The sequence below is a fragment of the Solanum tuberosum genome, unplaced genomic scaffold (genome assembly GCF_000226075.1).
Source record: "Solanum tuberosum cultivar DM 1-3 516 R44 unplaced genomic scaffold, SolTub_3.0 scf00174, whole genome shotgun sequence".
Classification (NCBI taxonomy): domain Eukaryota; kingdom Viridiplantae; phylum Streptophyta; class Magnoliopsida; order Solanales; family Solanaceae; genus Solanum; species Solanum tuberosum.
Genome location: NW_006239103.1, coordinates 260,894 through 332,589, shown reverse-complemented (window position 1 = coordinate 332,589; position 71,696 = coordinate 260,894). Strand labels below are relative to the sequence as shown.

The following is a 71,696-nucleotide window of genomic DNA, read 5'->3' as shown; positions in this document are numbered from 1 at the left end:
TTATTAAGAAATTTCAAAGCTTAAATTTGAGATCTGCTATGAAAAATACAAGACCATGTTAACATAACTTTTGGTGATAGTTACAGTTGACTGTTAATAAGAAGTTGTTTGGCACTGTGAAAATGACATGTAAAAGAAAGTAAAAGGCTGGATGTTGTAACGACCCATTTGGTCGTTTTGAGTACTAGAACTTTTTATTTCATAAAATACTTCCCGATAGATTTTAAATGGGTATTTTGGACTATTTATAACTACAATAATGAATTCAGTGGGATAATTTTAATAATTAACAAATATGTTGGGGTGAGAGAATTAAATTATGGGTGTAAGGCCTGTGTTTACTACCGTTGCAACCTATTGCGGTGGTTCAATTCAGTTGAATTCATGGTTTAATTGAGGACCTAACTAATCTCTCAATTAAATATTGTTGTTGTTATATTTGTCATATGTGTGGTGTTAATTCTGGAATGGAATAAGATAGTGGGGAAAAAATTACTATAAGTAATGATGACAACATAATGGGGCAATTAGGAGAAATAAGGTTCTGCTTATTCTATGTTGAAAGTTGAGTACTGGGATCGTATAATTTGATGGGATTTGAATGTTTCTTACATTATTATATTATAAATTTATGTTTTAATATATGGAGATAAGTAATTAAATATTAGGAGTATTGTATTAGTTGAATACCATTAAAATTATGCTAATTGGAGGATTAAGCTTTATCCCTAGGTTTGAACTTTAGGAAATTGATTATAGAATTAGGTGAGTTTTTGGGTCTAGGCTAGACATAGAATAATATGAGTGTTTATAGACTCGTTAACTTACAAATTATGTGCATATACTTGATAGATTGAAAAAGTTCGGAGGCATTGAGGAAAGAAAAAACATTGGAGAAGTAGTTTGCTTGACTTCGGTTCTTCGGTGGAGGTAGGTTATGGTTTATTCTATTTGATAGATAGACTCTTAATAGTGATTGATATGCATTGAATGATATCGTGAAGTTCTCTATATACTTGATTGTGTGATTGTGTAGCTTGGTTGTGTGGTTTGTGATTGGTCTGAAATCCTGAAACCGTGGAATTTATAATCTTGAACCCTCTCTATCGAAGTGATGCCTTGAATAAAGAAGGCTTGATGAATATTGTTAATGAATTGAAAAGTGGTGATAATAAATTAATGATATTATTGGATCAGATTGTCACGTTCCGACACGGTATAATTGGATTGGAGTGTCACGTTCCGACACGGTATTATTGGATCGGAGTGTCACGTCCTCATGTGTGATCTTGATATTGTTGACTAATTACGTACTTACTTTAGTGTTGTTGACACTGGTTCATGTGTTTGTTGTTTGCCACCTGCTAAGTGTCATAGTTGATTTTATACTATTATTCATTACATATTAGTTTTTATTTTAGGTTGGCCGATGATATCTACTCAGTAAATGTTGCCCTGTACTGAGCCCTACTTGTGTTTTTCTTTGTTTTCTTTTTGTGGAATGCAGCGAGTATATCAGTGACTTCGACTCACCCTCAGCTCTAGCCAATATCCAGCACATCAGGTTCCAGGGTGAGCTATTCATTCCAGCTCGTGTTGGATTCTCTTGGTCATGGCATGATGTCCTTAGTTTTCGAACATAAACTATTTTATTCATTTATTTTGGGGTCTTTAATACTCTTAGACTTAGTATTTGAAGATTAGATGTCCTTGATGTGATGACTTTCAGATTTTGGGAATAATAAGTGTTAGACTTTAGAGGTTAATTTATTTGATTGGTTACTTTAATAAATTTTGAGCTTCCACATTATTGTTGTTATTCGTAGTTGAATTATTGATATATGTTGGGGTTTGGATTCCTTGATTCGCCCACTTAGGAGGTTAAGTGTGGGTGCCACTCACGACTCATTTTGGGTCGTGACAGATGTATTCTAGTGAGGGATTTACTGATGTTGCATTGGGGCCAAAGGTAGAAAATAAAATAAATATATACTATCTTATTAACTAATAATAATACAAAATCTATTTAGAATAGTGAAAATATATATTGTATGGTCCACCAGTAATATTATTCGCTTTAGGCTTAGATTCGCACGAATTTAAAATTCGTCATGAGTATATAAGGTCTGGTTACTTATATACTCAACATCCCTTATATATTTTGTCGATGTGAGACTTCTTATCTTAAGATGGGACATCACATATATAAACATAAAAAAATTATTTTACATCATGTATAAATAGTATAGTTTTTCACCGAAGAAACTAGACTCATTAACACTATATAACTCCACCCCAGTATTTGTTATACATCAGATGAGAGTCTTTTAGAAATAACTTTTCTACCTTCATGAAGTAAAGATCAGATTTGTGTATACTCTATCTTTTTCATAGCCCACCTTTGAGATTTTACTGAATTTTATTATTAATAATATTGTTGATTTGCTGTTATTGTATAAAATCCATATTACTGAATACTGACCATATATAACTTTTTGAACTAGTTTTTGGTAATGAATTTTTGGTGCTAAAAATGTTTTTTTACAAGCAAATGACAGTCCACTTAGCTATGTGTTTAAGAAAATTATTACTCCTACATTAACTTTATGTGTAAAATACAAAGTACTTTCTAGGTCATTTTGCATTTGATATGTAATGATGATTTGGATTCTCTATTAAATACTCCTTTTTTTTTTCTAATAAAAAATTCAAGCAGTTTCGTGTTAACTTAATTGTACTAATTAGTCTATAATTATTTATTTAATTAATTAATCCTAATAGGTGATCTGAATTAGCCAAATTGTATATCACTAGATGCTGTGTGTAATCCATTATATGAACTCTGCCACAAATTAAAGTTGATTAATTAGTGGTTGTGATCATCTTTTTACATCATCACCCTAGCTAAATTACAATTCTATACTTAGGAAATTTAATTATACAAAAGCCCATAATCTTGTGACACCATTTTCAGGCAGGATTAATACACTTTGACAAGTGGTGCAGCGGATGGGGTTGTTCCCCCTAACCAAAAATTCCGGATTCGAGTCCTATATCTGAAAAATTCTTGCTAGAGAGAATCCCCCACCTCCCACCCCTGGAATGGGGCCCTATGTGGCAAAAATTTGAATTAGTCTGACTCTTATACGAATATCGAACATTCGAGAAAAAAAATTTAGAGCATTTTGAGGCAACCAAAAATTAAAGTATGTATGTATGTATGTATGTATGTATTATTATTATTATTAATAATATATATATATAATAGTAAAAGTTTAAAATAAATAATTTTGGAGTTGTGTAGGGAGAAACACAAGGGAGTTGTTATTTTTGTTTCTGCTAATTATATAAGACATTATCAAAATTGCCAAAATAATAAATTTGAAATTTAAATTTTAAAAAATAAGTACCTAATTTTATCCTTGAAAGAACCTCCTTTTTAGGGAAAAAACTTATATGTACCGGATGAATATATCAAACTAATACAATTTTCATTATTACGTGATTTAATGAAGTAAAACACATGTTAATTTTTTATTCTTCTTTTTTCTTTATTTTCTATTTATATTTAATATTCTATTCAGTTAGGATTTTGAATTTAAAACAATTATAACTGTTTGTTACCGTTTAAAATTCATCCTTATCAAAAACTGCTACTTTCAGAATATACTATATTAATATCTCCATATAATCAGTTATGGGACATAAAAATGCCACATGGCAGCGCCACATTTAATAAATAATTAAATATTATATATTATATAACTATTTAAATATTTAGATACACACTTTTTAAATAAAAATAGACACATGTCATCAACTTTAACAGATAATGACAAATGTCGGCATTTTTAAAAAAAATTATTTTTAAAAAAAAATACAATTTATAAATTAGTTAAAAATTGTTTTTTTTTTTAAAATCTAGGACATTCAATATTTAAAAAAATAAAATACAATGGCAGTTACATATGTCTTCAATAAATTTTAAATATTATATACTTAATTAAATAATTAAATATTATAAATTCAAAATTTGAAAAAAAAATGCGTGTTTAATGTTTAAATTCTTTTGGACTCTTATTTTTATCTTAATTAAAATATTTATCTTTATCTCACGTGTTTGTGAATTTTAACCATCTCATAAGATTTTTCATTTCTGAAACTGCAATATATATATATATATATATATATATATATACTCATTTCTCATTTGAAAGAAGAAAAAATAACTTCTATAATTAATAGGATAATTGTCAATTACCTACCATAATAGTTTAATCATTTTATGCTAATTCTAAGTCAAATCCTAATCTTAACGATTTTATCCATATGCAAACTGATCCAAATTTGGATGATAAGAGAATATATTTTATATTTTTTAATATAAGTAAACAAAATCATGATGATTATGAAGAGTACTTAATTAGACTAATAAGATTTAAATATTAAAAACTCAAATCAATAAATGGTCAAAGCTCCCAAAACATCTCTATATTTTATTGTTGTTTAATCAAAACTAAGGTGCTACTAGTTATCTTTAATTAAACCAATGTGATTTAATGTTGAGTTGGAAAAGCACATGTTCAAGGTAGATTTTGTATTTTTTTGCAATTCTATGTACAATTATTAAGTACAATTACTAATAAATATCTTGACAAATATTACCCTATTGGTAAGTTGGTAAAAATATTAACTGATAAATAAATTTATATTGTTAATTCATATACCTATAGTATTAACTATTCAGTTCTAAAGTAAAATAATTCATTCTTAACTAGAGATTTCGAGTTTGAGCTTTAGAGAATTAAATTCTTTTATTGAGAACGTTGACCTGATAAATAAACCATGCAATAAGTAAATCTTAATTTAGTCGACTCCAATACAAATATCAAATGACGAATTAAATAAAATAATAGAACAATCCCCTTACTTGTAAATGTTCCGTTGTTGGCTAAGCAACCCACCAGTTAGGTGCATTTCCAATTTCCCCCAAATGTGTCACATGACAACTCATTTAATCATCATTAAATTACATGATACAGTGGATGAGATTGTTTCTCTTTTAATCAGAGGTCTTGAATTCGAGTGCTGAATGTAGAAAAGATTTTTGATATGGAGCGCTACCCCATAGTGGGCCCTATCAGGCGTGAATGTGAATTAGTCGAACTCCAATATGAATATCGGACACAGTATAAGAAACCAAAAACAGACAACTAATTTAATTTTCCCTTTAACTATAAATAAATATTAATTTTAAAGTATTCAACCACCCTTGAAAAAAAGGGGGAAAAAAAGAGAAGACCTTAAAAATCAAGTCAAAATTATTAATTTTTTATTTTCTTGAATGTTACATGACGAAATATAAGTGTCATTGTGCTAAAAAAATGTGAATCAAAAAAGAAAAAATTGATGGTGGCTTGAAGCAAAGCAAAGTTGGTACAGAGCACTGTTAGGGAATTTAATTAATTTAATTAACATATAATTAAATAATTAATTACTTTATAAAAATAATTAGTTTTAAACCCCACCATTGTATCTAATTACGTCATCTCTTTTTTGTCCTTAATACTAAAACGGTAATGGTGTTTTGATGGAGAAAAGCTGTAAATCTTTCTGATTTAAGTGGAGACATCTTTGGCCATAATTGAAATTTATTTAATTAATTTTTTATTTAAAAAATAAATTAATCATGTATTTAACATATTATAAATAAACCAGCTGGCAAATATTATAATATAATTCTTTTGGTAGCTTTACTTTGCTACTTTGCACTTCTCAAAATAATGTAGCACATAGCATAGAATTTTTTGGACACATTTGCAAGATTTGATTATATATAAGTACTTTTTTGTAAAGATCTAACAATATTCTTCCAATTAAGATGTGAAATTAATTAAAAGGTAATAAACGTGATTAACTAATTATTCCATATATAAATAAATTATATTCATGTTCGACATGTAATAATCTTAGTTTCATGCCAAATAAGAAGACCAATTTTCTCTCCCACAACGGATGTGGGATTTTAACATTTTTCATATGCTCAGTACTGAACATTTAGAGTGTGAATAAAATAAAATGAACTCAAACATCGAGTAAATGAAGAACTAGGAATGGTCAGACTCTGATACTATATACGATAAAAAACTGACCTAAATTTTTTATTTTTGGATTAAACATAGTGTTGATGTTCATAGACCAAAGAATGTGATGTCAAACACTACTACATGTTTATGATAATGATTTTACGTTATATACTTGGCCTTTGTCACTCACCAAAGGGCAATAATTTTTAGTTATATATCGACCTTGGCTAAACAAATTATACTAATATTTCATATGTATATATTTTATTAATTTATTTTGGGATCTTGCACTTCTGAGATATAAGATATAGTAGTAGTTCGAACACTAAATAAATTATTAATCTACACTTTTAAAGTAAATTATTAATTAATTCGAGTGATCCATAAGTAGTGGGCACAAAACCTTAGGGTTATTGAGCCATAGAAAGATGTATTCATAAGCAAAACAAAGTATTAATTATCTTGGCTTGCACTAAGTTTGATCATCACAATTATTGGTTGATCAAAAAAATCCAATTGACAACTACGTTGATATTTAGGTAAAGGATATATATATATATATGGCTTGGATCAAGACTACTGAATTCTGCGTAACTCATATAATTGTAAATGTTACATTCAGTCCCGAGTGTTTTCTATGGAAAAAAAAGTGTTAAGTGTATTAATCTAAACTTGTGTACTCAAACAACTAATTTATTTTAAATTGGAGATTAGAGAGGGATTATAAGGTGGAGAATCGAAGTCTCACCAACAAGATGAAAGATCAGATAGTTATTAATCAACTGAACTACTAAGATTTTCCAGAAACAACTATATGTGTTGCTCGGGCTCTTACGAAGATGGATGAATGTGTGTCGGATTATCCAAAATAATGTATTTTTGGAGAGTCCTAAAAAGCAACATAGTTAGAAACCTTTAATCTTCTTATTGGTTTGTTGAAATTTCTAAAAATTAATGATCTGCTTATTGGTTGGAAAGAGATATATCATGGAGCACTTATGTATCTCCTTCTTATATATTATTATATCCACTAATATACTGTTTCAATCTCTCCCTTAGCTCAGGAGCACCAAACCCTAATTTCATTTGCCACACCCACCCACCCTCCACCTCTAAAGATTCTCAATAGTTCTTCAATTCCTTTCCACTTGTACAAATTGTTCTTGATTCAATGGACTTCATTAGGTTAATTTGTTGAATATGAAAGACGGATTCAGGATTTGAAGTTTACATGTTCTGAATTTGAAGTTTAAGGGTAGTGGTGGAGACAAGATTTGAAGTTAATTTGAAGTAAGTTTAGGGGTAGAGGTGGAGTTAAAATTTCAAATTTATACGTTTGGAATTCTAATCCTTTTTAAGTTAGTAGGTTCTAAATTAATAATTTATGTGCGTTCATGAAATTTCTTCAGAAAAATATAGAATGTGAATCAAAATTACTGAATTTGGCCGAACATATAACCAAAATAATTATTTATGGGTTTCTAAAGTTTATTATATAAGCAATATACTCGGTAAGGATGGGGAAAACTTGTCCTCCTCCTCCTCCATCATCTTCATGTATCGATAAAGACCTTAAAAAAATTAAAGAAATTAGAATTAGAGTAAAACTGTGCTATAATATCTTTTTTTAAAAGTGATCGTAACACTATCGACTTTATAATAAAGTCTTTGTTACAACTTAAATACTATCTCAAAAATCAATGATTAAATAGTTTTCACTGTTGACATATCTCCAATCTTAGTTTGAATGTGTTTTTTTAGTTATAAAAACATAACTTTATATAATAAGACTCATGAAATAAATTTCATGATTCAATTTTGAGAGAGAGAAATTCGGGTATATATATTTATATGTGTGTGTGAATTATGCCACATTGACAAGTCCAAAAAAATAATGAAAGTTACAGAAAATAAGCATGTTTGACCTCCTGATAAAAAATGAACAACTTAACTTAAACGCAATGTAGAGGATCCTCTTGATAGTACTAGTCTGTATATTATTATCTACTTTACACATAATGTTGCACAAATTTAAAATGCAATACTATAATTTAAGGTGTATTGATTAATTTATAACTAATATATTCAACAATATCTTTTATATTTTATCGATACGAAATTTGTGTAAGTGTACAATTATCAGGACGGTTGCTTTATTGAGACCTTCGATAGAGACATTGGACATTAGACATTACCACAAAACCATAAGCATTGATGAAAATTAAAATAGTGAGACCACTTCAATTATATTATAAGTAAGTATAATATAGTCAATTAAATATATCCACACATTGCTTTTTGGTGGGTGGTTCTATTTATTTAAAAATATAATATGTTTCTTAAAAGACTCAATGATTTGAGAAAATATTTTTACGATTTTTTCAGATCCCTTTTATGGGACTATATATACTAAATATGTTGTCGTTGTTATTCTTATAATTTTGAAATATGTTTGGTACTATGTTATGTAGTATATGTGGATCCTTAAATCATATTATATATTTGTATTAGTAGCATTTTTTGTTCATTAGTTTTGGGTAAATTCATACTACTATTATTACATATATATTATATATATGGATTAGCTTGCATTGTTACTTAGTAATTTGACGATAATATAGTTCTATAAATAATCAATTACAACATCGTTTCGACATGAAGGAGTATCAAAAGCACACGTTTAATTAATTAGCTGAAAATTAAACATGTTGAGCCGTATATCACGTATATCAAGATAGAATTTATCAATAACTTAAGGACCAAAACTACTATTGTCCCCATATAATATTTTATGACATAATATTATAATTTAATTAATCAAATAAAGTATAAATCAAGATTTAAGAAAAATACTCAAAATAGGGACCCACCCTTTGAATCTTTGACCAATGGTTTGGAGTATATATGGACTTAATGAATCATAAGCCACATACTATCTTAATAATGAACCATTCTCCAATTACAGAAATAGAAACCACTAAAGAATTTTTTTGTTATTTAAAATAATAATAAAAAAGGACACATAGTGTAAACACTAATATTGCTGAAGTGATACAATTAGGTAAAGCATATAAATAGAAAAAATTATTGTCTGGTCCCAACTGATATATAATAATGTTGCAAGAGGTCAACCAAATTTAATTTCAATATTTTTCATTCAAAATCATATTATAACAACAACATACTCATTAATCAGTATAATTAGTAGTTGTAACAAAAAAGATAGACCCTCGACTTCAAAATCATATTAGTAGTTGTAACAAAAAAGGTGGAGGTTTATTTGAAGCAATCCATCAAGCTTTACTGAACTTGGTAGACACAGACCCGTTATCCTTCCACTGCACAGAGCGGGAGCTGTTCACTGCTCTGTGAAGCCAGCCTCATGCGATCCACCCCACTAAAGAATTTTTTTGTTATTTAAAATAATAATAAAAAAGGACACATAGTGTAAACACTAATATTGCTGAAGTGATACAATTAGGTAAAGCATATAAATAGAAAAAATTATTGTCTGGTCCCAACTGATATATAATAATGTTGCAAGAGGTCAACCAAATTTAATTTCAATATTTTTCATTCAAAATCATATTATAACAACAACATACTCATTAATCAGTAATATTAGTAGTTGTAACAAAAAAGATAGACCCTCGACTTCAAAATCATATTAGTAGTTGTAACAAAAAAGATAGACCCTCGACTTCAAAATCATATTAGTAGTTGTAACAAAAAAGATAGACCCTCGACTTCAAAATCATATTAGTAGTTGTAACAAAAAAGATAGACCCTCGACTTCAAAATCATATTAGTAGTTGTAACAAAAAAGATAGACCCTCGACTTCAAAATCATATTAGTAGTTGTAACAAAAAAGGTGGAGGTTTATTTGAAGCAAGTCATTCAAAATCATATTATAACAACAACATACTCATTAATCAGTATAATTTGATCTCACGAGTGAAATCTAAGAAAAATAAATGATATGTAGATCTTGAAAGTGCAAGTCACATTAATCAGTATAATCTCAGTGAATATAGTAGACCCTCGACTTCAAAGTCATATTAGTAGTTGTAACAAAAAAGATAGACCCTCGACTTCAAAATCATATTAGTAGTTGTAACAAAAAAGGTGGAGGTTTATTTGAAGCAATCCATCAAGCTTTACTGGACTTGGTAATCACCGACCCGTTATCCTTCCACTGCACAGAGCGGGAGCTGTTCACTGCTCTGTGAAGCCAGCCTCATGCGATCCACCCCACTAAAGAATTTTTTTGTTATTTAAAATAATAATAAAAAAGGACACATAGTGTGAACACTAATATTGCTGAAGTGATACAATTAGGTAAAGCATATATATAGAAAAAATTATTGTCTGGTCCCAACTGATATATAATAATGTTGCAAGAGGTCAACCAAATTTAATTTCAATATTTTTCATTCAAAATCATATTATAACAACAACATACTCATTAATCAGTATAATTAGTAGTTGTAACAAAAAAGATAGACCCTCGACTTCAAAATCATATTAGTAGTTGTAACAAAAAAGGTGGAGGTTTATTTGAAGCAAGTCATTCAAAATCATATTATAACAACAACATACTCATTAATCAATATAATTTGATCTCACGAGTGAAATCTAAGAAAAATAAATGATATGTAGATCTTGAAAGTGCAAGTCACATTAATCAGTATAATCTCATAAGTGAAATATAGTAGACCCTCGACTTCAAAGTCATATTAGTAGTTGTAACAAAAAAGGTGGAGGTTTATTTGAAGCAAGTCATTCAAAATCATATTATAACAACAACATACTCATTAATCAATATAATTTGATCTCACGAGTGAAATCTAAGAAAAATAAATGATATGTAGATCTTGAAAGTGCAAGTCACATTAATCAGTATAATCTCATAAGTGAAATATAGTAGACCCTCGACTTCAAAGTCATAATGATATGTAGATCTTGAAAGTGCAAGTCACATTAATCAGTATAATCTCATAAGTGAAATATAGTAGACCCTCGACTTCAAAGTCATATTAGTAGTTGTAACAAAAAAGGTGGAGGTTTATTTGAAGCAATCCATCAAGCTTTACTGAACTTGGTAGACACAGACCCGTTATCCTTCCACTGCACAGAGCGGGAGCTGTTCACTGCTCTGTGAAGCCAGCCTCATGCGATCCACCCCACTTTAGGAATCAAGAAGCCCATACTTTCGTTTGGGCCTCGTGATCCAACTCTGTGCTTGGATAGGGCAGGCCAGGAATAAGCCCACCAAACCCAACCATCTGGTAAAGCCCAATATTCTACCACCTTAATGTCCCCACTTGAGTTACAAGCCCACGTTACTAAGCTCAACATACAACAAAGTGTCATAGATTATTATAGATGCATTAAATTCATTAACAAATGGCGATGTGGGAAAAATTGTTAATTCCATGAGAGGCAATAGAGAGAATAATATTTAGTTTAATGTTGCACCATTTCTTACTTTTATTTCACTTTGTATGTTTCATATGATTGTTTATTTCTTGTATTTTTCTTTCATACTTAATTTTGTTATGTTATCCTTGAGTCGAGGGTTTATCGAAAAGAGTCTTTTTGCCCTCGCAAAATAAAGGTAAGGTTGCGTACACATTATTATTACTAGACTTCACTTGTGAAATTACATTGAATGTGTTGTTGTTGTATTTTATTTTGTACGTCAATGATATGAGTTGAGTTTAATGAAGTGATGAGAATTCATATAGCCGATCCCAACTTGTTTAAAATTGACGCACTGAAGGACCAAATTCCATTAATATGTTTCCCATTTCATTCGTGTTATGATTATTACTTGCTTCGTTGTAAAAAGAAGAAAAATTATATATTTGTTTTTACGATTTTGAGACATAAAATCTTATAACATATAATATTAACTTCTTTCAAATGACAATTCTTTTGTTGTACTTCATGATTTACATCCCAACAAGCTATGTGGTTTGGATGAATCAATTTCTTCATTCTTAATCAAAGATCTCAAGTTTGAGTCACGAGTACGAAAAAAAAATCCGAATTGATCAGGGCTTCTATAAGAGTCTTCGCACTCAATATCTACTATATACATGCATAAAAAAAATTAAAATCTTATACTTGTAGTATAATTTTTCATCGAACGAGAGATTCAGATAAAGGCAAAAAAAGGTGGTGGTTTATTTGGAGCTGCCCATCAGGCGTTACTGAACTTGACAAACACCGACCCGTTATCCTTCCACTGCACAGAGCAGGAGCTGTTCACTGCTCTGTGAAGCCAGCCTCATGCGGTCCGCCCCACTTTAGGAATCAAGAAGCCCATACTTTCATTTGGGCCTCGTGATCCAACTCTGTGCTTGGATAGGGCAGGCCAGAAATAAGCCCATCAAGCCCAACCTTCTGGTAAAGCCCAATATTCAACCACCTTAATGCCCCCACTTGGGTTACAAGCCCACATTACTAAGCTCGACATGCAAAATGGTGTTGTACATTATTATAAAGACATCAAATTCATTGTCAAATATCGATGTGGGAGAAAAGTTGTTTATTCCATGTAACTAAGAATCTCTATGGTGTGGCATAGTAGTGAAAAACTTAGAAAAGATTAATAGATATCTTTTTTGGTTTATCTCTATCTCTCTTTAAACTTATTACTAGTCAATATCTCACACTTTTTTATATTTTTTCTTCACATATTCTAACCATTTGTAATTGAAAGTGTTCAAAAACCTCACTTTATCGCTCAATCCCTTGCTTTTTTCCTTCTCTTTTTTCTTTTCGTTTCTTTATGTCAATGTGATTTAATGTCTCTTCTCTAATCTTGTCTATCACATAGATTACTCATACCTTGCCTCAAATATTATCTTACCTAATCTTATTTCTTCTAGTACGTCCACACATTCACATCAACATCCTACTTTTCACAACTCTCATATTTTGAACATAAGAGTTTTTAACTGGTCAATACTCTGTCCAATACAACATAATCGATTTTGATCTTCACTCTATAAATCTTGCATTTGAGTTTTGATAATATATTCTTATAAAACTTATTTTATAAATTAAGTGATTTTTTATTTTAAAATTATTTTGATGGTAGTTTAAATCCTTTTACTATAAATCCTTAAAGAAAAAAAAACATAGTCCAAAACCCAAGGCATACTAAAAAATTAGGTGACAACAGTCCACTCCACCAGTCACCAATCTCCTTCATCGGCTGCACAACCCGTTGCTTTTCTCCGATCTATTCCGGCGACCGGCGAAGTTCGAGCTGTAAGTTCAATACTTATATATAATAATAAAGATTTCATCTTTGTTTTAACAAAACCCTAGTCCTTTTTTCTTTCTTCGATAATTTTTAATGGTAGAACTATCAAATTGTGAAAGTTTTTTTTTTTTTGTAATGTTTTGGTGTGTGGTTGGGTGGTAGGTGGGTTAAATCAGCTCTTAAAACTGTATAATTCAACAACAATAACAATATACCCAAGTGTAGTCCCACAAGCGGGGTCTAGAGAGGTAGGATGTACGGAGACCTATCGTTTAACTTTGTAGGGTAGAGACTATAGAATCTATTTCCGATAGATGCTCGACTCGGAAGAAGACTGTCTAACTCAGTATTTCGAAAAAAACTGAAAAGCTCAAAAAAAGAGGCAATGTTTCTGGGTCTTTAATCCAGAAATAAGCAGCACAGCGAACTATTGTTTGAAGCGAAGTGCACAATTTGAAATGCAAAATTATCTTATACATAGGATTGAGTACCTATTTTAACATATTCACTGATCAATTGCAAATTGATATCCAGTTGTTGATTGATTATCGATAAAAAAGTTAATTTGCTGCCATTAATTTGGTAACTTTGGTTATAATGAACTTCAATAGCTAGGGTCATCTTTTTATTTTCCAAGAATCTGCCCGTAAATTGAGATTTGAGAAAAGGAACAAACGGACGAATACACGAGAAAAAGAATTGTTGACAGGAAGAGTATAAGAGAGAAGTGGCGAGAAGCCAATATCGCAAGTATCAACTTGAACACAGAAATACAGAGTCATTTGGAATCTTTTGTAGAGATAGACAAGATGTTCTTTTTTGCTGTCTTTTGGATGTAATTGCAGCAACTTCATAGTGCTGATTTTTAACATCTATAATAGTTACCATTTAAAAAAAAGAAGGAAAGAAGCAAATTAAGAGAATTCAAGAAACATGAGTTGAAGAAAATTGAATGCAACTTCTAGAATTGTAAGACAAGGAAGGAACATTGAAATGTAGCTTAAGAGGACTAGTCCTAGTACCGATAGCATAAAGAAATGTATTTGATGGGAAGAGTATGCATTTCATTTACTTTCCATTCGTTATTGGCTGCAAAATTGTGCAATGTACTACTCTCTTTTGAGGATAATAAGTGGTCGCTTTTCTAACATTTTCATCATAGAGAAGATAAAATTAAAATTAGACCATTAAATGTGAATGTGTAAATTTCAAGTCATGTAAATTTCCTTATAAACATCCACTATTATGTGAGTGTTTTGTGAATTCGGTGAGGTTTTAGCTTATATAATGTGACAGGTTTTGAAGTAGTGCAAATGTTATTGCGATTAATGTTTATCTTGTTGACCTTGTTAAAGTGGTGTAGTTTCTCTAGATTTTGGGTTTAAGGTTTCTTTTTTGTGCTGAAACGAAGTCAATGAATTTCAGCTAAGATAAAGCTTATGTCTTAATCAGATGGAGAATCTAAACGGCTTAGTTCCTGACATCCCTATACAAGAGCAGAAAGACAATGCTGCTGCTTCTGAAAATTTCGGTCGAAGTGTTGATGAAATGGTTGGGAAGGTTGATCAGGTAACTTGGTGCTGAGGAAAATTGTATACTTGGTTGTTGTATGCTAGTTGACATCCAAATGGATAGTAAATCTGTTCAAACATTCTTTGAGATTGTCTTTTACTATTTTTTTTGAAATAGGAGATTGTCTTTGTCTATTGTACTTTACATTGTTGTTTTTTCATATTATCATATAGTTTGTCCACATGATCTTAACACGCTATTTCTAGCTTATTTCTAGTGTGTTATCTGTGATAAATTATTAATATATATTTAATAAAACAACTGTTATTTCTATGTTTTTTTAAATTTTGTATAATGATAGCCTGATCCATATAGCCGAATTTGTTGATGTACAAGTTGTTTTAGATGATACACAATTAACAATTCAGAAAAATGATACACGATTCAAATTGTCCACTTGATAAAAGTGTTCATTCTGATCGACATTATGGTTGCCTGTAGTATGTACAATTTTTTATGTGCAAAAGCTGCATTCTAATAGGAGAAAGTGTAAGGCAAAGAGATTATCCATTGCATCTCTCAAGTTCCTTTTTACTTAAAGAAAATTGAGAAAAAAGAATATCGGAACTTTCTTTTGATAGTATGCTCCACACAAGAAGATACACTTAGGTACTCACCAAGATTCCTTGGCAAGAGCGTGCAAAATGAAGATATAGGGGACCATAAGTGTAATCTCTTCAGTTTTTGAAACCTTGTCTTGGGAGTCATATATGGTGAAACAAATAGGGAAAGCATGGTCAATTGGAATGAAGCCAAACCATGTTAGACAGATAAATTAGTGCACAAGGCTTGGGCTCACTGGGGGTAGGAATTTATGAATTTGCTTGATCAGAGACACAATCTATTTACCATTGTATGAGCGTGACCCATAGGATTTTTGCTTTTATAGTTTACTTTTTCCTGTTTCTATTTGTTTTTCTTTCAATCTTAGGCAGGAAAAGGTTGCTTGTTAAGCTAAATTTTCTTTCATTAGTGATCAGATCACCTCATAGCTTCACTCTTAATGCTCTTTGAAAAATCATTTCTGTTAGAAAGCTTTTGCTCGTAGTTCATAAAAAATATAGCAGATGTTGTTTCTCTTGGTATTGTTACTCTCATCAGACTATTTCTGTTTTACCAGCACACAAACTGTATATTACCCAGAATTTGCAATATAAAAGATAGCATCTATGCGCTGATAGCTCATGTATTTCTGTTTTCATGATTACAATTGCTCTTAAATATAATCTGGTCACAAGTTTGTTACATCAACAGCTTGAGCAGAGACTGAATGAGGTTGAGCATTTCTATTCCAATACTAGTAAAAAACAATCAAACACGCCAAGAGGTGGCTCTATTCTGAAAGACAAAGAGAAACAGATTTCTAGCTTTAGAAGGCGGCAGCACGATGCATCACGTAGAGAAGCAGCTGGTTCCAGGAGAATGCAAGAACTTATGCGCCAATTTGGTACTATATTACGTCAGGTAATCTCATTGTTTTTTCCTTGCCTTGACACCTTTTTGTCTGTCTAAAGCTAGTGTGCTACTAAAGCGTAACTTCTGTGATCCTTCATACTTCTAACGATTGTTAGATGAAATCATCTTGTATCCCGAAGCAGTACTGTAAAGAACACAAGAAAAGGTTTGAGAAAATACTAAATAGTGGTACATGCTGGATTTGCAGAATGGAAAGTTTTCTGATAAACATTGAAGCTCCTGATAAGTGTTGAAGAGATGTTAATACGGTTAAGCTAGTATTTTTTTTGTCATTGTGATTTCCTGTTACCTCTAAGAGTATACAAAGTTTTGAAATGCCTCATGTCAGTTGCTCACTCTTTGGTACCGATGATGTTTTTCTCTTTTTACTTTTTCTACGGAGGTACATATCATTGTACTTGTCCTGCTGTTGATTATGCATTCTCTTCCTGTCTCTCCTTTGCAAGTAAGCTTGCTGATTTACCAATTGAAAGATGTATTTTGTCTGATCTTTGCCTTCATCCTTCTCTGTCTTTGTACCTTTCTTTAGTTTATTTCTTCTTACCATAGGAAATAATGGTAAAAGAAAGAAGGGTAGGGCATCTGAGAATATTATGGTGGTGCACCTTGTTTAAGATCGAATGTAGATTTGCTCCAGTTAATTTATTTATACTCATTACTTAGTCTATTTGTCAGATCACTCAGCACAAGTGGGCAGAACCTTTTATGGAACCCGTGGATGTCAAGGGTCTTGGATTGCACGATTACTTTGAGGTAAAAGCTTGGAATTTTCTTGTCCGTGTACTTATTGTATCTATGATGTTCTTAGGAATCATATGCTCCTTTTATTTCTGCTAATACATCATGGGATTTCTAGGTTATTGAGAAGCCTATGGACTTCAGTACTATCAAAAACAAGATGGAAGCAAAGGATGGTTCTGGCTATAAGCATGTCCGAGAGATATGTGCAGACGTTAGGCTAATATTTAAGAATGCAATGAAATACAACGAGGAAAGGGATGACGTTCATGTAATGGCGAAAACCTTGTTGGGCAAATTCGAGGAGAAATGGTTGCAGCTTTTGCCCAAAGTTGATGAAGAGGTATGACTCATATCCATGTATTATCTATAGTATTTTTCTTCAGCATCTCATGTAAATTGCTAAGATAATTGAATCATTTTCTTCTAAGGCTATTGATATATGCTAAATGAGGTTTTTCATCAAGAATATGCTTGTATGAGATTAGGATATTAATCGGATTTTTAAGTAAATGATTGAGAGATTAATATATAGAACTACTGCTCGTAGGAAAAACGGCGAAAGGAAGAGGAAGCAGAAGCCCAACAGGATATGCAGCTCGCTCAAGAGGCTACTCATGCAAAAATGGCTAAAGATTTAACTATTGAGGTAGTTAAGGCTCAGATTCCTTTACACGCAAACATAAAAGTTTAGTCATATTGGCCTAACTGTTTATGGATCTTCCTCTTCACACATTAAATTTAACACCCTGTAGATAATAACTTATACTTATCTTTTGAATTCCAGCTTGATGAGGTGGACATGCAACTGGAAGAACTCAGGGAAATGGTGCTTCAGAAATGCAGGTTAGAACTTTAACAAACAGCTCTCTTCAGTTAAATTGTGCATTTATTAATTTTAAAGTAGCTGATTGCTTATAAATATACCTTGTACTCTAGTCCTTCCTTTCATTGAATGGGTTACCAGATATTCTTTTGATTGAATCCAAAATATTACCTAAAATGATCCATGAATTTTCTCTGTTTTGTCTGAAAGATGATAGATGTTTCTATGGTACAATCCTTTTCCTTGTTGAACATTGGGGTGTTTTTAAGAAAATCTCCGTAACATATGGTGCTAGTAATTGGTGAAAACCCCATGAACATGATTTTTTGTTGGCAAAAATGGTCAGACACTGGAAATAAATATAACTAATGCCTATACGTTGGCCCAGTTATGAAGGAAGGTGGAAAAGAAATGAATTTTAGGAGTCTTGTCCCTGGATAGGGAGGGGAGCAGTTGTAATGCCTGTTAATTGGTTGTAAATTGTAATATATTAAGAACAAACAATTCAAATGGTAAAGGAAAAATCTATGCTATGACCTTTTTCCAATAGTAAGGAGATGGATAAGCATTCGCTGGGAAATCAAAGTCAATAGTGATTGCCTGCTCATGACACGGTTTCGATAATGAAGCTTCTTTTGTTTTGCCTCCTGGCTCTGGTTGGCTTGCTTATGTGGAGTGTAAAATAAGTATGTTGGACAAACCGGTCATTGTACAAGATGCAGATGCTATAATACTAGACACAGTAGAGAATTTGCACCATCTGTAATTACACCTGATGCACTGGCTTAATGGAAGTTTTTATAAGACTTGTTATTACTTGTTAAAAATACTATCTAATAGCAAAGGTAGAAGTCATATAATCAGCGAATTTAGAATGAAAGGTGAAACACAAAAATAGCAGGCAAACAGGAAATGCTCCAAGTACATTTTGGGCCATAGATATGCTTATGCGATACATTAGTATGTCACACTCATGCTCCAGATTCAACAAGGAGGCAGGGAATGTGGCTAGCCTCTATAACAACTCGCTTAGATGTGTGTTGCATATGTGATTTATTGATATATTCTGTTTTTATGTGATTTGAATTTAGGTTTACTGCAGTATTTGTCGCTAAGTTTCTAATACATATTTCAGAAAGATTTCAACGGAAGACAGGAAACAACTTGGGAATGCGCTCACAAAGCTGTCTCCTGAAGATCTTAATAAGGCACTATTGATTGTGGCACAGAATGATCCTGCTTTCCAACCAACAGCAACAGAAGTGGAACTTGATATGAATGCTCAGGTCATCGTTTGTGATCATTTCATATATGCAGCATTTCTAGTTCTTAGTCTACTCTTGCTTGATATGACATGAAGTACTGACCTTTATGCAGAGTGAATCCACATTATGGAAGTTGAAATTCTTCGTACAGGACGTGCTACATGCACAGGGAAAGAGCCCAGCAAGCGTCAAAACAAACAACGTCAATACCAGTAATCTCCTTAACAACAACAACAACAAACGCAGAAGAGAAATTTACGATGTACTCGCCAAATCTTCCCAAAAAAGGAGTAAAAAGCCATCCTGATTTGTCATAACCAACTTCTTCTGATCACTTTTGGAGGTGTAAATGTTTTGAGTCGTTGGGGACACGATAATCGATCTATCTTCAACGTTGTTAATACCTCAGAAAGGACAGAGATAGCCATTGTAGTAAGTAGGTTTTGTATAGGAAATTCCTGATGGATATATCTTTACTTGGAAGCCTTCAATTGCAGAAATACATAGCAATATTGCATTAGCAAGTTCTTGAATGCTTCGTTATAGTATAAAGTCTTATCGACTGTACCAATATCTGGCCTGCTTGACGAATGTCAGTGATCGGAGATAGGTGAAATCACTGGGCTATAACAGCTTGTTCTGTTAAGGGTGTCTAAAATATATTATTTAATTATTTTGTGTATCATATTACTTGTATATACGATATATTTTTTCCGACAACCTGACCACCATGTAGCTACGCCACTGTAAAAAGAAATAGAGCTAATTGCATCGGAAAAAATAGTAAAACTAGAATATCATTTTGTTTTGAAGACTCAAAGCACACCATGATATTGAATAATAGGGACCATGAAGATAACAAAGGGAATAATATTGATTTTTCACCAAAGTACATATTTTCAAAATCTTAGTACTAGAACTAGCAAAGAGCTCCACAAAATAATATGCAAAAATAGTAAATCAGAATTTTAGAATAAAAAAAATATATCATTTTGGGATCCATTTATTTTTTTTAGGAAAAGACACGAATAAGTCCTATATTTTTTTTATCACCGACTTTTAAGATAGTGATTGTTTTTCTTGATATGCTAATTCAACTGTTGTATAATTAAATACCAGAGAAATTTTTTTGACTAATGGGGGTTGGGTTGGGTAGGACGGAAAATAATTTCTTTTATGAAAAATATTTTCAAGAAAAAATTTATTTATTTTTTTGTGTTTATACGTCAGCAAAAAATATTGATTATGGGAAGTGGGTTAGGGATAGGGATAAAGATGAGGTGTGTTAAATTTTATGAGAATACAATCAAATATGAAATGACATTTTGTAAAACTTATTTTTCCTACTGTCATTAGAGAAGTCATTTTCGTAATTTTAAAAATGAGCCACATAGAATGAGACAAAGAAAATAATATTCATTCGTCTCATTCATTTTACATGACTGTATATAATTGAAAAAATAAAGTTTTAAATTAAGACTTGACTTGTCACATATAAGCCAAAATTTAACGATAAAATTATATTAAAATACTAATGTTAAATTTTTTCTAAGTTTGGCAATTTTTTGTCCTCAATTGCTTTCAATAAAAAGAATAAAGAAAAATAAAAAAAGGTTATGGTCACTATAAGTTACGTAGGAATTAATATTCTCATATTTTGCCATCGAGTCTATCGATTTGTTAGAATATCTTAATCGAATATATTATTATATATTTTCACTTGACACGAAAGAATAAATAAGCATTTCATTATAATGCGATATTTTTTTTTTATCAAAATCAAAATAATTTATCTCGACTATGCTATTATTGAAGACCCAAAAATAATTGGAATAATTTAGTTTTTGAAAACCCTTTTGGGTTTCATTAATTATCAGAATATGTCTTTTCAACCAAACGACTTTAATTTAATTATGAATTTTTTTAGAAAATAACGTTTTGAAAACTTTTATTAATAATCAACGGGTCCTACCTTTTTATTGTATGGTCTAAATTATTGGATGTGCATTAACACAAGTCACTTTCAAATATGTGAAGCATGGCTTACATATAATAATTTATTATAAAAAATTATGTTCGAATTATTTTAGCTAAAACTCCATAAATCATTTATAGTGTGTTTGGTGGCGAGTTCAAAGCCAAAAGAGCGACTTTTTAAGGAGAGAATAGCAAAACGAATAATTCTTTTGAAAAAAAAGTCGAAACACATAAATCACTTGAATTTCAAAACATCATTAAAATATTTTTTCGAAATACCATTGTGTTTGCTAGTATATATTGCTATCGATCTTTATTAAATATATTTTTTGGTGAAGATTACATACATGACTTTCACTCTCCAATCAAATTTATATAAAACAGATTTTCTAAGAAAATATTTTTCATTATACCAAATACACATAAAATGTGTGTATATATCTGGCATTATAATATTTTAGCTAATATTTATGACTAGATATACTTAATTGCCAAACTTAATTACAATGAGATTATGGTAGATTATGTTGCACTAGTTTTGTTTTCTTGTTCCATTAGGTTTCGTTCATTTTCATTAAAATTAAAATGTTTGACTGTAAATATATATTTAATTATTAAAATATGCATTAAAATTTAAATAATTAAATCTAAAATTTAAATAATTAAGATTAAAATCTCTATTAAATACAAACAAATAGTGCCTTAAATATTAATTAAATATTAATATCAATATCTTATTTGTTACTACTTTTGCTCTTTAGTTTTCAATTCACATAATTGTCTTAATTTTTTTTATGGTGAAATGACCTGAGAGACCATTGTACTTGATTCTTTTTGTAAGTTAGACCCTTGTACTTATTACTTTACCAAATTGACCCTTAAACTTATTTAAATACAATATTATAAACCCTTTTCTCATCTGATATGTGTGCATGTAATACACTCATTTTATACATGAAATACCACGTCATTTTTTTATTTTTTTTCTAATGACATAATGAAATTAAAATTTAAAAATAAATAATATTAGAAAATAAAAAGTGCAATTTTCTCTCTTTTTTCCCCTTCCTACTTCATCTTCTTCATTCTCACCCACCCTCTACGCCTCACCCCAAAAATAAAAAAACCATCATTTTCATCTTTCTTCACAGTTCACACTTCACACTTCACACTCAGAAGTTTTCTCAATCATAAAATATGATAGATTGTAATTAGCTCTTGCACATGCTTTAGGTTTTATTTATTTTAATTTGATAAAGAAAAAATCAAGAAAACTTCAAGTTAGGAAAAATATATTTATGAGTAAATTCAATTATGGGGTGGGGCTGAAGAAGAAGAGAGAAGGGGTGGGGGTGGGGTAGGCTGAAGAAGAAAGGTTTTGAGATTATTTATTTTTTCTTAATTTATTGTTATTATTATTTTGTCTTATAATTTTGATAATTTTTAAATAAAAATATTACATTCATTTGCTTTAAAATGCGTGAGATCGCATATTTGTCAAACTCAGTCATTTTAATGCCACATAAGCTCGATCAATGGTCATAGAAGTTTAGAAAATAGAGTTTCATCGAATTTAAGGGTTCATTTGACAAAGTGATAAGTAGAAGGGTTCAACTGACAAACGGAGCCAAGTACATGAGCCTCCTAGGTCATTCCACCTTTTATTTATTTATGTTGCACTTGTATAGTTTTTTTTTTAATGTTAGTTACTATTGTTTCTATTTTATCAGTATTCCGTAAAGTTATATTATTGTCATGTCACGCCAAATTATCGAAGAAGTCATATGATTATTTTATGAGCATTTTCTTATTGGTTAAACTGAAAATCAAACCATTAAGAATCATAATCGATAAATTAATAAACTGATAAAATATTTTATTAATTTAGCGTATTTAAAAACTGAAAATTGATAAACCGATATCGACCCTAGAAAATGTGACTTCCTCACTTTTATTGGCGTTTATCGTTTCCTTCGCAATCAACATTTAAATCTTTATTTTCTTTTGGTAACAACTGAACATTTAAATCTTATTATCAATTTCTAATACTCAAAATTTACATCAAACACTATTTGATGTATATATATGCTAACACAATTATTTAGTGAAATATTTTCCACTAACTACTCAAATAATAAACATTGTTTTCTTAAAAAATGACTTTGATAGTAACAATTGACAAGCAATAACTCTGACGATAAGTTCTATCAAAATTTTAGTGATCAAAGTTATTTGATATTTTTACAAGTAAAAAAATAATAAATATTCTGTAAAATTAGTTAAGGTGTGTAAAAACTAATAAGAATATCACGTTTAACACAATAAATATCCGATATGGTCATATGGCCTTCCACCACCCGTGATCAATTAATACTTCATCTGTTTATTTTTAATTTTCATGTTATGCTTTTCGAAAGTCAATTTGACTAATTTTCAAAGTTAAATTAGATTACGTTAATTTAATATTTTAAACAAAAAATTTAGATATTCAAAAACTATACGAAAAGTATTAAAAATTCCAAAAAAAAATTCATATCAATATGATGAAAAAATACATCCTATAAAATATTAGTCAAAGTTATTATTATTTGACTCTAAAAAAGAAAACTATGATAATTAAAAGTGGACGGAGATAGTATTATCTACCATAAACGACATTATGATCACAATCTATAAATTAGCTAAGATAATTATAGTTAGGATAATTGCCTAACTTGCATATGTTCCAAAAAAATAAAATAAAATTTGGCGTTACGTTAGCTCACAATTTGTAAACGTAGGAAGTTAGATAGAGTAGGATGGACCACAATTTAATTTCCTTTTAATTAATTAAGTTTGAAATTGGAATTTAACTTGATTCTACCTAAATAAATAGGCTTAACATATCGATAATCCTTTAAATTTATCAATATTTTTTTTAGATATTAAACTATGATTTATTCTAATTAATTAGCATCTGAACAAATAATAAAATGTTTTAATTAGATATTTTCGGCTCAAATTTCAGAAAGAAAAAATATGTGCACGTGTTCGTAGATGTTCATTATGTAATAATTCAACCACTGAAAATATGTCACCTCCTTTAATTATACGCATTAGCCATAATAAGTTGTAGAATCTCCTACTTGATCCATCTGAGGATGATACGTACTATAAAATATTTCACCTCCTTTAATTATTTAAATTTTAAGTATGACAATATGACATAATTTATAGGTATACGATAATGTCGTAGTAGTTTGATTTTTTTTAATAGTTAAAATTGAACCAACCCGCCTAAAATCAATTTTTTTTAATACTAAATCAAACAATAGTCAGATTTTGTTTTTCTTCAGCTTGACTCAGATTGTCGATCGATTTGGTGTGATTTATCGATTTTCTTTATACTTCTTCAACTGTAGAAATAAAATCTTTCTATTATCTCACCCTCTTATATATTCTAATATTTATCAAATTATATTGAGTATGTTTTATTACGAAACTATCACCCAAATTTGAATATTTTATAGGAGTGCAATTATGACTTGGCTCATCCAATTTTGAATTCGTAATAAGTGTATTTTGAATGCATGGAAGCTTGTGGGGTAATAATATAATAATTTCTACAAATATTTTTGTCAGTTTATAAATCTCTACGTGCCAACATTTTTCTTAGCCTCCAACGTTATTTTCATGCCTAAAGTGAAGTCATGGGTATGTACGGAGAGTGTCGATTACGGATTCGATCGAATTCAGTATTAAATATGTATGTATACTATTAATTTACCAAATTACAATTAATTTTAGAATTCAATTATTTTTAAAAATTAAAATCTAGAACTCATGAAGCTTCAAGTTTTGACTTTGTCTCTAAATGTGATATCATATTTCAAAGTATCAGCATAATATTTTTATATTTAAGATTCGAGCTCGAAACTTCTGATTAAGAATTCAAAAAAATCTTATATATCCATACGACCAATCCTTGTATTTTATTTTAATTTATTGTCTTATAGGAAATATTGAAGCTTTGCTTATTGAGAGAAAAAAATATTATTTCTTTACTTTTCTTGTTTTGTTTTTGGTCAGAAATACGACCAAAATATAATATAATGCATACTGACTAAAACTTAAAATATCTACAAGAAAATTAATGTTACAAGTAAAAAGTTCTTCTCCTTCAAGAATTGATTAATTCTGGAAGATTAATTCAAGATGGTCAAACTTTAATCAAATCAACTATATTAAAAGCAACATAAACCAATTGGGACAAAAGAAATACGTAAAATGACGAATAATTTGGACAAAAAGACCGTTAAAGTATGTAGTGCAAATGGATGAAGTTGTTCCTTTCTTAATCAGAAGTCTCGAGTTTGAATCATGCATGAATATAAAAAAGTTCTTAGTAGGGAGCATTTCCTCATGAATAGGGCCCTACACGGCACGAATACGAATATAATCAAACTGTAATACGAGTATCGAACACCTAAAAGTTGGACCAAAAAGGATCGAGTTCTTTTTTTCTTCATATTTTTTCTTTTTTTCTCTTTTGATCAATAAGTTGTCATCTTCCTATCTAGCTTTATAGTTGGTTTGTCGTTCTCCATGGTTCTTTCTGATGTAATGTATGCGATGTGCATTTTTTTAGCTTTTTCATTAAAAAAAATGTCATTTTTAAAATTTAAAATAATTTAATTTTGATTTAACATTTCATCTGTAGTGAGATGATTTATATAGTCATACAAATATTTCAACTTATTGATCTCAAACTACAAGTTTCCAAAGTCATATTTTTTTCCGTTTCCAATCAAGCACACCACCACATAAATTGAGACAATTCAAGTATATATCATTATTTAGTACTCCCTCTGTTCTAATATATTCATGTGTTATAATTTGAATTTGTAGGTGATTTAAAAAGGAAATAAATAAAAACATACAAAACTTATGGTCCAATACTTGTATAGCCATAAAACTTTTGAAATGCGTATGTAAACATATCTCAACACTTGTACGATTATAAAAACTACTCATCAAATGTAAATTTAGAAATAAATGTAAATAAACTTAAATTGTTTCAAATTTAAAAGTGTCTCATTCTTCTTCACACGAAATTAAATGAAAAGTGTGTCACATACTTAGGCTGAAACAAAAAGAATAAATATCTATGTAGATAGTAATGACCAACAATGTGGCCACATAATCAACTGAACGAAGAATAATTAATTAAACACTCTTTATCGAAAAATTATGTTTTTCCAAATACCAATAATAAAATTTCTAGCTTAGCTATTGGTGACGACTACTTTTTACTTTTAGGTACAAGAAATTGATTAATAATCATAACTTTAAACTGTGTCCAATTATACCCATTTCCCCATGAACTAATCAACGGATATATCGATCATCAACATACAGAACTATTTAAACATAGAATTTCACATTCTACCAATCATCTTACATAATATAACTAAAACATGAGCAGTTCTCATTTATGATCATAATAATAACTTTGAGACTTTAGTTTGAGACTTTTAGTTAATGAAATAGAGTTATTGGTACGGTGTCTGGCCAGTTTGAGCGCATTTTAATTATCGTAAAACATAGGTAGCCTGTTTGTTAGTATATCTTTGGGTTATTTCACTCGCACAAGTAATGTCCAGCCCTCTTTTGCTATTGCTATTGTACTTGACTCTATCGGCTCGGTGTTTTGCAAGGATCTACTCTTACTCAATAGTGTTTAAAACTCAATACACATAATTGAAATAGAATCGATTGACTTGAATTCGACTTCTCTTTAGTAGCTCGAGTTACACATTTAAGAGAAGATGAGTAGTGAGTTGATTTATGTTTCCATTCTTTGGGGGCTTTGGGACTGACCGTCTGTATCTTTTTCGTAATTGAGAAGGAGAAAGGAGTCTAAATCAATGGATATTAATGAACCATTATTGATGAACATTGCATATGACATAATCAATTCGATTTAAGCTCTGACTCTAACAGAAATTGCTTACTTTCCTAGTACCAAAGCAAAGCGCATGTTTTTTTTTCATACTAATTAACTAGCACGAATATTAAATATCTTAAATCTCTATATACTAATTTGAGATATAAAAATAAATCATGTAATATCTCATCTCACAACCCCCTCACCCCCACACCCCACCTAAACACATACACACACTCCAGTCACTAGCTAGGGTCTTCAGCATTCCCTCCTTGCAGTTAAGATAAAGACTTCGGACATGGCCATCTCCTATCAGTATATGCAAGGTTTAGAAATAAATTCATAGTCATATAATTGACCGACGATTACTAGCAATTCTAACTTCATATAAACGGATTACAACCTGCAATCCATACTAAGGACGGATTTTCGGGATTAGCTCACCCTCACGGGACACCATCCACACACCCACCCACCCAAGACACATTTACACGTCCATGCAAACGGTTTGCATGCACATATGCGATGATCGATGCATGAATATAGTGGTCTGTACACACATCCCAAAATCATGAAAATATCATGACAAATTAATAACAACCTAATATATATATATCACAAATAAAATATACAGTAAAACTCATTAAAGAAATAAACAATATAATAGTATATATGAAAGCTGGCCGTCTATAGCCAGCACGTAACATTCATGAGTCATCTAATAACAACAACACGAAATTCATCAATAACCAAAATCATCAACATAAACAAAAAAAAGTACTTAATAATCAAAACAACAATAACAATAATAAAACCATATGATTTTTTTCGCTCCATTTCGTCTCGTCTCACGCCTCCGCCTTTTTTTTAAAATGTCACATCTGAATCCACTGCGCCAGTTGCGTCGGATTGACAATACCAGGAATGTGGGTCCCATCACTCCTCAACAAGCTCGCTATCTCAACATAATTCTGATTCGGCTTCGGCTCCGACTCTTCCGGGCTGGACTTTCTCTTCTTCGGGTCAGCTAAAGCATTAACCGGAGCAGCAGCTCTAGGTCGAGCCGGGTCAAATTTCTGACCCAATAAAGTTCCTTTAGTTAAATACTCATAAGCCATATACCCGGCTAAAACTGAATTAGGCATTTGACCCTTCTTCTTCGGGTCGGGTTTAGCGAACGACGTCGTAAGATTAGCATTACTAACGGGCGTTAGTGGATTTGACGGTCTTGGAGACGAATAAAACGTGTCTCGGTCTTTTCGCTTCCGTGATGACTCGTCAAGAGTTAAGATTCGCCGTGAGTGATGATAATTCATCCTAGCCGTCCAATCTTAATCTACAGCATGCCACGTCACCACACTTTTAAATAAATGAAAAAAAAACGATAAAAAAGGAAAAAAGGTGAAGTTACGGTTAAGGAATTATGGGGTTTGGAAAGATACAATTAAAGCAAAAGGTTAGAAAAGTAAATTCACTCCAACAGGTACATTTCTCGTTGAGAAGAAATAAAAAATAAATAAAAAAAGTAAGTAAATAAAAATATATATATATATATATATATTTTTCAATTTAAAAATACAGTAAAAAAGAAAAATTGAAAGAGAAATTACTGGAGAAGAAGAAAAGAAAGGAGGGGTAGTGAGTTTGACGGTAAGTCGACGAAAGATCTAGACAAAGATCACCGGATTCCGGCGAGAAACGGTAGATTCCGGTGTACGGACGGTGGTTTTAGCGGTGGCTCCGCCGCGGAAGAGGAAGAATTACGACCGGAGAGAAATAGAGATATAGAGAGAGAGAGAGAAGAGAGAGAGTTTGGGGGAATGAAAGATTTATATAAAGGAAAAAAAACTGAAAAGGGCAACAAGTGTGTATATATATACCTAATTAATGAATTTACCCTTGGTTTTGTTAATTAATATCTAAAATGCCATTGGGTTTAATGGATTGGAATGGATAATGAAGTTTGTTTGAAATGACATTAAAGTCCTGGCGTTTTTGCCGCTAGATGGGTGTTTTGGGAATTGAAAGATGATGGATATTTTTGGAATTATGAATTAATTAAGGGGTATGGTATTTTTGTAATATAATGTTGAATTGAGGGTAATGATATTGGGTGTAATAGAATTTTAGTGCCAGCGGTGCTAGCTCCGTGTCTTTAGCATTGCTCCTAGAGGTCCCATTTTAGTACCTCTTTGTATTTTTGTAAAACTAATGGGGGTAAAATTAAAATAAATGAAACTTTGGGCACTTTTGTTGTATTATTGAAAGAAAAAAACTACTACTTTATTAGAGGTCAAGTCAATTAATATATGAGGAAGATCTTAATACATAAATTATTAAATACTTATAAATACAAAAAGTAATCTGATTACAAAAGTGAGGTTTGGAGAAGATAGGTATCGTTTGATCATATAGTTATTCAATTAAAATTTATGTGAGATCCTGAAATAATAATAATTATTGATGTAAATATTAATCGCGTATATTTTTTGTATAATCACTTTACAATATGGTGGTAATTGGAAGATAAATGAATTATAAAATATGTCTAAGAAAAGGGAGAAATGGGTGAAAGAGAAAGATCTAAGAAATTATGAATTTGTTATTTTATGATGATTGTAATAAGTGAGCAAACGATTACAATAATCTTTTGTCAAATAATTGTTGTCTTGGTGTGATGGATTTAATTAGTACGAGGAAATTACTTTCTATAATTTGAATAAACCAAAAATAAATAAAAGTTACAAAAATTCTACACTTTATTTATCGATTTCATATATTATATTCTATAAATCTCAAGGGAAAAGAGTCATAATTAAAAAAAACCTTTATAATGCATCATGACCTAATCTCCTATAAGTATAAAGGTTAAATCTCAATTAAATTACTTACTTCTTTTATTTTTAAATAAAAATTTGATCTTCTGTATTTATTTCATTATTTGATTTGAATTTCTTTTTGGTGGGGGTGGAGTGGAGTCCTCGGAATAGACAAATTTCTCATATGTAAGCACTTTGCTTTCCAGATGATTAAACTTGGGGGGTTTTCAAAATTATTAAACCCATAAAAAGAAAATAATTGTTATTTGCCTTTAAAAAATCTTTAATTGCTTAAATAAATAAAAGAATAAAGTATTTATTCGCTATGCTATTTAGGATTAAGAGAATATGAAGCAAACCTTTTATTAGTCAAACAATAGTCAATTTAAAATGTTTTAAGTTACTTCTTTGGTGTGCTAAAATAACCTAAACAAAAAAAGGAATAAAAATAAACCAACCATCAATAAAAAAAACAATTAAAAAAAAGTTAGTAAGAGACTTAGGGTTCCATAAGAAAATAATAATCTACTAAAGTTATTGGGTAATATTTCACGTGATGTAAAAAAAAAGCATGTGACCCAAATTAAAAAACTATTCCCTCTGTTTAAAAGAGTAAATTCAATTAATAATTTAAGATAAATATCTAATTTAAGTCGGAACTATTGAATTATGTTGAATCTGTATTTTCATTCAATCTAATCCATTTATATAGCAAAAAAATTGATCTAATAATAATGCAATTTAAATTGTGTCATCTTGACTTGAATTATTTTTTTTCATGTCATGTTTACCTCGCTAAATATAATTTTAAATTTTGTTTTAAAAACTTTGTCATTGCTAAGAAGCATGAACTTTAGCACAACAATGAAGTGACAACATTTTTCATGTGATTGATTTCTAGTTCTTATCATAATTCTTTGAAAGATATGGATTTTTTATTTATTTACTTTCCCTTTCTATTTTTCATTTCCTTTAATTTTCCAAGTTTTCAATTAAAATTAAATCTTCCCTAAAAAGACAAAAATAAATAGGGATAACATGCCAATCACATGAGATGAGGTCCTAAAATGTTGGTTTCTTGAAGGTGGGGCCATTTGATTGGAACATTTTCATAACAAACATTTATAAAAATGAGGATTTTTTTAAATATATAATTTACATAATAAAATTTTAGATCAAACATGATAATAGGAGGTAAAATAATTAAAAGTTATTAAGATCGAATGAAGTACCTGTTTAAGTCTTTTTGAATCGTGGACAAGTAGACAAATTGGATATTCCTATCTTGTTGTGACGGCGTCTATGAGATGACAACCTCACTCTATCTTGTTGTGACAGCGTCAAAGAGTCAAATAAGTGTCTTATATAAGAGTTAGAGTAGAGTACCTAATTGCAAATGATGAAACCTAACGGGCCTTCTCATTGCGGGCTTTATTGACTAAGCTTACAGTATCATCTCACTAAACTTATCAAGCTCGTTAAGTATACAACTTAATCTTCAATTATCATATTATAATTGAAATCACATTTTTGATTTGCTATACAACTTAAAATAGTTAAAACTATATATAGAATATTTTAAATATCGTAGGCACATTTTCCCAACAAATATTTATCATTTTTAGATTGGATAAAAAAACTTTACCCGCATAATGATTTATAGTTGTTGCTATAACTTCAATGCATAGTAATTACATTTTATGTTTCAATTTGTTTGACTTGTTTCATAATGTGAGAGTCAAGTTAACTGATGTTAGGTGTGAATTTGGATATAATTTTTTTTATTTTTTTGAAAGAGAATTTACATATCTAGAAACTACATAAGAATTATTATAAGTCGCAATAGTTAACAATGCAAAATATTTATAATGTATTTGAAAAAAATATGGTAAAAAAATATCCATTAGTGATGAATTTATTCCATGTTTACATTGGATAAAATCACGGGATTACTTATTCCGAAAATAGTTATTAAGGATTGTCGTGTTGTTTTTATCCCATGTGAATGATAGAATAACTAATCTCACAATAATTATCTTGAAATAACTTATTTCTTAATCAAACAAGTGTATAATCGGTAAAAAAATCAAGAGAAATACTTGTGGGGATTTGTTTTTTTTTTTGTTTTTTTTTTTTCATTTAATGATTTTCACAATTTGATCGTCTCAATCAGCTTATCTTTTGAAAGTCATTGTTGATGTTTAATATCCAATCAAATGTGTTTTTTTGGCTTTAATATCATGCTCTTTTATATTTTTAAAATTCAAATTCACTAAAATTTTAAAGTATTTCTTGACATCACACCTCTTTGATTTTCTTTTTCAATATCTTATCAAATATAAGGTCTAAAAACTAGATTTATTTAATTCAATTTTCACTGTTTATGAAAGTGACAAAATTTACTTGTTAGGATTTTACTTTGATTTTTTTTATCCTTCTTATCATATTGGAGTTTTACTTTTTCTTTCGAGGAAAGTCAAAGCATTATTATCATAATTGTTTTTATTCAAAAAAAATATAATGTTCTTCCATATTTGGTTATTCTTTCCTTAGAGAAAAAGTTTGGAACTCTATAATTTGAAGACACCTCTTCTCATACCATAACATTAGACCATCCATAAAATAGTCGTTAAAGAGTTTTGTTTAAGGAGAGAGTTTTTCTCTGAATAGTTTTATACTCTCTTTTATATTAGGTTTTCATACTTACGCCAATTGGCCAAATCATATAATAATATTATGTTTTATAATCAGATTTTGATTTTAAAAAATCGGATTTGAAAAGAAAAATGATAAAATAGGTTATGTAACGACCGGGTTCCGTCGTTATAGAAAAGTCAACGGGAAAATTTTTTGGGTCGGAAAACTTTTTCGTAGTAACTTGGAATTTCTCAACCTAGTCCAGATTTGGACTAAATTGGAGTCATCAAAGTCTAGAGAAATCTGGTAGCAATTGGGTGATCTAATTATGATTTTGATCACATGAGTAGATAGATAAGTCGTTAAGGAATCCGTACGACTTTACATAATTGAATTCGGGTGAGTAGAACTCCCAAAATTGATCTTAGCGTGAACGGGAAGTTTCTGAGTGTCGTTGGTTAAAGGTGTGTTGTGAAATGGGGGTGTTGGAATTTTTAAAATAGCTCACTGTTTCGTGCAAGCTGCTTTGGCGGTGATTTCGGTCGCCAGGGCGGGGCCGCTGTAGCGGGATGAGAACCGCTGTGGCGGGCCAGACGCGACTTAAAGTCGTAAATAAACCCCAAAAACGTTTTATTTTGTATTTTTTGAATTTGAGAGCTAAAGAACGAACACAGATCTTTTCTTGACGGTTTTCCACCATTCTTGAGGCTAAAGGTAAGATTTTAATTCCTCGAATCCATTTTTCGATCCATAGAACGTAATCTAATGAGTAATTATTGATAGGGGAGGGTTTTGATTTGGAATTTATGATGGAAACCGCCCTAATTGGGGGATTGAGATCATGGGTATGATCTAGGGTTGTTAGAATTGCTATTAATCCGGGTAATTAGTGATTGTTTATTGATTCTCATATTATATTGATTATTTGTAGACCAAGAACAAGCAGAACGAATCCGGAAAGGGAATGATCAAGTTTCTTAGGGTTTCAAGCTTGTTTCGAGGTAGGTGATGGTAGTGGTTCTATGATTGTGTGATGTATGTTTGTTCTTGCAATTCATTATGATACATGTATGTATGTAAATGTTGCATTATTGATCACATTAATTGTAAATGAGGATATATGAATGATGGATGCCACGAATCATGACTTGATTGTATGATTATGAGAATGTACTTTGTGATTGTGATTGTGGCTTGTTGAATGGATCGGTTGCCACGTTCCGACATAATTATGGGATCGGTTACCACGTTCCGACATAAACATTGGATCATGTACCACGTTTCGGTATGCTAACAGTTTGGGTTTGGATTTCATGAGAGGACCAATGATTTGATATAATTGTGTATCTTGAGAAATGTGAAATTGTTCGTTGTTCATAAATGATGATGATATTGTATATGCTCGATATATGCATGTGATTATATTGTTGTATTGACTTATGTATGTTACACTTAGTGGGATAGGCGTGTGATCCTACCAGTACACTATGATTGTGTACTGATACTGCACTTACTTTTTCTTTGTTGAGTACGGGGTATCTTCAGGCGGCTATTGACAGACCTCGCTTAGAAGATCAGTGATCGCCGATCGAATTCAAGAGTGAGCCAGTTCTTCCAGGCTGCCATGAGTTCTCCTTTCATCTATGTCCACATTTCAGACTTAGACTTTTCTAGTTAGTTGTTAGTTCATTAGTTGGGGTTGTAACCCTTCTTGTTTAGACTTTGGTTCATTGTTAGATGTTTTGGTACATTGACTTTCATGTTTTAGGTGTATTTTCCGCATTGTGTAGTTGTTAGATCTTTTGGAAGTTTATGAGAACTTCAGTCTTTAGCTATTTAACTTGCTTCCGTAACTTAAATGTTTTAGTTTTTGGTTTAGTTGTCTTGATTTGGGTTGTAGTAGTGGTTCTCCCACTGGAGGGTTAGTGTGGGTGACAATCACGACGGTCTGGGTCGTGACAGATTAATAGTGAATTTTCTCTTCGGCATGAAAATCTAGGGTTCTCTCACCTTATTTCGCTTATTTCAAAGATTTTCGCAATACGTTTCCCAGATTTATCACAATTACAAAATCGAGATTTTCACCATAATTTGTATGGACGAAATAGTGAGTGCATTTATATCTTCTGCTCAAGTACTAAGTATGAATTAAGAGTATAAATCATGCAAAATGTTATTTAGGGTTGAGATTATAAATATTCTCTTTACTTGTAAATTTAAAATCTTTTATTCAGTTTTTTTTTCATTGCACCAAAAAGTAATACTGAATGAAATTATAAGTAAATTTGAATCCACTAAATTTTGATTTGCTAAATCTATCTTCAAGTATATCATATACAATATATTTTATCAAATTAAATAACTTACTTTAACAAAATGTTGACTTTAGGAACACCCTCATCTCAAATTCCTTCTTCTTTTTGGGCAGGTTTGGTATTTGCACATATTTTTTAAAATAATAATTAATATTTCATTAATTAATATTTAATTTTAAAAAATAATTTAAAAAATAAATAATTGATATTAAAGATAAAATATTTTTTAATATGATGAACAATTAAAACTGAATGAAGAGTAGACTTATTCAACCTCTTATTGACGGCCTCTAAAATGTGATTTAACATAAAAATAAATTATTCCAAATAAATCATATAAAATAAAAGATGTCATTTCTAATTTCCTTAGTTGTTGATAAATTTTGGTTTGGCCTAAGTATATTAAATTTTTTAATTAATTAAATTGAGCAAATATTTTTTGTGTGTTTTTGCTGGTAAATATTCTTAAATTTATCATAATTGTTAATAGCTTTACCACTTAATTAATCATGTATTATATTAAATGTATACTATATAATATAATTCTATAAATACATATATCGTCTGTTACTAAATAATTCTTGTTCATTGCAATGTCTACTAAAATTGACCATGTATGGTTCATCCGAAAGAAATAATTAACAAATATTAGTCAAAATTTTAAGGTTTATAAAAGAAAAGAAAAAAGACCCTTTAAAATATTTAATGAGAAAATTAATTACTCCGATATAACAGCTGACTTTTAATTAGACTAGGGATAACTCTAAAAAATATCCTCTTAACTATAGAAGGTTACACTTTCATAATCAAATTAAAGTGATTTTATGATTGTGCAATTGATCAAAATCAAATAATGGTTTTGAGTTATTTTACAACTTTCTTTAAAAACAAGACAAGCAATTACCCCTCAATTTAAAAACGAATTCAGAATTTAAAGTTTATGAGTTTCTGCAATAATTTTAAATTAATTTATAATAATTACTGAGTTCACAATCACATATTTATAAAATTTTAATAATTTTTTTAATACATATACAAAGTACAAGTAAAGACTATTGGATTTTCGAAAAGTCATACTCGAAGAGCTGGATCTGCCCCTGCCTCAACTTCCACCACACTTACTATTTTGAATAAATATATAATCATTTTCTTTTTTTAAAATTTATGAATATTGAATTCTAGTCCTTTTATAGTTACTAAATTCTAAATCAATAACGTATACGTATTCAATAAATCTCTTAAGACAAAATAAAGAATCTGGATCAAAACAATAGCATTCGACTAAATCTATATTCTAGCTCCGCTTTAGTCATATTTAAAAAATAAATCGACTTCATATTAAATAACATGACTCGTAAAGTAATTTTTTTTTACCGTGTATATATAAATTCAATCCTTATTATATATACCTAACTTTTCTATCATTCTATGTAACAAGTATCAAAATTATCCCATCAATTAATCCTTTACATGTTCTATGTCGAACTATTCTGATTACAATTAATTAAACTTTAGACCAAACTTTTTCTAATTAATTATCAAAAATTTGGGCTATTCTACTGTAGCCTGTAGGTACTACCTACCAGAATTTAATTATTTTCACCTCATAATTGATTCCTCTAAAAAGGGAGATGTGGCAAGTAAAGTGCTTAAATGTTCATATGAAGTTTCCTAATATTGTTTGTTATTCCATAAAAAAAAAATATTAATTTATGTGTTAATTAAGCAGCCAAAAGATGAGGTGGGATATTTCTAAGTAAATAATTTTTGTTTGAAATTTTTGAGAAATGAATGTCAAATTACCATAGAGAACTAAACCTACGAGTTGGATCAAGGGACAATCTCAGATAAACAAGTTTTTCTGGAGTGTATACTTCCAAAAGGCAACAAAGATAAGCAAAGGTTTTATGTAGCAGGACGAAAATTGACCCTCGAGTGCAAAGGCAGAAAGGAGCTTGACTGCAGATCTACCCATCATCCGATCCGTCGAGCAGGGATGAACTCATGAAAGTCGGTCTTGGTGATCCATTGTTACCGAGTGAAAGAGTCGTCGTTACTATAAAAATGACAAGTTGATCATCCCCAAGAGCTCACATCGACGGAAGGATTAGGCACTTCGATGTTGATTCCTTGCAACCTAAGAATGTAGTGTGTTTCAAGGTTTGTATTATTTACCTATTATAGCGATAGGTGAGATGGGTTCAGAACGTCAAACTTTCATAGGGTTTAAAATGTCAAATTTTCATACCAGAATGACTATTTATTTTACACCAAATGAATCAGATCGCAAGTGAAAGAAAAACATGTATAGCAATAAAAATGACATATCGCCTACTTATCGTTCTCGCTCACAAACCAAAAAAGATTCCAAGATTTTATACATTGGATTCACACAGGCCCATTAACAAATTAAATTGAGCCCATTTTATATCTCTGCCAGTCCACTTTTTAAGTCTTGGAGTTGTAGCCACATTACATCCGGTAGCCACTTTTAAATTACTATTTAAACTATAGCCAGTTTAATAAAATTATTTAACTTGTAGCCTTCGACAAATTTCATAGATTTTTATTTAATTTTGACTAGTTTCAATTGAAAAGGAATCAACTAAATTGCTTTATCGAAATGAATGAGGTAATCATGAGTGAAATAAAATGAATGAATTGTCGAAGCTCAAATAAGAGTCTGAAGATTTTGAACGTCAAGTCAAATTTGAAATAAAAGTATCTAAATATCTGAAGTTTACATAAATAATATACTTAACTTTGGATATTTTTATAACTAACTTCAAATCCCGTATATATCTGAAGTTTGTAACTTTCTATGCGACCATCTTTTTTTTTAACTAAACAAAGTTTTACCCTAATGGTAATCACTCAAGTAGTAGTAACTCTTAATTAGGAAGTACGTAAAGCATAAGAAATTAAGAAATCAATTTTCAAACGTATTTCTATTTTTGAGAAAAGAAGTTTTCAGAAAGTAAAATAGATAAAACAAATTTCTTTTTCTATACTAGGGAAGAAAATTGAAAGACACAAACGAAAATAGGGTGGAGGTAGAAGTACGGATACGAGTTCAATTGAATCAATTTAATAACTTTTGCTCAAATAGTATATGTGTACTGAAAGATTCATTAAATATGTACAAATATTACGTTTAGAATTCTTACTCAGATATCTCAAGTTTGAATTCTTACGAATAAAAAAATTGTATTAAGAACATCGCCCTCAAAAAAGGATCCTGCAATACATGAATCCAAATTTAGTTAGAGTGTATAAATATCAAACAACGAGTGAATCCAAATTTAATCGAATCCTGATATAAATATCAAATATCGAACGATTATATTGAAGAGACTCTAAAAGTCTTCAAAATAAGAAGGGAGTTGGTACTAAGTACAATTTTCTACCAAAAAAATGAAATTTCTTCAACAAATATATACGCCTTTTCACATTAACATATTGTCATCTATTTCTTAAGCATCACAAGTGATGTATACTTCATACTTGTAATGGTGACTATCTGACTTTTAAACAATAATATTAAATGCATTGATATTAGGGATTTGGGATGTTAATATTTTTAGTCGGTTTGCGAAAAATAATTTTACTTGCATAGTCGTAATTGTAAAATATTATTGTTGTCGGCTTATATTCAATATATAACAAATGTATGATAAATTTATACTCACTAATTATATAAGTACTATACACTATATATCGACTAAAATTTGTAAATAAAGTTAAACTCAACATATCTCATATATCATTTGATTGAAATGTCTTTTTGTATATGCATAAATTTATGTATTATTTTATGTTCGATTGAATGTTAAATAAGAATATTAATAATGCGAGAATTAGATTGTTTAAAGATAAAAATATGTTAAATTAAAGTAGGAAGTTCTTGTATTACAATTTCTACATTATTAATTACCATACATAACAATCTACCTAAACAATTCCTATATTACTACTAATTAGAGTTCCCGAATAACTTGTTTCAAACAAAACGACCCCTAAAAGCAGTGGCGGAGCCAGAATTTTTAATAAGGGGGTTCAAAATCTGAGAAGTAAACACACGAACTAGTGGAAGGGGGTTCGACATCTATTATACATACCTAAAAAATAATTTTAACATTGTATAAATAGTAATATTTTCCGCCGAGGGGATTCGGATGAACCCCCTGTATATGTTGCCTCCGGCCCTGCCTAAATGTGTGTGAGGCTAAAATCTACATTCTTTGAACCCCCTCCCTCCCCCACCCTACCCCCACCCCCACTTCAAATTTAAAAAGTATACTTAATTAATATATCAAAATTGAGAGTCCTTTTACTAATGAGATCAACTATTTTGGGACAATTGTTTCGTGTAAGATTTTCATTGAGTGAATAAATGAAAAATGATAAGTGCAATACAAGCTAGATAACATTTTCTTTGGAGAAAATACAAAGTATTAAAGTATATAGGTTTAAAAATAGCTTATCCATGAAGATATAGTCAACACAAGCCAACTGAGTAAAGTCGTATTCGTCCTATCATAGAAGATAAACAATAATAATAACATATCTCGTGATATTATACGTGAAATTTGAAAATCGAAGAGTAATATATATGCAAATTTAATTTAGCTTTACTGATTACAAAAAATATTTTGAAAGACTTGAGATACAATAAAGTAATTTTTAAAACAGACTTGCAAAATAGAAAAAATTAAAATATGTGATGAAAATAGCTTAGGAAAACATGACAAACATAAGTAGTAAATAAAGCCAAAGTCTCCTAATTATGGTAATTAAATTATTATTGGAAAAACTTCCTGCTCAGAAAATTAATTTTTTTTTTGAAAGGTATAGTAATTAGATAAGGGCGATATTTAGTTTTTTTTTCAAAAAAAAATTAAAAATATTAGATAATAGTACCTAAATTTATTTTCTCCATTTTGTACAATTACATTTTTATCGATCATAAAAATAGGTTGTATTTATTATCATATGCCAAACAGTTGTAACCATATGCTACACAAATATTTTTTTTGAAACAAATATTTGTTTTCTCACTGCTAAAATATAACATTATAATTGCAAAAATTATTGAATAGTCGAGGTTTACGTATTTTTTTTTTGTAAAGGCGTATAAAGCTTTTAAAAATATATAATATGAACCGAATCAAGTATTATATTATCTACTTGCAATAGCTCATATATATATATATATATATATATTATTGGTCATGAGTTGGGAAATTAAACTTTATGAGATCGAATCTCCTATTATTTCTGAGTAGCATAATGAAGTAACAGTCGATTGTTAACAGATTAATCATAGGTTTGAATCCCTCTTGGAGAAATTTGATCGATTTTGATTTTTTTAAAATTCCAAATAAATGGATCGAATTTGCTTGTCTTTTTATTTCTATGGCATATGTTCTATTATGTGTGATAAAAAAAATCACCATCAATACATTATACATCAATTTAGATTCGATCAAGATATATATTAATACTCTGTACATAATATAAAATATCTTTTATTAAAAATGATTTCATATCCAGAGTTCGAGAGTAAGGTGATAGTAGCCACTAGACAACAATGCCATAAAATTATTTTAGTCTGAGCTCATGACTAACGTGATCTTCATTGTTGATCTTCCATGCCATGTGATCATTTACTGCCACACCAATATAAATTTATTCAGTGGGTTCAATTTTTCTCATTTTTCAAATAAATTAATATACTTTTCTTCCATTTAAGTACATTTTGTACAAAAAGAAAATGAACATGTTTGATTTATAAGGGGAATTAAGTAGTTGCAATATTGAATTAATTAGTACCCAATGGCAAAATACGTACTAATTCACAAGACTTATTTATTTCCTAAGACTTAGCTATAAATATACACATATTTATCTAGGATTTGATTCTGATTATTCACAAGCAAATGTTTTTTTTATGGTGTCACCAATTTCATAAAAAATTATCTTTTATCTTTGAATGAAGTTAGATAGTACTAATTCGATTATTTCAGTTTTGAAGTGTCAAATAAGCAAATTAAAATAAATGCTAACAAATTGAGTTAATAAATAGACGAATTGTTAAAACTTAAACCATTCATTCTTTTATAGACTAATTTTGTCACCCATACTGATCTCTAATATACAAACTAAAAAATACAGCTTGTCTTGGAAATAATTAAAGTAAAAGTGAATAAAACCATAAAAAAGTGCAAAGCATTTTTGCAACTCTCCAATTGGTACACAAAAAGAAAAAATAATTGGTGATTGTCTTTATTTTAGCACCAGAAAGTCAATGTGTGTTTGCTGGAAAAGGTAAAGAAAATAAATAAATAAACCAGAAAGAAATTAGGTTGTCTTAAGTCACACTACTGGTGATTTTGATGTATAACTATATGCAAATTACATCTTAATTATTTTTTTATTTTTTACATACGCTCAATTCTCTGTTCATAATTGGTTGTCACATTTCACTTCTTGAAAGTCATTTTATGTAAATTATGAAAGTATTTACCTGTCTTAAAAGATGATCGATCCAGATGGAGTTTTGGAACTAATTTTCTTTGAAGAATTTCAATTTTTTTCCCTTCTTAGAACCATATTATAATATCTGAAAATCACTAATTTGACTAATTCAAGTTCGTGTCACGTAGTGTCCATTTAAGAGAATTTTTGCTAGCTAGCTACCAGAAATTTCTTCATTTTCAGACTCAAATTCAAAAATTCTGATAAGAATAAAGAGATCTCAGACATCTTAACCAGAGGCGGATATAGAGTAGAAGTAATAAAAATAAACCCGATATTTTTAAACACAAAATATAAAATATATGTAAAGATTAGTAAAAAAGAAATAAAATATTGAATAATGAACTCATGATTTTAAATTTTTGGTAAAATTTTGATGCGTTCAGTAATAAGAAGAATCTAACTATTAAAAATATTAAATATTATAAATTTTGAATTCGCTTCTTATTCTATCATAATCCTTGATAAAGAACTATATGATAATATTTTAAAAATGAAAAGAGACAGAAGGTGAATACAAATTAAATTAGAGCGCCATCATATGAAAATGATGGTTAATGATCTGACTGAAATTATTGAAAATTAGTTAAGTAAACACATCTCAAATAAAAAAGAATAAACATATTAGCTATATTAGAAAAGAACAAATGTGAATTTCCCAATTGGACTAAAAAAATATTCATTTCATAGAAATTTATTATGAAGTATAAAGATAATCTACATGGAGTTTAGGAGCTAATTATTATATTAAAGGATGTTAATTACTTTTTTTAATCATCTATTATACAAAAAATGTTGGTCTGACTAATCCAAATTTGTTGTGTGTGCGACTGATCATATTGAATGAGTTCCTTAAAAAATGCTTCTTCATCACTTGTGAAATTTTTCGTTAAAAGCTAAGAGATCTCATCCATCTGACCATATTAATCCCTTGTATTTTTGAAATGAAATGAGATAGAAAAAGACGAATACAAATAAAACGCCATTATATGAAAATGATGGTTAATAATCTCACTAGTATTTTTGAAAATCCATAGTTAATCACATCATGATAAACCAAGTGAAATATGCATAAATTACCCCTTTTTTATGTATAAAATTAATGATTTAGCTAGTAGCATAATAGAAAAGCTTTTGAGTGCGATTAATTAATTGCACATAATTAGGTATGAAAAGGGAAGTTCAAAACTTTTATGAGAGGCTTTAAGAACCTTTTGATTGTTAATTTTTACCTCCTCCGTCTCAAACAATCTTTCACAATTTTTAAAAATAATTATCTTAAATTATTTGTTATTTTAAAAGTTCAAGATAAATTTTTTTTTTCATTTTACACTTGATATCTTAAAACAGAAATAATGGGAAAAATATCAAAATTCTTTTTAAATAATATTTTTTAAAAGACGTGTAAAAGAAAAACACGATAAATAATTTGAGACAGAAAAATCGAAGAAATCAAGAAGCTATATATTAGCATCTTAGCTCACAACCATCAAAAATTAAATTAAGTGTTAATTCAAATTGATGAAGCATTAACAAAAGCCACTACTGCTGTCAATTTTAGAACCCAAAATTAATTTTATGGTGCCAACAATTTTAATGTTTATATACTAATAGTGTACATAACTTCTTTTTTTAAATACTATTAATGTAGTTTAATTTCTGTGCTAGTAAAACAATTACCGTTCATACAAAAGCGATTCAGTATTTTGACGTGAAACATAAATTTAATAAAATTCACTGAATATATATATATATCATTTAATTATAAATACAATAAATTTAATGCTAATAACCATAAATACTAAATTAAATCCAGAATTTGCTTATACATTTATATTAGATTACCTAGCTATTAATGTTTATAAAAAAAGTTGACTAGTAATTATTTTGAGCCAGTAATATAATTGTGTGAATAATTTACTTTGACTAACGTTGCGTATAACTTAAACAATTTGACTAAACCACTCAGAGAAATTCTAGCATTTAATGCAAAATGAAAGAAAGCACTACTTCAATTCAATTATAGGCAGACAATTTTTGTTTTTAACATTGAATTTTATATGGACCATGAAATAATGTTTGACCTTGTTGTCTGAAAGCAAAATAGTTTTGATTCAAATTAAGATCAAAACTGTTTTCTTATGATGAACAGATAAAATAGCCATTAAAGAAAACAGGTTCTCATAATTATGTATGAATCCCAACTCTGAATGTGGCAAACGGGTAGTAGTTGAAGCAAATTAATGCAAAAATATATCATCAATGCAAGAGCAAGAAATGTGAAGTTCTCTGGCAAGTATATAAATCCCTTTGGATCTTGATGCCATTTGCTCACATTAGTTGTCTGAAAAAACAGAAAAAATAAAGGTGTCACATACAATTCTAAATTTATTCTTTGAAGATGATAAGTGAGGGAGTGATGAGGGTAGGGGTGTTAGCATTACTTTGCTTTTATGTTCTTGTGGGGAGTGTGGCTTTCGCTAGAAATGTGAAAGATTTTGAGGATGAAAAGTTTTTTACTATTGGTGAGGGAGGGGGATTTGGTGGTGGTTTTGGTGGTGGTGGAGGTTTTGGCAGTGAAGGTGGTGGAGGGTATGGTGGAGGCGGAGGAGGTGGTTATGGTGGAGGTGGTATTGGAAAAGGTGGTGGAATTGGGGGCGGTGCAGGAGGCGGCGGTGGAATAGGCGGAGGAATTGGGGGTGGTGCGGGAGGTGGAAGAGGAATAGGTGGAGGCATTGGTAAAGGTGGTGGCATTGGCGGAGGAGTTGGTGGCGGTGCAGGAGGTGGAGGAGGAATAGGTGGAGGCATTGGTAAAGGGGGTGGAATTGGAGGAGGAGCTGGAGGTGGGGGAGGAATAGGTGGAGGCATCGGTAAAGGTGGTGGCATTGGAGGAGGAGCTGGTGGCGGTGCAGGAGGTGGGGGCGGAATAGGTGGAGGTATTGGTAAAGGTGGTGGCATTGGAGGTGGAGCTGGTGGCGGGGGAGGAATAGGTGGAGGCATTGGTAAAGGTGGTGGCATTGGAGGAGGAGCTGGTGGTGGTGCAGGAGGCGGGGGTGGAATAGGTGGAGGCGTTGGAGGTGGAGCTGGTGGTGGGGGAGGAATCGGTAAAGGTGGTGGTATCGGAGGAGGAGCTGGTGGCGGCGCAGGAGGTGGAATAGGTGGAGGCGTTGGTAAAGGTGGTGGTATTGGAGGAGGAGTTGGTGGTGGTGCAGGAGGCGGGGGTGGAATAGGTGGAGGCGTTGGAGGTGGAGCTGGTGGTGGGGGAGGAATTGGTAAAGGTGGTGGTATCGGAGGAGGAGTTGGTGGCGGTGCAGGAGGCGGGGGTGGAATAGGTGGAGGCATTGGAGGTGGAGCTGGTGGCAGTGTTGGTAAAAGTGGTGGCATTGGAGGTGGAGCTGGTGGCGGTGCAGGAGGCGGTATTGGTGGGGGAGCTGGAGGCGGAAAAGGAGGAGGAATTGGTGGTGGTGCTGGTGGAGGAGCTGGTGGTGGTGTAGGAGGAGGTATCGGCGGAGGAGCCGGAGGTGGTGCAGGAGGAGGTATTGGAAAAGGTGGTGGCATAGGAGGTGGTATTGGCAAAGGTGGCGGAATTGGTGGAGGAGGTGGAATTGGCAAAGGTGGAGGCATTGGAGGTGGCGTAGGTGGAGGTGGAGGTGGTGGTATAGGAGGAGGAATTGGTAAGGGTGGTGGTGTAGGAGGAGGAATTGGCAAAGGTGGTGGTATTGGTGGTGGTGCAGGAGGAGGAGTTGGTGGTGGTATCGGAGGAGGTGCCGGTGGTGGTGGTGGAGGAGGAGGAGGAGTTGGTGGTGGTGTCGGAGGAGGTGTCGGTGGTGGTGTAGGAGGAGGAGTTGGTGGTGGCATCGGAGGAGGTGCCGGTGGTGGTGGTGGAGGAGGAGGAGGAGTTGGTGGTGGTGTCGGTGGTGGTGCAGGAGGAGGAGTTGGTGGTGGCATCGGAGGAGGTGCCGGTGGTGGTGGTGGAGGAGGAGGAGGAGTTGGTGGTGGTGTCGGTGGTGGTGCAGGAGGAGGAGTTGGTGGTGGCATCGGAGGAGGTGCCGGTGGTGGTGGTGGAGGAGGAGGAGGAGTTGGTGGTGGTGTCGGTGGTGGTGCAGGAGGAGGAGTTGGTGGTGGCATCGGAGGAGGTGCCGGTGGTGGTGGTGGAGGAGGAGGAGGAGTTGGTGGTGGTGTCGGTGGTGGTGCAGGAGGAGGAGTTGGTGGTGGCATCGGAGGAGGTGCCGGTGGTGGTGGTGGAGGAGGAGGAGGAGGAGTTGGTGGTGGTGTCGGAGGAGGTGTCGGTGGTGGTGCAGGAGGAGGAGTTGGTGGTGGTGGTGGTGGTGGTGGAGGTGGAGGAGGAGTTGGTGGTGGCGTTGGAGGAGGTGTCGGTGGTGGTGTAGGAGGAGGAATTGGCAAGGGTGGCGGCATTGGATTTGGTGGTGGTGGTGGCGGAGGAGGAGGAATTGGTGGCATTGGAGGAGGTGCCGGTGGTGGATTTGGAGGCGGATTTGGTGTAGGAGGTAGTTTAGGTACAGGTATCGGAGGTGGTTTTGGTGGAGGAGGTGGTGGTGGAATTGGAGGAGGTTACTAAATATCCTCTAATATCATTGAACACCAAATTAAGCTGCTGCAATGTTATTATTATCATTATATTTTCAGAATTGTAGTTCATTAAAATTACATGTAATGAAATGAAATTCCTACATCAATTCTATTCATTAATAGATACTATATGGTTACATGCAATATTCTTTTCCTTTATGAAGCACACAACAATCTCCATCAAATTCATGAAACTGAAATATAATATTTAATGTGCAAGAAATTAAACATGATGCCAAAATGAACATGCTATATTATAAAGCAAAAAATAGCTAATAACATTTAAATTGTTTTCCTCTAATAAATTAGCAGAAAATTTTGAGATAACTGTCTCATTTGCACTAGAAGGCAACAATCTTCCTAATATTTCAGCGAGAATATTTTAAATGTCGCGGGTCAATGATACACACAATAAAATTGTCATGCTTAGTCAATATCATAAATATCACTGAAATCCCGTAAAGACGGCTTGACTCAATCCTGTATTCTTATCATATTTTTCATTATCCATCTGTCAAAAGGCAATAGGCATGGGCGGAGACAGAAGGATGCAAGGGAGTTCAACTAAACTCCTTCGTAAAAATATTATACTATGAAGATAGAGTATTTTTTTTTTTAAATCTATATAAATTATTAAATTTTCTTTAACACAAAAATAACTTTTTTATTCTCCTTGTTTGAATTAGCGACTCCGCCAATGACAATAAGAACTCAACTTAATTAGTATACTGCTAAATTTTCATTTCATTGTGTACTTAACATAAGTATATCTATAATTTTTTATTTATTTTTGGCTAATGATGATATCGTACTCAACTTGAAGGCACCTCGATTATTCAATCACATACTTATTACCTCACACATATACATACAATAAATTAATGCTATTATGCTAATGACTTGAAAATGGTTGTTGCATGATAAATATATATTAAAATTTTGCAAGAATTAAAGATGATTTAAATCTGAATAAGTAAACATTTACTAGTTAATCTAGATGTTATATGAGTCCAATATAGAAGACATTATGTATGTTGATAATTTTCAGGATGAACACACAATTTTTGTTATTATTTTTTTTAAAAAGTAAAAATAATAGAATACCTATAATTCAAATTCTCAACCAAAATCTAATTTTTGAGTCACCGTTGGCATTTGGCATTGCACTACAAAGGTTTTATTACCAAAGAGATTCAATAATATTTTATAATTATTTTTAACTTGATGTACAATATCTAAAATTCATTTTCTAAAAAAGACAACTTTAATGTATATTTCATTTGAATTGGCTCAGAAAATAATCAAAAGAAAGAGATAATAGCCAAAACTATAATTGAATAATCATTTCTTTTAAGAATTTCATAACTAATTATCATTTAAGTGTGTTTCAATACATAGATAATGATAGTTCAAGAATGAAAAAAGACAATTAATATTTAATGGATAAAATTCGTGAAAAAATAATAATAATTCAAGTGTGTGTTTTATTATTATCTCTACAAGAAAATAAGTATCATAAGTGAATCAAGAAACATGAGATCATCTCAAGTTCAACAAACATCAGGTGATTTCTTTCTATCTTCAAATTTTGATGAATAGAATTAACTATATTGATTGAAAAAATTAATTAAAATGTTCGCGGAGATCAGACCGGACACCATGATTATAAAAGAAAAGAAAAAGGTTATAGCCCTAAAACCCCTTTTAAACCCTTTACATTTCTGGGACTGGGGAGTTCCCATTTTCATTGCAACAAAATCTCTGTTATCAAAGGTAAAATTACTAATACAAAATTCTATCTTATGTAAATCCCTTTTAATTCACACCTCTCCATGTATTAAAAAATGGTAGAAATTAACAAATAATTTTATTTTTTATATATATAAAAAGGGAGAAAAGATTTCAGCTTTCCTTCTCCTTCAATTTGGGGTTGTTTGTTCTTGTTCTTGTTTTTTTTAATTTTTTTTTTTTTTGTTAATGGTCAGTATATTGAAGCACTAAATTGTGGTTGGTTTCAGATTTTAACTACATATATTCAAGATTGCTCCTTTTTTTGTGTTTTTTTTTTAGAATCAAGAATGTAAGTGAACATATTAAAATTTTGTTCTTTTTCCAGGTTATTGTCATTTTGTGCAAAAAGGGGGTGTTTTTCTAATCTATAAGAGTTGTTCTGGTGATTTATTGAGTTGAAAAATGCCGGATATTGAGAGACTTGTGAATGATTTTGTTGCAAAGCTCAGCAAACGGTTAGTACTGCAGTTATAGGAAATATCTGAAAGAATCACTTGTTTGATTTGATTGGCTAATATGGTTATCTGCTTTTCTGTTTTTGAATGATAGTAAGGTTGAAGGGTCACAAGCAACTTCGCGGCTAACAGCAGAGTTGCTTCGTTCTGTAGTTTCGTTGCAAAGATTGCCACCTACTAACTCAGCTGCAGTGCTCATTGAGGCTGTGAGCGGTATAGGTGTTAAATTGGTTGCTGCCAACCCTGTTGGTAAGCGTTTTATCCGCTAATACATGAATGAGGATCTGCTTGTAGATATTTTGATGTTCTAGAATGGAATTTATTTTTTTAAGTATACGAGTTATTCAATCCTAGTTGGTAGTGGAAATTTGGATGCTGGGGATTTCTTTTAAGCGTATAGGTTGGGACAGGATATTTGTCTCTGTTATGCAGTCTTCTTGTGTTCCAAATGAACGGAAAAATTCTTTCAATGATATATTTGCTTCGTGTCTAGTTTGATACCAGTTGCTTCACTTGCTCAAAATATAGAAAAAAATTGGATATGCCTGATTAACTAGTTGTGTTAACTTTGTTTACTAGTCATGTGTAGGAGTAGGAGTAGGAGTAGGACTTATTTGATCTATGGGTTTAGTGTAAGTCATTAACTGCAGCTGCTGCTCCATTTGTTTGTTTCATTTTAGGACTCGAATGCTGTTAACATGTAGTGCTATACTTTTTTTTTGTTGAAATGGTAACAACTTTGTATTAAAATCATAAAAAGGCTGTGAAAGCCATAATTAAGGAGAAACTGAAGCAAAATATAAACTGTGAGTTCCCAGTGAAACGATTTGAGTGTGTTGAGGAATTCAGTGATTCTGTCCACCTCCCAATCATTTAAGAGTCTCCTGAACTGTAGTTCCAACCTTGATTTGAGTGTTGGGTGTACTTCTGCACATTTTCTTAGGCATGAACCCCATGTCTCATTATTTGTCAGTCCAATTACTAAAGGATGTGTATATATATGTAAAAGGGCCCGGTGCACGAACATCCTGCGTTCACGCAGGGTCCGGGGAAAGGTCACATCTGAAGGTGTTGTGTAGGAAGCTATCCTGACGCAAGCATCCGTCACTAATTTCACTGCTTGAGCCCGTTGATTTCAATGCAAGGATTGTCAACAGTACTTCAAATTGATACCAGTTGCTTCACTTGCTCGAAGTATAGAAAAAATTGGATATGCCTGATTAACTAGTTGTGTTAACTTTGTTTACTAGTCATGTGTAGGAGTAGGACTTATTTGATCTATGGTTTAGTGTAAGTCATTAACTGCAGCTGCTGCTCCTTTTGTTTGTTTCATTTTAGGACTCGAATTCTGCTAACATGTAGTGCTCTACTTTTTTTTTTGTTGAAATGGTAACAACTTCGTATTATAATCACAAAAAGGCTGTGAAAGCCATAATTAAGGAGAAAGTGAAGCAAAATATAAACTTTGAGTTCCCAGTGAAACGATTTGAGTGTGTTGAGGAATTCAGTGGCTCTGTCCGCCTCCCAATCATTTAAGAGTCTCCTGAAACTGAAGTTCCAACCTTGATTGCTCCAAATGTCAACCCTTTGTTTTTTATTTAAAATGAAAACATTCGGATATAAGAGCTTGAGAGAGCCATCTCCTATACAGTTGTCCTCCCAAAAGGATGTTTCAAGTCGATTACCAACTTTAGTGCTTATCTTGCTGCTGAAAATTTGCCAGAGATTTCTGATAGTCTTCTGGACACTGACCCCATACACAATGTTGATTGATTTTGTCTTCTATGGTCTTCATCTCCATAATTATCTTTGATCACCTTCTTCCACAAAGATTGATCTTTGTTGGAATATCTCCATAATCACTTCATGAGCAGACTTTGATTCTGCTTTCTAAGGTTCTTTATACCTAGTCCTCCTTGCTTTTTACCGAGGGTAAGAGTTTTCCACTTCACAAGGTGGAAGCCTCTTCTTTCCTTGCCATAAAAGTTTCCTTGTTACTCTCCTCCCTCTGTCAAAGCTAAGACATATACCTCTGCTATGCTAACTATTTGCACACATGCACATTTAGGGAGAGGAGGAGGAGGGAGAAATGGTGCCCTAGTTTCGATTTATTTCACTGTTTAGGTGTGCTTCTGCACATTTTCTTAGGCTTGAACCCCATGTCTCATTATTCGTCACTCCACTTACTAAAGGATGTGTATATATATGTAAAATGGCCCGGTGCACGAACATCCTGCGTTCATGCAGGGTCCGGGGAACAGTCACACCTGAAGGGGGTGTAGTGTAGGAAGCCTATCTTGACGCAAACATCAGTCACTTAATTTCACTGCTTGAACCCATTGATTTCAATGCAAGGATTGTCAACAGTACTTCAAATTGAGAATTTATAGTAAATTAATGACTTCTGAATTCTGATAGCACTCTAGATTAAGTAATCATATTTATTTATGCCAAGAATGATATAACCAAAATTTGATGAAATTGCAGAGCTTGCTGTTGGAAATATTGTTAGGCGTGTTCTTCATATTATCCGGGAGGAGGATCTCTCTCTTTTGACCAGTAAAACGAGCGACTTAGATTTATCAGCTGCAAGTGATGATGAAGGAACCATAGACCAGGATTATGACCCAACTCAATCTGCTGCCGCAGCTGCAGCTGCAGCTAAGAGTTTTCTACGGCCTCCTTCATTGCATGCACTTCTGGAGAATATGTCGGATAAAGCTGTACCGAGTAACAATTACACCTCCTCTTCAGGTGGAGATTCTGAAGAGAAAACCAAAGGTAAATGCTCCTGTGCTACATGAATTTGAAGCAATCTAGTCATTTTTTAGTTTCAGTACTGAATTATCTGTTATTCTGTGTTGCAGCTGATAAACTTGCCAGGACTCGGAAGTTAAAGCATGATGTTATTGAGGCAATTAACATATTAATTGAAGATATTGATACTTGTCATGATCTGATTGCAGAACAGGCAGTTGAGCATATTCACCAAAAGTATTTACCTTTCGCATGTACTGGAAAATGTGTCTTCATTTTGTTATGCACACTACATATTTCAAGTAACATTGTAGCATGATTTGAACACATGCAATGGATATTGTCGTTTCACTGTTCCCCATAGTTTGTTGTCCAGGGGTTTTCCCTTTGCAGTTCACAAAAAAATTATGATAGGTTACTCAAGACTTACAGCTTGGGTGCGAGGAAAATGCTACTTCCCTTGATGGATAGACATTTTATCTGATAAATTAACACATTTTCTTCATCAGTGAAAAATCTACTGTTCCAACCTTACTGTGAAAATGACAAAGATAGGTTTGTAGCTTAAACATTTTGCAAAATATGTGGTTGCTTTCCTTCTTTACATTGCTCCGGGGTGATATTGTTACAATCATTATTGCAAGGCAATTTTTTTTGTTGTTTTAACTTTCACCTCTAATGTATTTATTTGTTCTTTTTCACTCTCTTTTCTAGGCATATAGCTGCATAGTTGTGGTGAATGTATGTAATTTAATTAAAATGTGATAGCTAATTAACAAATGCATTTTTTTCAGTGAAGTAATACTAACACTAGGTAGTTCGAGAACTGCCTTTGAATTCCTCTGTGCCGCAAAAGAGAAAAAACGGTCTTTTCGGGTGGTTGTTGCAGAGGGCGCACCGAGGTTTGTGGAGTATTCTGTAATTTCCGAGAAATAAATGAAACATGAACCTTCTTTTTCATTGTAACTGTAAAATTTCCCCTCTTTGTTTGTGCTTGATCAGGTACCAGGGGCATGCTCTTGCAAAAGAGCTGGTATCAAGAGGTCTACAAACTATAGTTGTAACAGATTCTGCTGTTTTCGCAATGATTTCTAGAGTAAATATGGTAACTTTCTGGATTGGCTATTTTTATGCGTTGTACCAATCTGTAACCTTGTTCTGCTGCTTCGGCTACCTGCGCTCAGAACCGTAACCTTGTTCTGTAGGTTATAGTGGGAGTTCATGCAGTGATGGCCAATGGTGGTGTCATTGCACCTGTTGGAATGAACATGGTTGCACTTGCCGCTCAAAAGCATGCTGTTCCATTTGTCGTAGTTGCTGGCATTCACAAGGTATCTGAGCTTTATTATCTCTACGTATTACTCCCTCCATTTCAATTTGTTTGTCTTACTTTCTTTCTTAGTTTTTCAAAACGAATTCCTCTTTCCTTTTTTGGCAACTTCTTAATTCTAACTTTCCACATGACATATTTTAAGGTCACAAGATTGAAGGGCATTTCGGTATATTCCACATATCTTTAGTTTAAGACCACAAGATTAACAGTCTTCTTTATTTTCTTAAACTCCGTGCCAAGTCAAAACCAACCAAACAAATTGAAATGGAGGGAGTTTTTTTTTCCTTACCCCTCCCCAGGGTTCCAGACTTTTGCTCCTTTGGTGACTTGAACCACAATCTTAGAGTTGGAGGTGGGACGTGCTTACCATCCGTGCAACTCCGAGTCTGAAATGGAGGGACTAACTATCAAAAAGGTATTATTAAGGTGTGTGTGTGTGGGGGGGGGAGGTTGGAGAAGAGAAAGAGGTCATGAGAACTATCAACTTGTACAGTCCAACCGTTTAAGTGGCTATTCTTTTAACTTAACTATTGGCGATTTTTATACCTCTTGCTGATTATCATTCTCAATTTAGAAGGCTCTGATAACATGAGAAGAACTCAGCTTTTCAGGTTTACTAAATGATGTTCAGAACCTTTAAATGGTGTATAAGGTTGATGTAAAGCTTTGCAGATCCTTGAATCCATTTTGAGTTGACCATAAAGTTAATCCTTTTTACGCTTGCCACTAGAGCAGCAAACTCTTTTTCTACTTCTCGCTGTACTTATCATTAGCTAGTCCGTTCAACTGTTTTCTTTCTGCTACAGTTGTGCCCTTCATATCCACACAATCCAGAGGTTTGTCTGAATGACATGCGATCCCCTGCTGAACTTCTCGAATTCGGGCGATTTTCAAACTGCATGGAATTTGGAATGGATAGTGGGGCTCCTCTTCAAGTTGTTAACCCTGGTTTTGATTATGTGGCACCTGAGCTTGTCAGCCTTCTCATCACCGACATGTGAGGATTCTTTACCATTTTCGAATTTTTATTTGTCTTTGCAACAACGATGCCTCAATCCCGAACTAATTTTGGCTTGCACATAACAAAGTAGCTTGGATAATACAGTTCTACATTGTATCATCTACTAATATACAGGAATCTTTTGTTTTGTTATGTTTAGTATAGGTTAAATAATTAATTCATGTTCCATTCAGTATTGATGATTCAATTTACTTTTCAAAAAAAGAAGTAAATTGGACTTAGACAGACTTAAGGATCAACATGGACCATGAGGATTAGCCGACCCCACCTTGCTTGGGATTGAGGTTTAGTGGTTGTTGTGTTTAAGAGGGCGTGCAAGGGGAATTCGTAATGTATTAATTTGCCACTTTGGGAATTAATAAGCAGTTTTATGATAATAATACTCCTTGCATCTTTCTGATCTACAGTGGAGGGCATAACCCGTCATATATGTATCGTCTCATATCGGACTACTACTCAGCTGATGATTTTGATTTGCAAGGGAGGATACATAAATGAAGGTGATTCTTCCTTTAAATTCTGGCTTTGACTTCCAAATAATCTTTCTGAACATTGAACATGTTTGTTGGCCATTTTTAGGAGAAAAAATTGACTGCTTCAGCAATGAAAGCTACTTTTATTATTTAACCCTGGTTAATTTGCTATCTTCTGTACATAATGTCAAATAAAAATATAAGAAAATGAATCTTTTTATAAAGCGTCTATAAACGCATCAGAATCTATAGCATAGCAAGAACTATAAAGAAGGAAAGAAAAGCAAAACAAAGTTTTATCTCAATTTCAGACTACTGCATTTCCTAGCCTTGGATTAACTTGATTCAGTGCTTATATTGGGTGCGAGTAAGTTTTTACCTCCTGAAATCAATCTTTGTTGGCGAGTTACTATGTATCTTTCGTCTATTAGACTCTTACTACGACCATACAAAAACTTGTGTGATTGTTGCTTTAATGAGTTTTTTGTTTTTGCAGAAAGTATCTTGAAGCTCCTTACTGAATTTAAGCAATACATGCTGATTTCAGGCATCTTTTGGAGAGCTGTAGTTGACTGATGAAGAGAAGTGGCAACCAAAAAATCAAATGGAATGTGTTTGTTATCTACTTTGGTGGATAGCTTTAAATGAGCTTTTTAGCATAAACACTTTCTGAACATACTGTACTTTGTTCAGACTAAGTTTTGACTTGTTTAATGTAATGTAATGTGTCCAAGGTGGTAATATTAGTTTGTTTCGTTCTTGTTATAGATGAATGTTTAGATGAACTTTACCTCTTGAATTACATCAATCCTTATATGCATTTGTCTCTCTTGAATGTAAAGGTTAAACGAGTATCGCGCACACACAAATATATACCTCACAGGTCTTTCGAGAGGTTAAAGAGCATCTAACGCAAAAAGGACCTTTCATTCCCTTTTTTGCTTGTGCATAACCACTCTTCAGAAGCACCCCCAGCATAGAGGGACCAAAAAACACCTTTCGTTCTTCACCCTTAGTCCGCGACTAAGTGGGGATTATCTGAACTTCAGAAGCAGTGTCAACAGCCTGCATTTCCAGGTTAAATTGTTCTTTTTTAAGATATGAGAGAATATTGTTGGTATTCATGAAAGTAGGTGATCAAGATATGATTGGAGAGTAATATCATGAAAGCATATAACTACAAATTAACAAGCAATGCCAAAAAATAAAGTTATGGTTTTTGAGGGCATCAAAATTAGTGTCCAAACAAATATGCTCTCAGGTTCCAGGTTCTACTTCTTGCTGAGATCAATTCCAGCTTTCTTGGCTACAGCATCAAGTCCATTTTTCTCAATGGTCTTTATGGCCTTTGTTGAAAGCCTCAGTTTCACGAATCGCTTGCCTTCCTCCCACCAAATTCTCTTGTATTGAAGGTTTACGAATTGCAACTTTTTCGTTTTGTGGTTTGAATGAGAGACCTTGTTTGCCCTGTTGGACTTCTTGCCAGTGAAGGGGCATATTCTACCTGAAAAAACAGAATGTACTCTTTTAATATTCTATACCGTACTTATCACAAAGAGGAGACAAGATATTTGAGCACAACCGACAAAAATGCATGAAAGCAAGGGGGAAGGAAAGATCATGATGGTGTAAGGCAAAGGATGATTCAATAGGAATATTTGATTACTCTTGTCCCTAATTTTTTTTTTATTTTACCTATTAGCTCAAAGGCTTTAAGTAGTTTTGGACTTAAAAGACAAAGGAATTCAGGATGCAGTTTGACAAATGCAGCAACATTAGAAAGGGAGTCAAAGCAAGAGTGTCAGTGATATAGTGCTCCTAATGACTCTCATAATGTGCTTTCTGATTAGTAAACTAAAGCTTCATCAATAATCTAAAAGCCAAATACTGCCATTACTGGACATTACAAAAGAAGTCAACCCTTCACAGTTTGTTGTCATACAATGAGCACGAATTAATCAAGTTGTTATCATCATATTCAAAATATAATGTACACCAGAGGGGCTAACACACCGAAGATTCAATTTCTGTAGATTTTTCCTTCCAAATCTGCAGCTAACACACTCTCTCAGGCTCTCATAATTGGTTTCGCCTTCTTTTTCACTAGTTTGGTCACTAAGGATAAGGACACAAGTGGGTAAGTAAATATTAAAAAATTACACAGTGCAGAAGGTGGATTTGAGAGGTAAATGAATTTACCATATTCTTGATAGCGAGAAATCTACTTTCATAAGCTTTGGATCTCATTAAGCTTTTATTTCACTATTAGGCTGCAAGTTTCATGGAGAGAAGAATAGGCAGATGGCAAGCTCCAGACAATGAAAACTTGCCAAAAGGAAATCCTGTTCATTATCAGGAAAGGTGAAAGCAAGAAAATGAAGCTCTGTCTTTAGGCTGCACTCAGTTAATGAGACCTAAAAGGCCTCAACAAGAAGTATAATATCTTCTCATGCATATAGTATTTCTTTTGTAGCTTTGTCTATAAATTGCAGCATAGGAATGCAAACTTTGTTAACCAAAAAACTGTTGATACCATCTATATAAGAAATTTATCCTAAAATACTTTATAATCCTTTACTTGGACAATCTGTTATGTCTTAAATATCGGCAATCCCTAAGTCAGAGAACAAAGAGCCAAGGAGGAAAAAGCCAGGGATCATTTAGTATATGAAGACAACTATGGACAAACTTCCAAACTATATATCATATTCTATCAATCTTGTTCTTATTAATGCAGTTAACACTGCAACTCCCTTAAATCAGTTTGATGTAGTCCATCAAGCTCTTCCCAGTTCTTTAATTTTGCACATGATGAGGTTGTCCTATCCCTATTTATTGCGACTGGACTTTTAAACCCCTGGAATGATGACACCCCTTTAATCTCCTCTAGAAGTAAGAAAACATAAGAGGTTGTTTAGATAGTAGACTATAATATGGTTTTTAATCATTGATTTTGATGTGTAACTTGATATGTGAATTATAGTCAAGTGCTCAGTTTACCATACGACAGATTTCAAGAAAACAATACATTTAGTTTGCAAATTGCAACTGAATTAAACTTTTTCCAACTTTAGCTATGTCTTCGGATCCTCCACATTGTAAGGGATAATTTTCATCCCATATCAGCAGTACTAACTTTCACTTGTTACTGAACAATCTAACGTGATGTGTTGTTAACACAAAGCAGACATCTGAATTCTAGACACCAGACTACTAAATGGGGACTCTGGTATGGAAGTAGCAATTATCTGAGTACCAAACAACCTCATGATGATTTCGGTCCCGTGACCCTTCGAGTAAGGCCACTTCACACACACACACACACACAAAAAAGGCTCCCTGCACCAAAATGATGATTTATCGTATTAACATTTTAAAGTTATCATCTTTTCTTGTTTCCCCATCAATGTTCAAGAAGAACTTACTATCCCTAGTTCAAGGGTAGAGGGACCGAAGGTGTATACCATACAATATCCCTTTATATTTGATCCAATTAATCGAAATTCAGAAGCTGAAATTTCACCTCTACCATCAATAGGTCTACTAGGTTAATATTTCCGCCCCTCAAACACGTAACCTTCAGGTCAGCAAAGGAGCAACCTTGCAATTGCACCAAAACTCTTTTTTTATTTTAAATAATGGTAATGTCGGGTCAGTTTGCACATACTTGAACAACCATTACCTTAAGTAACAAGTACTTAAGAAAACTTCAAATCCTCAGATACAATTTCTTTATGACAATTGTGGTGTATGGCCCGTATGTGCGCACCTCGACTAATTCTAAGGTTACCTACTGCCTCCCACAAGCACAATTTCTTACACATAAGTCACTTCATTAACGAAACCCAACAGTTCACTCCAACAAACAAAACAACAAACAGTTCATGTGCACATCATTAGACCAAAAAAAAAAAACCAACAACTAAAAACACAAAGAACACAACAAAATGGTAGAGAAATTACGAGCAACAGGTTGAAGGGCTGTCTTGAAAGGAACAGAAAGTGAAGCAGGAGAGCTCAAATTGGTGCTTGAAATCTTGATACCACTCAATTGAGAAGTGAGAAAACTCAACTCTGAGCTCAATTTCAACTTGGGTAAAGCCCTTTTGGTTACTGCAAATGTCCTGTTACCACTGACTGCTGGCCCTCTGAGGCTTATACCTGCCGTGATTGTCGCCATTTTTGCTCCAATTCCTCAAAGCAAGAATCTTTTTTTTTCTCTCAAGAATGTTGTTTTTTGATGAAGGAAGTTAAGAGTGGATAACGAAATGGATGTGGGTAATGGCTTTATTTCTTGGCCTTTTGTTTTTTAGCCTTATGGTGCAAAGGGATTATTTTGGCAATGCTACTTTCTTTTTTCTGTTTGGTATTCATATTCATTGGACTAAATTTGAATTTGTGCATTGCAAGATTCATTTATGGAAATAGCGTGTGTTGCAAAAATAGAAATGCTTAGACGGATGTGTTCTCATATATGATTAGATAAGATTAGAACGTTTGTCAAAAGGTGCAAGTAACACGCATGTGAGGTCGTTTGAGATGATGATTTGTATGTGTGAAACTATGGTAAGTGAGTATGTTAGATGGAGACTAGGTAAACGTAACTCCACCCGAAAGAAGTTATCTTGAAAAAACTATAAAGATGTCAGCACAATGTAAAGAAAAAAATCATTTGTATAGGCGATAATTACTGGTTGAGGATAGATTTGAAATTTATTAAAGAAATACTATTATTATTATTATTATTATTATTATAATTATTATTATATATTTAACTTTTTCTTTTACCTTAGTATAATGATATAAAGTTAGTTAAATAAAGGAATAAGAATTCAAATAGCAGACTCCAACTTAATTGGAACTAAGATGTTATCTTAGTTATGCTTTTATCTTATTTCCCATTAGTTACTCACGTGGAGTCTTATATCACAAACCAAACGAAGAGAGTATTAAGACTATACCAAAATCAAATCATTACAATATTGAACATCTTTACCCTCTTCAAATCCTACTCATCATAAACCAAACGAAGAGAGTATTAACACTATACCAAATCAAATCATTAGAATATTGAACGTCTCTACCATCTTCAAATCCCACTTATGGAATCACACTAAGTATGCTATTGTTGTAGTATATTAGGATTAAATGTCCTTTATCTCTCGAACCAAACAACCCCTAAAAACTATCATCTCATCAACTGGCCAACATCAACTAGAACTACAGGCACAAGATATTTAGGAAAAATAACAAGGCAAATAAGTAGAAGATTTCAAGAAGCCATAAGATTGTGCTCCTATATATTGTAACTTGTAAGTAGTAGGTAAACTGTTGCAACCTAAAAACAAAGTTGTTAATTTTTAGATAACATATTACAAATGGCTCATTCCTTCATCCCATTCTACTGGGATAAAACATGTATTCCGCTTCAAATCGGGTACGACTCTCGCACTAGCAAAAGGTTAACCAAGGCATCTCAATATGGTAAAAATTGCAAACAGTTAAGCATCGCGAAATCCTATGTTAACGTCGTTCAAGTTTGGGGAGATCTGCATAAGGCATTGAATGGGCCAAAAGAAATTAGTTTTGTTAAGCAAACTTTGTCTGATAGAGATCAAGGGGAACATACTCCACAGTCACTATCCGGTCATCAAACAGTCGTCCATGTAAACAATGAGCAGCCATGCTTGCAGCTTCTGCTCTTCTAAACTCCACAAGTACACAGCCAGGATCGAACGCCTCAGTAATAGAAATTTCTTCCTTTTTCTCAAGTTCCTCTGGAGCATCCAACTCTTCTTTCGATGAGAATTCTGGTTCAGAAGCTCCATCTGCATTTCCATTGTCTTCCTCTGACTTAATTGCTTCCTTAACTGGTGATTCATTGTTTATCTCAAGATGCTCCAGTGGACTGGGATTAGCATTTTCATCTTTCCTTTCTGAAACCATACCAGTATGGGTAACCTCGAAATTTTCTTGGAAGTTTGTCTCTTGAGCAGAGACACTACTGTCATCTGGTAGAGGGTCAGAGCTGTCGTCTTTTATTAGCTCCTCAGAAGGTCTATCATCGGAATGACTGCCACCAGCCAAAGCATCGTCATCTCCAGCCTTTTGAGAATCACCTTGTGAAGTTTCTGATATATGTGTTTTACTATCAGCTTCCTCATCACTATTGGTTTCCATGGGTTCATCACTGTTGGGGAAGTGTGGCCTACCAACTTCCAACTCATGATCATCACTGTTGGGGATGTGTGACCCACCAACTTCCAACTCATGATGATCACTGTTGGGGAAGTGTGGCCCACCAACTTCCAACTCGTAATCATCACTCCTAGTGATCGGATCATTTCTGTCACACCCTTCCCCAAACTCCATATTGCTATCATTCAACGTAGAACTAGTATCCATAGCAGCAGGATCAGATGTGAGAGAACATTGACTTTGCTTTACAACATTAATTGATTTAACAGAGCCAAACCTACAGGATCGAAAGAACACTTTCCAGATCAGTGAATAATTGACTAGGAGAAAAAAAAAACAATGACATTAAGAAAAATGACTTTTCATAAATAACCTGGCACACTCCAATCTGATGTCTTCCAGTAATTCTTCAAGTTCTGCTTCAGACAAAAAATTGAGTACATTTGCATCCACCTGGACAGAGCACGATGATTAGAGGAAAGACTTTAGTAACCCCTTGGTAAGTTTTTTGCAACATCTAAGAAATATAATCCCAATTACAGAGTTTTTAACAAAAAACATCCCCAAAATATACCTCAAAGGTCAACTACATCCTTAATATATCACTGTTAACAAGTAACATCCTTAAAGTATCAAAAAGTTAACAAGTTTAGTTCAAAGGTAGTTTTCATGTCTAAAACTAACAGTGAAGCCAAGCATACACATTACTAGTGACGAAAAAAGAAACAAAATTGAGAATGAAAAAGTGGTCGTGATCCCATAGTCTTCTTCTTCTGCAAATTAGGCATCCCACGAAGCATTATTTTTCTCTATACCCAGTGAAATTCTTCAAAAGTTTGCTCGTACTGGGTATTTTTCAGTGTTGGCTTGCTGCAAGTGTACTCCCTAAGTATTATATTGAATTTCTTGGTGGGTTTGGCATTAACCTAGCCCAAGTTTCTTGATTTCACAGGTTATGAACCAAACCAGTTACGGGGAAAAAGAAGACCAAACCAGGTAAAGATGCCTTTGTTTTACTATTTCAAAAGTTGTCCAATTCCTCATTAACAAAAAGAAAATTTCTAGTATCTTGAGGCAGAAACTTTAAAAGAGTACAGAATAATAGGAAATGAACTATTGAACTCTACAGACAACATGCAGTGCCTCTCTTTCCATTCGAGTGCCTGGTTATTCTTCAAAAATACATTCCCTTTGTTAAATAACGAAGTCCAGAGAATATACAAAGAAGGTTTTTGCCTAATTCTAAATTCCGAGCCAACACTTTCTATATTTTTCTTTGTTTTTCACCCAAAACAGAACCTCTTAAACAAAGCTTAAGATTGATTTGGAAGGATAATAAAAAGATTAGAAAAGTTGAGCATGGAGTTGAAGAAAAAGCAATGGATTTGCATATAGGCAACTGACCGACGTATACAAACTGAAAAAATAAGCAACTAAAAAAGCTAGTGGGTTGACGAATCCAAAGCAACTTGGGGAAGAAACATCAATGTGTTTTATGAATCCAAGCTTTCTTGACTTTCTTGACTTTTTTTTGGGTCACATGTAATGCGTTTGCTTGGCTTTTCACTGTTAGTTTAGACAAAAAACTAACTTTGGACTAAACTCGTTTACTTTATGATGCATTAAGGATGTCGCTTGTTAACCAATGTCATATTAAGGATGTAATTGACCTTTGGGGCATAATCCAAGGATATTTTTCATTAAAAACCCTATGAAAACAATAACGCCTTAGACCCAAGCAAGTTGGGTTCAACTATCTGAATATTAAAAGTTTAAGCTCCTCGGGTACAATATTATAAAGTTGAATTTCTCTAGCACTAGAAATTCTCTACAATTTCTACTAGCATCTACATTTTTTACTGGCATAACAAGCAGAATATTTATTTAATGAAAATGAACTTGACGTCACAAAAATAATAAATACATACCACATTTTTCAGCTTTAGAACTTCCGTGTGCTTCTCCAAAAGTGGCTTTGCATGCTGCGGAATCCGGTATAAAGGTGTATTTTCATCTTTGTCCTGAGTATTATGTGTATCTTTTGGTCAAACTCGTATTACCAAGAAAAAGATTAAAAAATGTACCTAAAGCCAAAGTAATCTGGATAAGAGGACTTGAGATAAGTACCAGTAAAGCAGTATCTGGGACAGCCTGAACAACAGTTAACACTTTTCCACCCAACTTCATACCATTAAGACCAGCGCAAGCTTTAAGAGTAACTGAATGGTCAACATACTGAAATGGTTGAAATAATTACTTTAAGATCAAAAAAAGACGCAAGAGGAACTTGAACTTGAAGAAGACTTGAGAGTTCACAGCACTTGATTCATGGAAAAATACAAGGGACGGAGAGGCTCATTATGTAACAAACAAAGGTATCTAGCCAATAAGTTTACTGTTGAAGCGATAGTGATGCATAATCCAAAGCATGGTAATAAAATATTATAAAAGGAATACTCTACCTGCAAAGAAAATTAAGTCAAGCATATATGAAACTTGTGTGTGGCAAGCTACTTTTGGCACTAAAAGAGTTCCACTGGAGAATTGACACAATCACCAGTACAAACAGGGTTATTCATTCTCAACTATTAAAAGGGATGAAGAGGGCTTGCGAAATGCTCTGCAGATCATTGAGAAGGAAAGGAATTAAAGAGTCTGATGGCTAGAAAATCTAATATGAATAGTTAAGAGCTCCTCCAATCCTTCTGATTTATTTCCGTCTGAAAGATGATATCTTTTTGGTATTGGCTCACATTGATAGAATTGATGTGGAAGCTCACATATGGATCTAAAGCAGTATTGGTTATTCTAGAGCAATTGTTTGACAAATGTGTAGAAGTTTTGGCACGTCTTTCTAAAAAGAAAAAGTTTACTTGTCCTACCTTAGAGAAGAAAAGTAGCAGAATGAGAAGAGAAAACTTTACAACACAAAAAGAGTTCAAAGAGGATAGCATGCCGCAGCCTGAAAAAATTGATAACAATGCCCTTTTAAGGTATATTTTATTATTAAAATAAAGATAAAGTTTTGTCAATACATAGTAGCAAGATGGTGCATGATACATCCCCTTTCTAAGCCAAGCACAAAACCACGTTGTCTGTCAAGCCAACAGGTACAAAGTCATAAACAATCTTTCCTTGGACAATTTCTACAATGCATTTGCATACATGTCTATGATTCAACTTTATTCTCTCCCATGCTCTTTACATGCTTAAAGTGTTGAATCAATTTGTTTGGCGCGACGGACCAACTCTGTTTTAAACATGTAAAAAGAACTACTTTTTCTTCATTCACCCTTCAACCCAGAGAAGATAGTTGAAGAGGAAAATGATCTAACTTTTAGTAAAATGACAATTTGCTCATTTTTTCTACACTTGGTACTTCCAGTAATTCACTAAAATGAAAAATAATCTTAGCCAGCAAAATACGATATATATAAGACTGTTTGTTGCATAAAAGCTACCTTTGAACCAGAAGGAAAGTGCATTTCTGTAAAGAAAAGGATGTTTCATTTAATATGAGAAAGGTATATACAATAATCCAAGAGTACCTCAAGAAATGCACAAGGTTCATTGAGATCTGAATTCATCCTGAAATGGTAAGCTTTCAAAGGTCCAAAGGCTTTAGCAATCTCCATAAGCTGAAATAGCATCAGGTAAGATCAAAATCACTAGAGAGTACGATATTCCTTTGTTCCTTCTTTTTAATTAAGGAAAGGTTTCAAGACATTTTTCAGTCTTACCATCTCTGATGAAATAGTTCTTGAAATTCCACCAACAAAAATCTGCAACACATGTAAAACAAAATTGTTATGTAAGGGGAAAGGGAACCACAGGACTGGAACAGACTTGAAATATATGGGAAGCATTATGTAGAAGCATTCGACGACAAATAGACAACAAGTGAAATACTGTATGACCAAATTCCAAAGAATTCCTTGTGGAAGCCAAATTAAAAAAAATATTCTGAAGGTCACAAATGTGACTCGTCAAGGAATTAAGGCAACACCAACAAAGAAGAAAAGCAATCCAAATGTGACGTCCTCACAATCCCACAGGTTCAAATGAGGAATTTTGTATCTCAACTTAACAGTGAGGGAACATTCATACATCAACATCTAAAGAAAATCGAAAACATACATCATAATCTGTAACCTCACTGTCCAACATATAATTGACCTACATGAATTCATGCATTGCAGTAGCATAGAGCAGCTGTTGATGAGTTTACTCAACAGATGGATCATTGATTTCTGTATATACGAGTCTCATACGACAACATACATAAAAGTGCAGCACACAGAAGAAATTATTGGTCTCAATTCTCAAATATGTTGTCCTATTTCAATCAGATCAAGTGTTGATATTAGTTATTACGCCAAGCTGCTGCCATATTTACATCTTTTTTCATATTACAGTTTAAAATCATTTTGAGAGACTGTGTTTCTTGTTTACGCTACAAAAAAAAATGCAAGCAAAAGAAAACACAATTAAGGCTATTAGCTCCCTTCAAAAGTACTTCCATTCCTTTCTCAGACTAAAAGCTAAAATACATGTAACATTTTAAAATACCTAAGAAGTTCTTTTACAACTATAATAAACAGAGCTCAAACTCTTGAACGTAAACTCTAAATATTAAGTAAAGCAACCAACTTTTAAGAAGTCCTGTTAAATTTGATTAGATCAAACTAACTGAAACTGACAAGACAAGTACTACTAGCAAGAATAAATAGGAGATTTGTACTTTATCACAAGAAGTAAAGATTGATGGATATTGCAAGTACAAGGACAACACATGGCACAAGTGACTGTTGCGTCCAGTTCTGACAGGCAGGACTAAAGGTCAATCCCAAATCATTTGTGTTGTTTCAGATGCATACCTTATAAGAAGAATCCTCTACAGTGTCATCTATCCTATCAGCTGCAGCCACTGACTTCTGAGGAACACCAGTCTGCATGAAAATAGCAACTGTCTGAAAACCTGCTACATGAATAATGACCACAGTATACCTCAGAAACTGAATACAAGAGCAGAATAAATCACAGTTTCAACATAAAGAGGTAGCACCACCTTCCTACGACTTAAATACACATTTTAATGCATTGTCAAATTGTAGAAAATACAGAGCAACAAATGTTCTACATTAACGAAACTCCCCTACCATAATATCCATATTTTACTATTTTACTTCATTTGATATAACTCAACTATATTCTCCCTCCATATTATATGCAGTGAAATCCACCATCCTCATTAGCAAAGCACCATCGTCATCCTCCAACATCCAATTAAACAGATGATCAAGTGAGTTAGCATCCTCTGTGCTGAGATATAAGCTGAAGGGTATTGAGGGTACTATAAGAAAAGATCAGAAGGACTTCATATCAATACATCCTAAACATAGGATATACCAAAATCTTGGTGCCTATATTGTTGCTAACAACAACTAAGGGACTATGAAATTTATATCAGGTCAGAGGTTATCTTCCACACTGAACAATCCTTCAAGCATTGCGGACAAGTCCAACCTCTCCATGCATCCTACTCTTTGACTAGATAAAGATCTTGGCTTTTATTTCTGATAAAGATGGACACCTTGATTTTTACCTGCAAGAACACATTTTACTGGGGAATTTTGTTTGTTGCCTGTCTATTTAATCTTTAATCATAGGTCAAGAATGGATTTAAAGTAATATGTATTAATGGGGAAAGAGGAGCAGCTAAGACAGTCATACTTAGCATCCCTTGCACAACAAAAGACAAAATTCATACAATAATCAAACTCCAAAAGTCATATAATAAAGAAAGGAAGGAAAGGGAGAAGAAAATCAGATTCATTTTAACTAAGAACACAATTTTTTTAACTCCTTATTTGTACCCACTTAGACCTGCTCATTAAGATGATAAAATAAGTACACGACTCATTTCACATGAAGGGGTGTTTGGGTTTAAAATGTGGTGTACCATTTTTCACATCCTCGTATGAAGATTACAATCGAAAGAAAAGACATTGTTTCCTCCCTTTATCTAAGGGTTTTCAGGAAATTTAGTAACCTTGAGCAAACTTTCTTCAGCAAAGTCTATATCAGTGGACACCGGAATTTACTGATTGTTACATATAATGATCAATAAGAATTGGCAACCAAACTTCAATTCAAACCCCTTTTAACACAACACTGACAACCAAATTTTAACTCAAACCACTTTGACCCAATTCAATTTTAGCCCTAGTGGTATCCAGTAGTTTTCTTTTTCAAATCACTTTGAACCTGCACAGATTTTAACCCAACTACCCAAACGATAATGAATTGTCACTTTTTAACCAACACTAAAATTTAGATAAACTGCATATTGCATAACTATAACATGTTACATAAGTTAATATGCAAAATACCATCAACTTCCCACACGTTCCATACAATAGCAACAAGAGAAAAGCAAAAAAAGGTCAATCTGAAAGACGAGCACAATCTACAAAGAGTCTCATAGTTATAATTCTTACAGCCACTTCCACGAAGTCTTTTGGGCGTCTGATTTTAAGAATAGAACCAGAGAAAGATCTTCCATCAAAAGATATTGCAGCAGAAGCATCCTCGGGGGTTAAAAATTCTAAAAGAGCTTGACACTTCTCCTTGTGTATCTGCAGTGTAGAAACAGTAAGCAACGGAAATCTCCATCCTGCTTAGAACAAGAAAAGAAGAAGAAAACATACCATACAGCTGATACATGGTTGGGTTCCTTGAATGCGATTAACTCCTGAAGACATCAAGAAATTATTAATCCAGTCCAGAATTTCTTTCTCAGAGGCGGAGTTTGGCAAGTTCTCTACATAAAGCCTTCTCATAGGTCGTGTGGCTTGTGTCAGCTGGACGGAATCAATTGCATGTATAGATGACGATAAGTAATTATATGAAACACTGGCGGCCTTTGTTGTGTATGAACTAGCAGGAATCATGCTAGAGATCTGATGTGTATTTGGTATTACAGACTGCATTGAAGACTTAACACTAGAAGGAACAGAACCAGTAACACTGGTACCAGCTGATGCAGGTGGTAGATCCCACCAAGCAGCTTTTCGTTCTGGAGAGCGGTTAGTTGGGGGAGGAGTTTTAGCAGCAGCCTCTGATTTCCTCTTTCTTGGTGAATAGCCACCAAGACCACTTGTAGATCCTTCATGGCGGTTGGATTGGCTATCTGAACCATTGCTGGATATCTTTTTATCCAGATCATAATGTGATCTTCCAGATTTATCTTTGGAAGAATGAGAGGAAAACTCACCACGCTCTCTGAGATCATGATCTGAATGCTTATGTCCTCTCGGTGAACCAGAACGAGACCTTCTACCCCGATCTCTATCATTCTCTCGACTTCTTGACCTTCTTCTCTTTGGTCTTTCTTCCTCTAGATGAGCCCGAGAAGCTTCCACTCTTCCAGTAATTTCAGAAACTTTCACTGAACTGTGTTTTCTATCGGCATTCTTGTCTCTATTTCTCTCCTCCTCATCACTTTTCCTTCTAACTGATTCAGACTTTTCTTTAGTTCTGTCAGCATAACTATCTCTCCGCCCGTGATTTCTCAAATGCCTTTTCTCAGCCTCATTCAGAAGAGCACCATTTCTCTCCTCATCATCACCTCGGTGCTTCCTTCTACCTGATTCAGACTTTTCTTTAGTTCTGTCAGCATAACCATCTGTCCGTCCGTGATTTCTTGAATGCCTTCTATCAGCCTCATTCAGAAGAGCATCATTTCTCTCCTCATCATCATTTTGGTGCTTCCTTCTTCTTGATTCAGACTTTTCTTTGGTTCTGTCAGCATAACTATCTATCCGTCCATGATTTCTTGAATGCCTTTTCTCAGCCTCATTCAGAAGAGAATCATTTGACATTTCCATATCTTTCCTCTTCCTGTATGACTGTCTCTCATCCTTACCAGGAATTTTGTCTTTTCTTCCCTCTCTGTGTCTGCCATCAGTCTTATCTGCCGATTTCTCCTTCCGGGTCAAATCTCTTGAATGTCTTTTACCAGTTTCATTTCCAGAATCATCAATAAAATCCTGATCTTTTCTTCTCAGGACAAGACAATCTTTATCAGTGTTGCTACCAGCTAGTCTCTTATTGCTTACATCTTTATTCATTGACGTCTTCAATTTGATTTCAGATTCTCTACTTTCTCTGTGTTTATCCCTAGCATATTTATCAGCCATCATATTATCCTCTGTCAGAGTTGGCCCTAACTTCCTAGAATTCTCCGAATTATGCCTGGAAGCACTAGGTAATGACTCGTAGCGATGTCGCTCAGGTTCCAAACAATCAGTGGTTTTCTTAGGCCTGTCTTCTTTATGTGATACACTGTCAGCTCCTACAAAATTGTTCTTAATGTCCCTTTCCTCTGCTTTACTTTTCCTTCTAAGCATAATTTCATCAAAGCTGAGAGGTCTTGTCCTAGCTGATGTGCCATCACTGTTGTCACCCTTTGATGAATTATGTTTACCATTCTTATCTTTTTGTCGACTGGATCCCATAATACTAACCTACCAAGAAGCTAGCAATCTTTCAATCAAATCCTCAGCATATGGGACACAGAAGGATATGTCACCACCTGACTAGATGCAGAAGTCAGAGACTCATGGTCATGCATCCAATCGAAACACATTCAAAGGAAGAAAAAATAGCTGCACGCAAGGAAAACATATTCATCATACCTTCTAGGTAATTAACCATGCATCTAGTTGTAAGAAACAGTAGAGTCATGGGTGCTCATTTCTTTTAACGTAAAGTTGTTAGACAAGAAGGGTTTCTTTCTTGAAGCTTACTAATATTTCTATAGTTTAGTTAGTAAATGAAATACTAAAAATACACAAAAGTGAAAAACAATAAAGAAAATATTAGTAAATAGCAGTGAAAAGGTAAAAAAAGAAGAGTAAGAAAATGTAAGAAAAAGCTGCAGTTTGCTTTTTTCAATCAAAAAGATATGTTGTTTAACAAGATTCAAACTCTCGCTACAGGGCATCAGCATACTCAAACTTCAGCTTCAGAGCCAAAGCACCCATCGGACCTTTTAGTTTATGGATGCTCGCAAATAGGTTATAATCAATTTTCCAATATTTTCTATATACATATGCAAAGAGAAAACAAACCATGAAAGAAATGTTAGGCCACAATAAATGCTTAGTTTTTTTTTCAACAACCAATAAATGCTTAGTGGTAACCAGTAGACCTAGACTAAACATGTAATTATCCAGGTGCCCTGTTTTTACACCTAGGTTATCCGTTATAGTGTCATTCAACTTTCAACATATCCAACATATGTTTATTTATAAGAATGTGTTCTGGCATATTCTAGTTTCTTTTTATGGTACACTACTTTTAACCTCTTGTTATTTGCATCTATTTAAAGCCAAACAACATCCCATGCAGATAACAATCCTCAAAGCAGAAACTCTGATTTTTTATTTTCCGTACTTGAACCATAATTTTTATGAAAAAGATGGAAGCTTTCAGAAACGAAGAAAATTTTCTCTTCTTTTTTCCTTTTTCAGGAGTTCAGAAGGTTGTGTGCAATGCAGAGAGCCTGAGCTTGCAAGAAATGCACATACTTCAGAAAAATCATTGAAATACCAAGACATCCAGAAGCTAAAAATCTCAAATATAATCACCACTCTTGAGCAATGAACTATGTGTTACTTCATTAACAAGACGACCTAGCATAAATGACTAACTAACTAACCAATCTACTCAAGCAAAGAATTGAGCTACTGCACCATTTTAACATATCCTTAGTCATTCCCTCCTAAACAAAATTCCGCCTACGTGCACATTGCTGATGCCAACACCCAATAAAAGACAGGTGATACCTAGCTCAAACCAAGATAATTTATAATGAATCTCAAAATATTCCCACCTTAACATACATTTAAAAAAATCCACAAATTTCACTCACAACTATAGAATTCTTCAATGTAACACAGCCAATTCGAACTTATATAAAAGTCCTCACAAATGAATTTTAAAAAAAATAAAATCAAATGTCAAATGAAATATAAAATTGCAAAATGATAAACCTTTATAAGGAAATTCCAATCGTTAATACTGAAGAAATCAAAAACAAAACTTTAATCTAACTTAACACGAATGAAATTATCGTCTGCTTATTCGAAATGTACAATGAGAAATTTATCGGCATATGAGTAACGAGCAACGTGCAATAACAGAGAGGGCTAATTTTAAGTAGATAAAGCAGCTACAAAGTAATGAGCAAGAAGTTAGCTTACCGGAGATACGAACGGACAGTGTGCTAAGTCGCCGGAGAATCGCCGGAAAAGTATGGAAAGAACCGATTAAAGTGGTTCCGGGGATTATCGATTGGGTTGAATGTCTGAGTAGAAAGCGTAAGAAGGAGAAAAACCTAGACATGCTAAGATATTATGCATATTTATGTTTCCAATTATACCCCTATGATCATTTTTAATATTTTCTTTTAATACAATTTAGCAAATTAAAAGGACATTATTTTTTTATTATATTTTATTCTTATCATCAATCAAGATTTATATTTCACTAATATTGGATACTCTGTTAAGATTTATTAGACTATATTATAATTTAATTAAAATAAATCGCTTATTTATTTTAGTATTTGTTAAGATTAGAAACTTTCTCGTAATTTTTGTTTCACTTTCATTTTTTTTCAACGAGTTTTTTAGTAGTATATTGTAGCTGGCAATGGCATATGTAAGATCTCACAAAAGGTAAATATGTAGCAACCCTCCAAGTTGCCTAAGGGATAGAATCCTCTGAAGCTAGCGTGAATTAGTAACTTATAATTTATAATTTTTACTTCTCGATGATAATACCAATCGAGTGGAGTTCAATAGCCGATTGATGACTATTTTTTGGGTAACTTATGTCGATGGAGTTGTAAACTATTTAGCTCATACCTATGCACAAGTTGAATCACATATCGAAATGACTAATAGGTCACACCCTTAGCTAGCAAATTCTTTTTTCTACTATCTCTTGTTTAGCTTCTCTTTTAAAAAATGAATGTAATGTTTTGATTTTTAGAAAATGTAAACATATTGCCTAAAGTTTTGCATTCTTTTACATGGTGTAAAATGTTAATCATGACATATATAGTACAATCTTTCCATTTCATGGCATCTTTTGAAATTCCTAAGGTGCAAAAAGGAAGAGGAATAATGAGTTTTTTAGACCTAAGTAAATGAGTCAAGAGAAGTAAAATTGATTGTTCATCCATCAAACACATACCTACAACAACATATCCAGTAAAATCTCATATATGCAATCTAGGAAAGATAGGATATACGTAGATCTTATCCTTACCTTTGTGGATAGAGAAGTTGTTTCTGATATACCCTCAGCTAAAAAAAAGTGCAATCAAAGGACAAAAAGTAAAATAATGACAAAAAAATGAAGAATAAGATACTATCGAGGCAAGACTACTACATAAAGAGAAGATGAGAAGAGGAGACTAGCGCCCTGCTTCTCCCAAGTAAAAGTACTACAATCTAACACACACACACACATATATATACCTGTTGAACATAAATATCTTGGCAACTGAAGAACATACTTATACATTATCAAATCTTGGCAACTCAAACATACAT

General features: G+C 32.6%; 7 protein-coding genes across 11 annotated transcripts in view; 3 read left to right on the top strand and 4 right to left on the bottom strand.

Moving 5' to 3' along the window:
- The first annotated feature begins 13,237 nt into the window (after positions 1-13,237).
- Positions 13,238-19,778, top strand: LOC102580769 (transcription factor GTE1-like). Of its 2 annotated transcripts, none has more exons than XM_006354399.2 (9): positions 13,238-13,368; positions 14,816-14,932; positions 16,190-16,399; positions 17,087-17,164; positions 17,268-17,492; positions 17,700-17,798; positions 17,937-17,995; positions 19,111-19,261; positions 19,353-19,778. In XM_006354399.2, exons 2-9 carry the CDS (start codon positions 14,816-14,818, stop codon positions 19,545-19,547), a joined length of 1,134 nt encoding a protein of 377 aa, XP_006354461.1. In that variant the 5' UTR covers positions 13,238-13,368; the 3' UTR covers positions 19,548-19,778. The 2 variants fall into 2 exon arrangements, with proteins under 2 accessions (XP_006354461.1, XP_015167373.1); XM_015311887.1 differs by having other exon boundaries at positions 14,789-14,932; positions 19,353-19,760.
- An 8,011-nt stretch (positions 19,779-27,789) lies between these two features.
- On the bottom strand, positions 27,790-28,973 carry LOC102580428 (uncharacterized). Its single transcript, XM_006354398.2, has one exon. The coding sequence runs from the start codon at positions 28,457-28,459 to the stop codon at positions 28,019-28,021; it is 441 nt and encodes a 146-aa protein (XP_006354460.1). The 5' UTR covers positions 28,460-28,973; the 3' UTR covers positions 27,790-28,018.
- Positions 28,974-43,647: 14,674 nt separating this feature from the next.
- Positions 43,648-46,030, top strand: LOC102579883 (glycine-rich cell wall structural protein 1). Its single transcript, XM_015311853.1, has 2 exons — positions 43,648-44,423; positions 44,460-46,030. Exons 1-2 carry the CDS (start codon positions 43,853-43,855, stop codon positions 46,028-46,030), a joined length of 2,142 nt encoding a protein of 713 aa, XP_015167339.1. The 5' UTR covers positions 43,648-43,852.
- A 1,693-nt stretch (positions 46,031-47,723) lies between these two features.
- On the top strand, positions 47,724-54,691 carry LOC102580093 (translation initiation factor eIF-2B subunit beta-like). 3 transcript variants are annotated; one of them, XM_015311886.1, is made up of 11 exons: positions 47,724-47,814; positions 48,158-48,287; positions 48,382-48,536; positions 50,775-51,068; positions 51,155-51,281; positions 51,839-51,946; positions 52,047-52,149; positions 52,250-52,375; positions 53,184-53,374; positions 53,806-53,898; positions 54,419-54,691. In XM_015311886.1, the coding sequence occupies exons 2-10, from the start codon at positions 48,235-48,237 to the stop codon at positions 53,894-53,896; spliced, it is 1,248 nt and encodes a 415-aa protein (XP_015167372.1). In that variant the 5' UTR covers positions 47,724-47,814; positions 48,158-48,234; the 3' UTR covers positions 53,897-53,898; positions 54,419-54,691. The 3 variants fall into 3 exon arrangements, with proteins under 3 accessions (XP_015167372.1, XP_006354459.1, XP_015167371.1); XM_006354397.2 differs by having other exon boundaries at positions 54,368-54,691; XM_015311885.1 differs by lacking the exon at positions 47,724-47,814 and adding an exon at positions 48,030-48,048 and having other exon boundaries at positions 54,368-54,691.
- A 281-nt stretch (positions 54,692-54,972) lies between these two features.
- Positions 54,973-58,164, bottom strand: LOC102579775 (50S ribosomal protein L28, chloroplastic). Its single transcript, XM_006354396.2, has 2 exons — positions 57,835-58,164; positions 54,973-55,375 (listed from the first exon to the last, which is right to left on the bottom strand). The coding sequence occupies exons 1-2, from the start codon at positions 58,049-58,051 to the stop codon at positions 55,143-55,145; spliced, it is 450 nt and encodes a 149-aa protein (XP_006354458.1). The 5' UTR covers positions 58,052-58,164; the 3' UTR covers positions 54,973-55,142.
- A 966-nt stretch (positions 58,165-59,130) lies between these two features.
- Positions 59,131-70,469, bottom strand: LOC102579232 (uncharacterized). Of its 2 annotated transcripts, XM_006354395.2 has the most exons (11): positions 70,338-70,469; positions 67,718-68,738; positions 66,780-67,585; positions 66,570-66,707; positions 64,947-65,018; positions 63,810-63,851; positions 63,618-63,707; positions 62,197-62,304; positions 61,998-62,090; positions 60,443-60,522; positions 59,131-60,346 (listed from the first exon to the last, which is right to left on the bottom strand). In XM_006354395.2, exons 2-11 carry the CDS (start codon positions 68,586-68,588, stop codon positions 59,461-59,463), a joined length of 3,186 nt encoding a protein of 1,061 aa, XP_006354457.1. In that variant the 5' UTR covers positions 68,589-68,738; positions 70,338-70,469; the 3' UTR covers positions 59,131-59,460. The 2 variants fall into 2 exon arrangements, with proteins under 2 accessions (XP_006354457.1, XP_006354456.1); XM_006354394.2 differs by having other exon boundaries at positions 66,780-68,738.
- A 1,155-nt stretch (positions 70,470-71,624) lies between these two features.
- The window catches only part of LOC102578903 (cyanate hydratase), a 3,928-nt gene continuing 3,856 nt past the window's right edge, over positions 71,625-71,696 (bottom strand). The window contains exon 4 of the mRNA XM_006354393.2: positions 71,625-71,696. This exon is cut by the window's right edge and continues 219 nt beyond it. The gene's annotated coding sequence lies outside the window, so the exon portion shown is untranslated.

What these genes read in the sequence shown, in the direction of transcription:
- LOC102580428 (XM_006354398.2), bottom strand. Translation starts at nt 28,459, where the DNA reads ATGAATTATCATCACTCACGGCGAATCTTAACTCTTGACGAGTCATCA.
- LOC102579883 (XM_015311853.1), top strand. Translation starts at nt 43,853, where the DNA reads ATGATAAGTGAGGGAGTGATGAGGGTAGGGGTGTTAGCATTACTTTGC. An exon ending in TGGCATTGGAGGTGGAGCTG is followed by an intron (nt 44,424 to 44,459) that starts GTGGCGGGGGAG and finishes GCATTGGTAAAG; the next exon opens with GTGGTGGCATTGGAGGAGGA.
- LOC102580769 (XM_006354399.2), top strand. Translation starts at nt 14,816, where the DNA reads ATGGAGAATCTAAACGGCTTAGTTCCTGACATCCCTATACAAGAGCAG. An exon ending in TGGTTGGGAAGGTTGATCAG is followed by an intron (nt 14,933 to 16,189) that starts GTAACTTGGTGC and finishes TTACATCAACAG; the next exon opens with CTTGAGCAGAGACTGAATGA. An exon ending in TTGGTACTATATTACGTCAG is followed by an intron (nt 16,400 to 17,086) that starts GTAATCTCATTG and finishes TCTATTTGTCAG; the next exon opens with ATCACTCAGCACAAGTGGGC.
- LOC102580093 (XM_015311886.1), top strand. Translation starts at nt 48,235, where the DNA reads ATGCCGGATATTGAGAGACTTGTGAATGATTTTGTTGCAAAGCTCAGC. An exon ending in GTTGAGCATATTCACCAAAA is followed by an intron (nt 51,282 to 51,838) that starts GTATTTACCTTT and finishes CATTTTTTTCAG; the next exon opens with TGAAGTAATACTAACACTAG. An exon ending in AGCCTTCTCATCACCGACAT is followed by an intron (nt 53,375 to 53,805) that starts GTGAGGATTCTT and finishes TCTGATCTACAG; the next exon opens with TGGAGGGCATAACCCGTCAT.
- LOC102579775 (XM_006354396.2), bottom strand. Translation starts at nt 58,051, where the DNA reads ATGGCGACAATCACGGCAGGTATAAGCCTCAGAGGGCCAGCAGTCAGT. An exon ending in AGCCCTTCAACCTGTTGCTC is followed by an intron (nt 55,376 to 57,834) that starts GTAATTTCTCTA and finishes CTGTTTTTTCAG; the next exon opens with GTAGAATATGCCCCTTCACT.
- LOC102579232 (XM_006354394.2), bottom strand. Translation starts at nt 68,588, where the DNA reads ATGGGATCCAGTCGACAAAAAGATAAGAATGGTAAACATAATTCATCA. An exon ending in TCCCAGATACTGCTTTACTG is followed by an intron (nt 62,091 to 62,196) that starts GTACTTATCTCA and finishes CATAATACTCAG; the next exon opens with GACAAAGATGAAAATACACC. An exon ending in ATCAGATTGGAGTGTGCCAG is followed by an intron (nt 60,347 to 60,442) that starts GTTATTTATGAA and finishes TCGATCCTGTAG; the next exon opens with GTTTGGCTCTGTTAAATCAA.